Below are 72,089 nucleotides of genomic sequence, written 5' to 3'. Positions count from 1 at the left end.
TCAGTTCTCATGCCAGGGGTTGTTTGAATATGAGCTACTCATTATTTTTTCAAGGAACATAACAAATATACCTATATGAATATAAAATATCAAACAAAGACAGTTATCAGTGTGGTTTTCCTTAGATAGCCAAGATCCATTAATTGTTATTTATTGTGGACATATTTGTCATTCACACAATCCAATAAATGTACAGGTTGTATATTTTGTTTGGAACTATGCGTGATGTGGATGCTTCCTCTCACAATATATATAATGCTTTGCAAGGATGTGAATCGATGTTACATTTTCATTTCCATGTAAATCAATTGAGAAATTATTTGCAGATAAACTAAACACATTTACCAGCTAAATAAATAACTTTACAACAAAGCAAATATCATCAAAAATAAATGTGTTACTGCCATATAGATTGTAAACATCATTTGAGCCATGAGCTAGTGACAGTGTGTTTCGGGACTTCTATTCCGATATCTCTGCTGTCTACAGAGAAATGTCTCTGCCCCCATTACTCCTTCAAACTTCTAATTGATATTTCCAAACAAAGCAGAAACAATGAAAGCTCATTCCTGTATAAACTGGTTCCTATTTTAAGGAAGAAGTCAACATTTTGTCAAAACCTGACAGAAATCTCAACACTTGTTTTTTGAATTTTATAAATATGCAGTTGTAAAACCAGATTTGTATGTCAGAAGAACATTTCCAAGCTTACCACTCCCCTAAGCTTACACACATTTCTGACTGATAAATGGTATCTCTGTGCTTACTGAAATTGTATGATTAAGCATAGACACATGTAGCACCAGAAACTGAGTTTTTCTTGTAGAGCTTTTTTTTTGCATCGTGTTTGTGTGTGTGTTTGTGTTCTGTGATACAGATGTATGCATTTTACAAACCATGGTTGAGATAAAATATATTTAGATCAATGAAGAAATATGTGATGATAATACATTTGTGATGTATGTGTTGCTGTCCAAATGTGATGTTCTATGTTGAAATAAAACTCTGTAATGCCATCATGTGGTCAACTTCAGGTTTTTTTCTTCATCTTACTCATGTAGTACTTATTCGTTGAGGGAATGATTTGGGTTTCTCTCTTTGTTTCAGCTTAGATTCAATGTCAACCTCTAGCAGCTTGTTAGTTACTACTCAAACTATATTTTTTATTTAAACATCACTAATGAGACAGGGTCTGGACAACTTGAACATTTCACGTGTTTTATTGGTTTCACATCTTTTTGATCAACAAGCATTTCTCTTGGGAAATAAAAAAATAACAGAATAATGATTCTGAAACACATAAGGCATCAAGTAATGTAGAAATGTAATTAGTAGAGGAGATGAGTTATGAGCTGATGAACTATAATAGAACACTAGACCCTACTTAAGAGAGAACTGTGAGGGAACTTTAAAAAAAAGAGGCATTGGCAGTAGGTAAAAAAAAATAAAAGCATGTTTTGAGAAAACAGTGTCATGTTAGCTGGAGCGGTGCACTGGGTTAAAAGAAGATTTTGGGGGATGAAGTTGTGATGGAATTGTGGGTCCAGATAGGCCCCTCAAAACCATGGGACAGATGGCAGAAATACAGAGGTGATGCTTAATGGTTATGCTTACATGAAAAGAAGGATTCTTATTGTTTCACCAGAGCAATATGTTACTTAAGTTTGACTGTAAATCTAAAACAGAAATTAGAAAATTGTTACTACAATACATTGGAATCTAAATAATGTTCTCCTACAAAAGGGAAAGAGACAGAACTTATTGGAGCCCAGCTTCTTGTGTTGGAAAAACATCTAAATAGGTCCCGATGTCTGAGATGTCTGCGTGGTTTCGTATCTTTGTTTGTTACGTCTGTAGCAGAGTACCGTCACTGTAGAAATGAGGACGAGTACTGTGAGGAAGATGAAGATTCCACCAACCCATGCTCCAACACTCAGCCCTGCAGGATCAATGAAAGGTACAGTTAGACAGAAGATTGTGGCTCATTGTTCATCACTTTAGTGTATGGTTTTTAACCACTAGTGTCTTCACAGAGGAAACTTCCATGGGCAGGTTCCTGTGCTAAACCAACCAATAACCCTAACCCTAACCAATATGGAAGATAGAGAATGTATAAATAAAAACAAATTGAACAAAGAAATAAAATTAAGTAAATTGTTATAAGTTTTTGCTGAGTATTTATTTTCTTGTAAAATAACTAAACAGGTGTTTGTCAATGCCACATCCAAATCCATTCTGTAATCTCACTGAAAAACAGTGAAGGGGTTAATTACTTTCAGTTTTGAACAGTAGAGGGCAGTATACATTTGCAAAAAGTGCCAACAAGGCATTGGCAGTACATGAGGTGGTACATGGAGATGCATCATCATTAACCAACATCACCATCATAATGATTCATGATTCTTTTCTTTTCGTTCTGAGATGCTGGTGCTAGTCCGACATCTTGTGGTAATTAATATCTTATTGTTAAAGTGGTGCTTGGGTGAGACCAAGTAAAGAGTATTTGTTCACAACGATTATTTTGGAAGATAATGAAACTCTGAAAATGTCTAAGCATATGTTATTGCTGCTAAACTTTTGACAAATAATAGTCTCCATCCGACTGGGTGTAATCACATTTGTGAATATGAACCTGGATCTGCAAATCTGTTTTAGAAGGTGTGTGTGTGGGTGTAAACAGATTTGAAAATGTGTAAACAAATAAGTCTACAAATCCCTATTTAACCTCCGTGTTGAATTTGCAAATATGTACATACTGTTTCTCACAGACGGACTGGGATGTGTTTAAACTGCAGCCAAACTGGAGGATTCTTCCATCAACATACAGGAGTACGCTGAATGTGTGACTGGGTACATTAGCACAAGCGTTGATAACATTGTGCCAACCATACAGGCCAGGAAGCTTTCAATCCAGAAGCCCTGGATGAACAGTCAGGTACGTCAGATGCTGCATGCTTTGTGTCTTGCATTTAGATCAGGGAACAAGATGGAGCAAAAAAGCAGCAAAGTACAGACTGAGAAAAAACATCAAATATGCTAAAAAGCAGTACAAGGAGAAACTGGATGGCTTCCACTCTACTGCTGAAGCCCGGCTGATGTGGCTGGGCCTGCAACACATCACAGAGTATAAGGGCCCCACCACAGGGATTAACAACTTCACCATCACTCCGCCTGAACAGCTCAACCAATTCTACGCCAACGTCAAGACCTCCAGCAGCAACTCACAGGTGAGGCACTCACATACCCAGACCACACAACCCAACCAACAGCTGATGTACGCAGCAATCTGCAAATATGTGAGGAGATTTTTGTCTGTGTTTTCAGGAGCTGCAGCCTTAATACCACTAGGTGGTAGGCGCAGTTTGTTGCGGCTTTAGCAGCATCACACCAAAATCCATTCAAAAATCTCTTAATTAAAATGTGTCAATCTCAATGCACATTTGTCCGTCATAGTCCTGTTTGTAGCCTTTGTACTGTTTTCACTGTCAGTCTGTCCGTCCATCTTGGAGGATGTTCCATCCGGTGCAGCGAGGAGAGAGGTTGCTGCATATTGATAAACTGTGACTTATGTAAATGTTGCTGACTCAAACAAGTGTATAGTTAGCTACAATGGTCTAAACAAGAGAAAATGTATCGTAATCTCAAAATTACTGTTAATAAAATTTAGCTGATCTTGAAGAGTCCTCTGAGTTGGAGAAAACATGACTGGAATACTGCATTCAGACGTTTTTTTATTCAGCCTGGGGTTGCTATCAAGTTTTTTGCAGTTTAAATTGATACTTTGGGGCAGAGAGCACACATGTTAAGCGGTGCGGGTAGTAAACTGATTCAAGGCCCATGTTCAGAACATGAGTTTTGTCCATGTTTAGCTGCAAAAAGTTTTGGACCAGCATTTTAGGTCATAGATATGGTTGTCTAATATTGAGTTGACAGAATTTATTGGACTTAAAAGAGAGGTACAATTTAGTGTCATCTGCATAACAATGGACGGTGGGTTCATCATTACAGATGATGTCAGGGAGTTGCCAATGACTACACTAAAAATCATTGACTCAGAGATCCATTCTAATAATATTAAATGATCAACCATATCAAACACAGCACTTAACTCTGATAGCATCAAATATGACGATTTTTCAGCATTAGTGGAACTCAATACATCATTCATCGAAGAAGGGGTTGAATAATTCATTCTTAAAATAAGGGTCAGAACCAGACAAACGTAACTGTGGTGAAAATATAGGGTGTAGCAGGGCGGGACACCTTCTGATATGAAAGACTTTGTTTACAAAAAAATCGAAGTTGTTTCTGTGTTTTTTAATTTGGTCTGAAAACTACAGTTAGTAGAGTTGTGATATTCTTATCATCTGTTTTAAGAAATGTCATGGTGTACAGTCAATTTTAGAGCAGTGTTTAAAAATAAGATTAGATGAAACTTTATTGAGCCACATTCCGGGGGAATTCAGTTCACAGCAGCAGGCAGGTCAGTATAGGGTAGATAATGCATTTTAAAAAAGGCAATAGAATGAGTATGTACATAATATACACCTTTCACTGTAGTAGTTTGTATAGAAAACCTGCAGTGGCACAGGATGTTTGCAGGCAAGTCGAAAAAATCTTTGTACATGTGGAGGTGAGGGGGCTGGGAGAGCAGCTTCACCTGCACCACAGAGGATCAATCAGGACAGGTGAGAGCTGTAAGCTAGTTGATCCTCACATAGGAAGCGATTGAGCTGGTGAATTGCGTTGCAACACGCGCCACTGTAGGGGAACTATAAACCAAAACGAGTCCGTAGAAGCTGCGTGCGTGCGTAAAAAACGACTATAAATCGGCCTTAAGTAGTCGTGCAGCGCTGAAGGCAACGGAGAGCTGGTACCCCCAGATATCGTGCATTGTGCGGCAGGGAGTGATAGCCCTACAGGTAGTTGTGAAGTGCTTGAGCTGATGGTAGCAGTTGAGTGTAGGCCAAGATTAAGGTCGACTCGTGCCAGTAACAAGATGACAGCCAACTGGATAGATCCCTTTGGCAAATCAGATTAAGTCTAAGTTCTGCAGAATATAGGCAATAGGCAGAAACTCAAACGTGACAGACTCGGACCATTCATCGGTGGTCCAACCCATCAGACTCAGCTCTACTGGACTGCTTCAGCACCAGGGAGTGGTCAGGAAATGCATCTATGAAGTTGTACCAATGATTATTGTATGAACATATTAATGGTGGCTTCCATGAGCAATCTCCCCAACCCTACACACTGCCCTCTCCCACCTGGCTGTGCGGTTAGGCAGCACCACATCCTCCATTATGACTCTCAACACCAACACCCCCCAGGGCTGCGTTCTCAGTCCTCTCCTGTACTCCCTGTTCAAGCAGGGAAGTTTCTCTGAGGCTGCGCCGGCCCCTGCAACAGAGGTAGGCAAAGCCGGCGCGGAATCCGGGAAAAGGGGGAAGTATCCCAACTGTGGAGGACTTGATAGGGAATACGACAGATCAGGGGTTATTGGGGGGAAGATCCTTCCTTCACAGTTTCGCTCAGTCTCTCCAGGACCCTGCAGGGCCCAATCCATTTGCTTTCCATCTTTTGGCAACTGCCTTTCTTCCTCTGCTGGTTGTACACCCAGAGCAACTTGCCGGCTTTGAAATGCCGTCCACTGGTATGTAGGTTATAGTTCCTCTTCTGCCTTGCACCCGCACTCTGCAGCTGGCCCCTGGCAAACTTGTGAGCAGACTCCAGGTGGTCCTTCAGTTTCCAGGCATATTCGGCCCCAGGAGGATTCACAGGGTTGTAAAGAGGCTTGCCTATCATCATCTCAGCAGGAGTCCAGATTTCCCTGCCTAGCATGAGTAGGGCGGGGGGGGGGCAGGATGTGGAGTCTTGGGCAGCAGACCTGTATGCCATCAGCACAAGGGGAACATGGGTGTCCCCATCTCTTTGGTGTTTAGCCGTCACTATGGCAAGCTGTTGCGTCAGTGTGTGGTTGAACCTCTCGACCAGGCCGTCACTGGAGGGTGTGGTGCAGGTTTTATGGGGCCCTGCTTTTCGCACATGGTTGCAAACACACAGGACTCAAAATTCCTGCCCTGGTCGGTGTGGATGACCTCGGGTGTCCCAATCTGGCCGATCATTCCTTTCACCAATGCATTTACAATGGTCTCCGCTTCCTAATCAGGCAGGCTGTAGCATTTACCCCTATCCATGCTGGATGGCCCTATAACGGGAGATCTGTCTGTGGGGTCTCCTGAGGAGAGACGCTGTCTAAATTTAATGGTTGGACCATGTCGTTGCTCATTGCCCGTAAAATTTCCATGATGTAGCCAAACCTAAACCAACTAACTCGACTTCGAACTATGTTACCCATGATTCATCGCACACGCATGCAGACCAAACAAGCAACGTATTCCACAACTCTCTGTCTCATATAAAAATGGCAAGTGAAAGCAGAGACGTAGACTCAGGGACTACATCCGATGCACCTTATTATTATTTTCAGGAGTTTTAGACACTGTCTGATTACAATTCCGACAGTAAAAATCTCACCTTTCTGTGCTAATTGTGTACTCCTGCGCTTAAAAAGCAACTCCGGACGTCAGCCTCATCCGCATCTAATTTAAAACGGCATGTGGAGCTGAAGCATCCAGCTAGCCTAAAAAGTTATCTCCAAGTATATGAAAGTCAAAAAAAGACCAAGAGCCCCTGCCAACAGCCCCAAACCATTTTGTGTCAGGGTATGCTTTCCCAGCAACAGGTAGACAAACTCTTAATTGACTACATTGTTGGAGATGTACAGCCTCTGAGTAAAGTGGAAAAGCCCTCCTTCATCAGACTAGTGAATGGTTTGCAACCAGGCAGCCGGTGCCTTCAAGAAAGCAGGTTCAGGGACTATTATTAAATTATTAAATGACTGTTAAATGTTAAATTTTACAAATTTAAATGAAAGAATTTAAGGTCTAGCCTAATAATTGGTTTCATAGCAAGGCATAGCACTATGATTTGTTATGCCTTTTAATTGCAGGGTATGAATAAATAAACAGGCAAAATAAGCAATTATTAAAAAAAATTATAAAAACAATTCTTTTAGGAATTGATACATATTGAGAACAGTTTTAGGCAAGGGGTAGTGATGGATAAAGTTTTCTTTAAAAAACAAGTTTAGTCTTTCATTTTCATTTTCCACCTTAAAACTATGAAATGAACTGAACTATGAAAGTTCAGAATTTAAATGGTGAACTATGAACGGGAGCAGCCCCTGCAGCTCCTGTTGCCAGGGTGCCCATGCAACGTCAGCCATCGGTATACTAGTATAGTCTGTGTAGTGTATACGGAGTGTGTGCACCTTGCAGGAAATTTCTGTATCCCTCCATACACCAATGTTGGCTCCAGGCTCCCTGCTTGAGGGGTTTGGTTCTTGAGGTGATGTAAGCTGCTACCATGAAGCAGTAACTCTGTCCTGGATCCAGCCCAGATACCTCTGCTATACTCGAGTCAGATAGGATGTCTCTCTATCAGGAAAGAATGGAAAATATCACAAACACATCTTGTTAAAATTCAGTTGCAAAGACCTTCAGCAGTTTTTAATAAACCTAAGTATAAAGTGTGTATGGTTCAAAACATATCACTTAATTTAAATTACATTCCTGAAAGTAATTTGAGCTGCAACTGGTTAGCTAGGTTTATCATCATTAGAAACAGGTACAAATAGTGGGCTCTGCCAAAAAAAACACCATCCACCCACCAGCACCATCCACCCACCAGCACCACTGCACCTCATTGATTTTCAAGTGTAAAACCAACACAAGACAAAAGCGACAATCAGCATTCATATAATATATATATATATATATATATATATATACAGTGCATCCGAAAATTATCCGGAAAGTATTCACAGCGCTTCACTTTTTCCAGATTTTGTTATGTTACAGCCTTATTAGAAAATGGATTAAGTTAATTTTTGCGCAAAACTCTACAGACAATACCCCATAATGATAAAGTGAAAAAAGTTTGTTTAAAATGTTTGCACATTTCTTAAAAATAAAGAACGAAAAATATATCATGTACATAAGTATTCTCAGCCTTTGCTCAATAATTTGTTGAAGCCCCTTTGGCAGCAATGAGAGCCTCAAGTCTTCTTGAGTATGATGCTACAAGCTTGGCACACCTATTTTTGGAAAGTTTCTCCCAATGTACTTTGCAGGACCTCTCAAGCTCCATCAGGTTGGATGGAGAGCGTCGGTGCACAGCCATTTTCAGATCTCTCCAGAGATGCTCAATCAGGTTGCTCTGGTGCTCCAACATGCACTGTAAACTGTTGGACCTAATATTGACAGGTTTGTGCCTTTCCTAATAATGTCCAATCCACTGAATTCACCAGAGGTGGACTCCAATCAAGCTGTAGAAACATCTCTAGGATAATCGGTGGATACAGGATGACCTGAGCTGAATTGTGAATGTCATCGCAAACGCTATGAATACTTATATATATATATGTTATTTCTTCGTTTTTATTTTCCACATATAAAAACGAAGAATGTGGTATCTGACCATAATCTCAAAACTGCAATACTGTACCTTGCCTGTGCTGCCAGACTTGTAGTAGCTGATCTTATACTTGAGATCTTTTTTGAAAATGTCTCTGATGGTGAGTTGCTTCTCACCGAAATGGACACTGGTCAGAGTATCTGTGATGTTGACAGTTACTGTCTTCTCATCTACCTCCTCCACAGTGAATTGCATAGCACTGATATTACCTGAGGAGAGGGAAAATCAGCAATGATGATCAGACTACTGTCAGGCATAATCAGACTTCCTGAGAGTGTCTGGATGTTTATGTGGTTGTGTGCTCACAAATGATCACAGTATTCTGTTTGTTGAAACTACCTTCACACCAACTAGCTGCAGTAGTAACTTACCACTCACATTCTGATGAAGTTTTCTCTTGTTATTTACATATCGGAATTAAGGGCCGAGCACTGACTGGTTTGAGGACCCATCGTTTTGTAAAGAATTATTTGGGCCCAAGCATGGTGATAGGTTCCCTTAAATAGATGCTTTTCAAAGCGCTTACACATGCTCGATAGAACACAATGTTTTACACATATGTACAGTTTGGTGAATATTTTATAGTTCTACTGTACGAGTGTGGCAAAATGGCTCAATTTCTGCCTCAAACAGGTTTAAAAATCATAGCCCCTAAGTTTTAACTTTGCCCTTTGGAAATTAATGAAGCATATTAAAGTGAGACAATAACAAAAAACGCCTCTTGGAGCTATCCCTTAAACCAATAGGAAATACATCATTTTGAATCTATTAATTTTGAGGGTTAGGGTTATGGTTAGAAGTTAGATGAGGTGTTAAGATGAACTGGATCTAAATTTGGAGGATGACTGGTGGGACACTGCTCTTAAGAAAATTCATACAAGTTCATCCTGCGCTCGTCTCACACTTATACAATTTAAAGTTCTGTCTAGAGTCCACTTTTCTAAAGCGCGACTGTTGCAAATCTACCCCAGTATCACTGACAAATGCGACAAATGTCATGCCTCATCCTGCAATTTAACCCATATGTTCTACTCTTGTCCGCTACTCTCTTGTTTTTGGCTGAACTATTTTGATACCATGTCAAAAATACTTTCAGTGATTATAAAAGTCTCCCCCCATGTTGCCATATTCCGGCTCCCAGAGAACCATAACCGGTTTACCTCTAATCAATTAGACATTTTAGCTTTCACTTCTTTACTGGCAAGACGCCACCTTCTTCTCAACTGGAAGTCAACTAAAGCTCCCTCTAGCACTCAGTGGCTCAACGACACCATGTCTTTCCTAAAGCTGGAAAAGATTTACTTATTCTTTTTTTTTTGTGTTTTCTTTTGTTTTTTGTTTTCCTTTTAATTTATTTATACTGTGCAGCTTTAATACTTAATTATTACTTAATAGAATTTACAGTTATCTATCTTTCATTATTATTATTATTTTCATTGAGTTGTGTAATGTATTGTTCGTATGACCACGTTCATGTGGTCCATAAAATAAGAAAAACATCCTAGGAGGAAGACTGTATACCTTACTCTTAATCCATCGTGATGCACAGTGTTTTTATGGTGTCAATGTCTCTATATATTGTTAATTGTCGGACTGTGATTTTGAGATACCCAATGTAAATTTGACATTGCTTCCTGTTCTACTGTGCCATACCTTCTAATAAAAATATATAAAAAAAAAAAGTATCATATTCTAGGGAATGTGTTTACGGAACGATGTGTGTAAATATCGGTCAGCTGTGGAAGAGTGAAAAAAGTTATTTCTGATATTGCTACTTCTCTGCAGCTCAGGTATATCTCGGTTTCTTTCTTCCCTTTCAGCTCTCTCCATTTACAGCACATTACTATTTAAAGACAAGGAAACCATGTCCAACACCTATGTATGAACCATTATAACAACATAACAGTCTGTTCCTCAGTACAGAATCCAAAGATTATAGATCAGGTTCTGAATAGTGTTGCTCAGTGTTGAGCACAAACTTTCATTTCACTTGTAAGCATTCTTCTTACAAGTGAAATGAGATGCAACTTATATGCAACCATTGTCTGTAGGGAGAACCCTATGACTGTCTTCATCTGTTACTTATCTTTTTGTCATTGTCACTGATAGCAATATACAATACTACTATACCTACATTACTGTGTTATCCCTATGGGTGTGTGTAAAGTGTTTGTGTGTGTGTACATGCAATACCTACTCTCCTTATAGGGGTTGAAGGATGGGGAAAAAGTGTGAGGTAACTCATCTGGGTCATAGCTCATGGTGTCAGGTATGGTTTGGATGTCAGCAGTGTAAGTCCTATCCAACAGGAATACAACATAAATATGTTTTACTGATATCTGATATACACATTACAATATATTTCATTTAGCTTACGCTTTTATCCAAAGTGACTTACAATAAGTGCATTCAACCATGAGGGTACAAACCCAGAACAACAAGAGGTACAATTTCTTTAAAAAAAAAAAGCAAAAGTACAAGGTGCTATTTAGTCCCATTTAAGTGCTACTAAATTGTTAGTGTTAAAATTGTATTCAAGGTATAGTAACACTAAATATATATATATATATATCATACTGGTGAAGCCTGCCTTTATCAGGCTCGATGAAATAACCTTTATACCCAAGAACATGATAAGGCATATAATGAGTTGGAATAATTTACTGCTTATGTTAACACAACATCTCTTATTGCCACTACATCCCATTTCCAGACTTCAACTGGCTTTTATCTGTGCATGAATAGAGTGGGTGGATGGGTGGGTGTTATTCTAATTACCTTAATTCTGTCAAATATTATGCGTTACAGTGTTCACATGAAAAGTGCTTTCCAAATTAAGTCTGATTGGTTGATTGATTGATTGATTCTAATCTGTTTGAAATAATAACCTTAATGATCAGTGATTTGAACATAGTAAAAAAAAACAGTTTTAAATCGGTATCTTTATACTATAACATCAATTTTGGTATTGCTTGACCTCATGTACAGGTATTCTTGTCAATGATCCAGATTTCTAGGTTCATAGTGGTGTTCACTTTAGTTAGAACCAAGTATCTAATTTCCACTGATCTACTTATCTGGATTGGATGATTCTGATATGAGTATGTTATACTGTAATATTGTGTTTTATAATTCATAAACTCATAATTGATAATTGGTAGCTTTCTCCTTAGGTTTCCTTTCACACATCAACAATGCAGCGAGAGATTCTCCCCTCAAATGCATTCACAACTGCAACAAACGCTCTGGAGGATTCAGGTATAGGCGGTGGTGCAGCAGGCAGAGGTAATGTATACATTTTTTCCTTGCATATTCATTTTTGCGACTTTTGGTAGTGTTAAAAATGTCAGCAACTTCCCACTTGCTCAAAGTGAATCCTGAGGATCTCCTGTGTTCCCACATCTGCTCCTCTGGAGTTTCTACAGACTTTATATTAGGGGTACAACACAGGAACTCCAGAGGCTCTCACTCGGACATTTAGCGTTCACAAGTACACTTCCAAGTTCAGTGCATGTCTGACAGCAGCGTAAGTTACCATAAATCAAAAGTCAGACAAAGACGGGTAAGGTCACAGGACATAATTATAATACATAATGAAAAGTCCTCTACAAATAATTAGAAACAGTTCCTACCTGTCAAAGGGCATGAGGTGATTGGACAAATCACATTCCAAATCTGACACTTGGCTGCACTCTTCAGATTCCTCCCACTCGGGGTCTTGGTCCCTGATAGTAAAATGATAACATTGTATACTTGTTATTCAATCATTGTTGGAAATATTTCTCTTACCATTAAATATTTGTCATGGCCACAAGTGATTAGCAGAAATACACATTTGTATTTTACATGACGAAAAAATAAAATAACCTGAAAACATTTAAACATTTAGATTGATTTATTTTGAAAAACATCTGATTCTGATTGTGCATCTGATACTGTGTATGAAAAGCATCTAGCACTGTGTATAGCCTTTGACAAATGTTGAATTAAGAACAGACACAGAGAGAATCACCATGGAAAGGAAAGTCGCTCTTACAAATGATGTTACAGCTGATTATGTGTTACACTAAGTGATGCCAAACACCCACCATACAGGTTAAGCCCATGCAGTACAGATTTCTGGTTGCAAATATACGCCTTCACAAGACTGTATAATTTGTTGCATATACTATATCCATCATGAACAAATGCAATTATGTATATGTCATACTAAACACGGTCATTTGTAGCACATATATTCAGCATGAAAGAAATGTAATAACCTTTAAAAAATGCAGTGAGACGTCGCCCAAATCTATCGGAGTCGCAAAAAGAGCTTCCGAAATTCAATTAGGTCTGAAACAGAGGCCTTCCAAGACTCCAAAGATTTATAATGATATCAAAGTTGGATCGACAAATCACTACTTTATACACAATTAGTGTTCGACCCATGACGTAAGCGTAGTGGGAGACAAAAGTCAACTTGGGACAAGTACGACACCGTTAGGTTCGGGATGAATCAGAAGTTTGAGCCAGAAATTAATTGGTTGAATGGACAACAGCAGAGACTAGGATGAGAAATATAAGCATAAGTTTACAATTGGGTTCCGTAGCCAGCTCGGGTTTACATCTTGGGAAAGAATAAACTCTTCTGCATGGAACTCGGACCATCTCCAGTGAACTTGTTTGATCAACTATCAAGACTCCAGCAATATCAGAGTATATATGTTGGAAAAGAAGTCTTGACTTAGTATCTTGCCCTGTGTAAGACTTTTATCTAGACCCAAAGCAGGTATGGTGGGGTGGCCCTCCTGCATCAGCTATGGTGTAACAATGCCTTTGCCTGTGTTTTTGTCTTTTATTAAGACAAAGAGAGGCCTGTTGTCGTGTGTCATCTGGGAAAAGGGTGCCCCCCTCCTGAACCAATATCAGCCCATCATCCAATAATTGCAGCTCCAGTGGTGTGAAATGCAAAGGCACCTCCATGCCATCTTCTGATGTGATGAGTAAGTATTTTGAACCACATACATCCCATGACTAAGAATTAGTATGCCTAATGCTTCTGGCTCCCTCCCATGAGATAATTTGGGGCCAGATAGATTGATTTATACGTGGAATCCTTATCTCTTTCTAATCCCAAAACAGCATTGTGTCTCAAGAATCAGATGTTGCCCATTATGGGTGTGACCATGTCAAATTGAGAATCAAACCTGGGATCTCTGATTGGGGACTGGCAAAAGAATGGGTGATTATCAAGCTGCACTGTTTTAAAATCATGTGTCTTGCGTGAGTAGTGTAGTTTTAGTGTTTTGTTGTTTACACTGTTATGTTGTTGGCATTCTTATCTGCTCCTTTACCGAGCTGAGCACTTACCAGGGAAACAGTAGCACCAAGAGGGGTGTTCTGATGTAGAAAAGTTTTGTTAATAAACGTTTACAGAGTTGTGCAGCAAGAAAGAAAAGTTCCTGTCTTGTTCCTCCCAGCCTCTCCTACGCCTGTATAACTATTGACATGTGCAGGGCGGAAATGTCTGACATCTTAAAAGATTAGCAACACAGTATTTTTCTTCCTCTGTGTTGAGAGACAGCAGCATGTAAACAAGCAAATGACACTGATTTCTCAATAAGTCCTCCACAAAATTAATTTTTCAAGATGTGCAATTTGAGATATCACCTTCAGTTTTGAAATAAGCTGCTCCTCAAAGATGTCTGTAATATATAATAATGTGTTGTTACTCAGGGGAATTCATTTAAACTTTTCTCACCATGTCTGTTGTGGCAGCCAGGAAATTTCCGCAATCTATATGAGGTCTCCCCCACCCTGTGACTCACTGCCATAGAAGCTCCCTGCCATGCATCAATAAAATGTAAGAATGTTGTGTTTATCTATATTTATCTGCAATATGATTAATGTGCTTTTACCAATGTGTTGTTTGAGTTACTTATTAGTCTTCATTTTATTCAAATATTTAATTTAGTTTAGGTTTGTTTGTAATAAATGTTGCACTATGATTGTTTGTACTGCAGAAATCGTGGCTTGGGAAAATAAACTTCGAACTGCAATTCCCATTCTCATACTCCCTTTCTAAATTGAGGTCTTAGGAGGTCAGTCATAACCTGAACCTAAACGCAATAAAATTGTATTAGTTACCTCTGAGTGAAGAAACTATTTCTCCAGAACGATGCCACTCTGAACCAAGTGCAATCAATGTTAATCAGTAAAATAATGTAAACCAAGGCCTTTTAAACCTGTAAATATGCCATGGAGTGACATGTCTTAAAGAGATAGCCAAGTCTACTGCCCGAGTGGATCAGTCCCTGTATGGGGAATTGTATCTCTAAGATCCAAGGTTACACTGAGACATCTTGTTAAAGCCCTATGGGACAAATTCTGATTGGTGAATATGGGCTATACAAATACAATTTGATTGATTTGATTGATTGAACAGAAAAGAGTTTGCCACCCTTTCTGTCTAAAAGCGAATTGTCCATAAGCTACAGACTATGAATAACTTATCATTGGTTATACCAAAAAAGAACACTGCGCAGTTTTCAATCTGTAATTTTAAACAATTATTATATTCATTTTCCAGCTTTTTTGTGTGTGTTTTTGCAAAGGGAATGCAATTTTAAAGAAGTATGGAGAACCAAGTAGTTGTCTCTAAAAAATAAAACATTCATGGTCAGGGTGCTGAAGTAGGACAGCAAGAAAACAGATCAGTGTAAATACTTCAATATCCGCGAACCATCAGAGCTGTGTATCATTCATAAAGATAGACTTCATGGTTTATATTAAGTTTTCTCAAATTTTGGAAGAGGTTAAGTTCTTAAGTAAACCATTACCTTTTACCTTTAGCCCCCCAGCATTTGACAGTTCTGAAATATGGTCTTTGTGTGTGTGTGTGTGTGTGTGTGTGTGTGTGTGTGTGTGTGTGTGTGTGTGTGTGTGTGTGTGTGTGTGTGTGTGTGTGTGTGTGTGTGTGTGTGTGTGTGTTTGTGTGTGTGTGTGTGTATACGTTCATACTTACTCAGCGAAACGGACATTGTACTGGTATGTGTGGTTAGATTTTGGAACAGTCCATGTCAGGATGGTTTTAAAGTCCAGAGACAACCAGCGAACGTTCTCAACTTTAGGCCCAAAGTTCTGCTCTGTGAATGAAATATTGCATGTAAATTTCAACACCCCTGCGATGTGACAATATTTCTTCCTGGTTTACTTTTTTCATTGAGTGAGTGCAATTTCAACAAACTTGGTACATCAGTTGGAGAATAACTTTGACATCCACTTCCCACCCTCTTCTTCCTCATAAACAGACCAATTGTAAAGCTGAGCTGCCAAAAGAGTGAGGCTCTTACAATAATGTAACAGTCTTGCCATCTGTGAAACACTCAAGTCAAATTTTCCATGTAAAAGATTGGAATGATGCATTGGCAACTACCCAAAGTGATTGGTCTAAAATGTGTTACATTCAACTTCATTAAGATCCCGACTTTATAAACATTTCACATTTCCATCACAAATCTACATTTAACATGGTAGTTTAAGCTACAGTTATCATTAAAATAGCAACAAATTATACATATAACATTATACATGAAAATGAAAGACATTTGGCATCTTCTATGATCAATAGCTGCCCTCTGTCCATTCTCTATGAATGGGGTTCTGCTGTGAGATTAGTCATGAGGTCTGATGACATTCCATTCACCTCTACTTGTATTTTAGGTGAACGCAGATATCTCCCATGTAAGTGTTTCATAATCTGGATCAATGAAAGCAAACCTCACAGTATGGTTGTGTACACCTGACACAGGCCTACCTCTGCCTGAAAATATATGACATAATCATCAATCAACATGATATATCTATCTTATCTATCTTTCCATCCCTTTATCTATCAGTCATGTAGTTTTACCTGCAGTTATGACGATCCAGTCAGAGAGACAAACTCCCAGGAAAAGGATAGTTTTCAGAGATGCCATGTTAGTACAACCCAGGTCTGTTCTCCTTCAGTCCTTGATCGTGTTCAAACAATCTCACCCCAGAACAAGCAGCTGTAGATCGGATATTCCACCAGTATGTAGCCGCTCAAATTACATATGGTTTGCGTTAAGAGTGTGGGAGCAATAAATGGGGGGAACAGGGGGAATGTTTAGGGATCCGCCTTGTTCTGCCTGCTGATCCTCCCACATGCTTGTCTGATGATGGGGTGTTGAACAACAACTTGTTCAGTTTAAACTCATCATGGCTAAGAGTATGAATGTTAATGTGCTGACTCACCACACCCCTTTAAAAGTTGGACAGCGTCACTCTGTGACAGGACCAATGGTTAAACCTACAGAAACATGAGTAAAAAGTTCTCAATAGTTAAACACACCCTGACAAGAAGCAAGTGGTTGATTCCTCCTCGGTGGGAGGGAGAACTTATAAGTAGCTTTCACACAAATGCAGCTCTTTTCAACCTGGTTTCCAGCCACAGCATGCAACTTTTGTCAGAAGCTGTCAGTGTTGGCCTACATAAAGAAAATAGTAATCTCTTCGGCAAGCTCATTATCATATCTACAAAGATATTAACTTGTCCCAATTTTTCAAGTTAAATAAATATAACATTTAACTCCTTCAAAACGTATTGCTTTAGGTGATCACATTCTCCCTTCCCTTTTGCTCTCCATCTAGTATCCCATGGGGCAGCAGAGCATGGAACAAGGCCAAGGAATGTGGGACTGAAGTAAATGAAATACCACAGCTAAAGCACTGTGTATTTTGGATTCTTATGGGAATAGGTGATGCCTGTTTTTCAATCTGTTCAAGTATTCAGGTCAAGAGAGAGCTTCAGTAAACATGTGGGATCTATTTAGACAAAAATAATGGCGTTGAGCAAGCAACTGTGTGGGAACATTGCAGCTATGTGTGTCATCTGGGAAAAGCTCCATCTAGCTGTTAAAGACGTGACTGTTTGTAAGGATTTTGCTACCATACACACACATAGTCACTCAAAGAAACACATATATTAAGAACAGGTGGTATGAGACAGTATGTTTATATCACACATGTATAATGTATACAACATGTTTGTATATGCAGTATACTCAAACATTCAAGAAGGCTGATAAAATTTTTTGAAAGGCAACATTAATAGGCTACAACATTTAACAACTGTACACTGCCAAGCCAAAATGTCAAAAACACATCGGGTTTTATATTGTGGTCTTTTTAGTTAAGTTGTTGCTGCTGTTAGTCAGTGTTGCTTTCCTTTTTAGAAAGTAGTTTGCAGTTAATCGTTAATAAACTACTGTTTTTGTTTATTCATCTAATGCCATTACTCCTTTCACCTGGGCTATCAGGCCCGATCAATGGAAAGGACCTATTTTCTTTGCTAGAGGTTTTATTTTTATTCTTCTGACGAAAGAAGTGCCTTTTGAATTTCACCAAAGGAAAATGTATGTATTTTTTTTAATGTATTATTTTGCTGTCAAAATACGTCCAAAAATGTCTTGATAGCACCCCCTACAAATTTTAATTGAGGGTCCTCCTGTTCATTTACTTTAAACTAGAGTAATGAAAATAGGCACACATATGCATCATGCCCAGACGAACAAAAAATCCTCCCGATACTCTTCGCCACATCCAGCAGAAACTTCCACATTTTGGATTGAAAATTATATTTGGCGTGATTTTTCTACAAAATCTTACTTCTACAGATTTCATGCAAACGATTAAACATTTGGTTTATGTCATGTTACAGACGTCCTGATTAAATTATATATAAACTGTGTTTTTGTAAGGGGGAGTGGCCGTGGCATGGTGGCAAATTTGATGATTTGCCAGAAAACAATAAGTGTTCATAACCTCCATGTATATTGTCCAATATGACACAAACCACAAATGTACAACAGAGATCACGCCCTGAACAGTTCCATATGATAATATTCAATAATAATCATAGCGCTTCCTAGCTGTAACAGGAAATGCCTGTTTTAGATTTTAGTGTCCTGCAGCAAGCCTGTTAACCCGATTCATGTGTAATTTGGTTAGTAGCTCGGGATGCCATAGAAACAAACTTTTGAGTTTTCATCAGGGGGCGTGTCCTTGGCATGGAAGTGGATCTTGATTTTGCGCCAACGGCCTTCGAGTTGCTCTAACTTCCATGTTTTTGCTCCAATGACTATAGAACTTTTTGTGATAAGGAACCAGACTGTAAGAGTTCGATGTATGCCATTCTACACCTACATTTATCATTGATCCACCTCAAAATGGGTTAGGGTTAGGGTTAAGATATCACCTCATCCAAACTCTACTGCTTTTTGGAAGATGTTGTATGTTGTTTGGCTTTACCACAAACATATACAATATATCAATATTGCATTATTAAATTGTTATTAAACAAACCAATTTTCAAATTATGAACTTTTCATTTTAGTTTTTGTAAATGAAGTCAAACAATGTATCAATTCAATACTAAAATACAAAAACAAAAAAAGCTCTGAAGGCACTGAATTTATATTCCCTCTATGATATTTTCACTGGTAAATTTCAGCTCGTCATGATTCCCTGGCATTATTAATGTTTCATGTATTGTTATGTTTGTCTTGATAATTGTTAATGTTGCTATTAATAAAATGTAATTCTAACAACAACCGGTTTGCAGAAGATCTCTGGAAAAAATGTTAATATTGTTTTTCAGCAAGAAATTTGAAAAAATAAAAAAAGATACTGTGTTTTTGTCAAAACAATGGGGAGAAGAAGCTTATTTCAGTCATGTCACTTCATGCTCAGCAGGGGTCGCCATTCTACCAAAAACGTTCAAGGGCAGATTTTGTCCCATGTAGCAGATATACATGGTCATTGGCTCATTCTTATAATACTGACCCTTGATTATTTGAAGTTCATAATAATCAAAATCTATAGATACAATACAAAAATACTTAGATAATTTGAAAAAAACCTCGAGTAACTGAAAATCTTGTATTGGAGGTGATCTCAACTTATAGTTCATGAGACATTTTATGATAAAAATCCTTCGAGACACCCAACTATCATATTTGCTAACTTTTACAACGTACAAAGTTTAACTGATGCATGGAGATATTTAAATCTAGATATACTCAAATATTAATGGTTCAACTCAAATCACGTGTTAAACCTGAGAACAGAAGAAGCTATTCAAACAAGCATTGCAAGTTTAATTCCTGTCTGCTTAAAAAATATTTATAAATAACAAACCATTTACCATTTACCTTTCAAAAAAATGGGAGTTCTTAAAATATGAAATAAACCTAACCCTACTGAAGACAATAGATAGAAAGTATTAAACCTTCAAACTCAATTAGAGTAAATGTATATTCAAAAAGCTCAAGGGGCATTTATTTGGTCTAGATCTAAATGGATAGAGGATGGGGAAAAAATCTAATTTCTGTATCATGAAGAAATTATAATTGCAGAACTTGATGCAATAACTGGAAGATATAAAAGATTGGCTGTATCAAGTCTTTTGAGAAATATTTAAACCCTCCATACTCCCACCCACAATGAGACAAGGGAATACTATCTCAATTCCAAAATCTAAAAAATACCCAATATTTATAGAAAACAGAAGTCTTATTACTCTTAGAAAATCAGATTACAAACTGCTAATTTACATTTTTGACTACTCTTCTCCAAACAGGGATTTTATTTCCTCCCATTAATAATCTGATGATCCTTCAGAATTGTCTGGTGTTCCTGCCTCTAAAATGTACAGTTTACTCTAGCTGCAGCTGCTACAACAGTGAAACATTACTCATACATAGCTATATTAATCATTGATATCATATTTAATAAACAGTCACAGGGATCAAATTTGTACCATTACTTTAATACTCTGGGGGGGGGGGGGGGGGTAAAACTCAAAGCTCTTTTTCAGCTAACACTTGTGTCTTATACTCAGGTAGGACTTTTCATGCAGGACTTAACTAAATGAAATGTATCTTTATATTGTATACAGTGGATATTGTCACATATCTTAAGTAAAGGATTTAAATACTTTGTCCACCCTAACATAAAAGTGTGACCCTCAACCTGTAATAACAAAAACGTGTATTTAGAAAAGAGCAAATACTGAACATGTGAAAATGGCAAAAAAAGTCAAAGTTCTGTTGTCTGTTGTAGTAATTTGGTAATAGGATGGCCTTATTGGCAAATATGTGGCATAAACTATTTTGGACAGAGGCTTCCGATGTTGGATCTGGTATCTGCTCCCCCAGATGGGGGTTACAGCTTTTAATGCTCCTACAAGCACGCGGATCGCATTGGATTTCACCTACGACATGTGTCATAGTTGTTCTTTTGAAGTCCCAAAGGATTTTAGCTCTGTTGTTCTTAACCACCTTCAGTGGTATGTCCCGTCGGTACTTGTGTACCTCTAATCCATTGTCAGCACAAACGTTTCTATACACTATCCCACTTGGTTATGCCTCTCAGTGTATGCTGTCCCAGCCTGCATCTGAAACCCTACATCTTAAACCCTACATCACCGCGGTCTGGGAGGCAGGAACAGGAGGGGGGCCCTCACCGGGTGAAACACTCTAGGATTGTTATACGTCTCCTCCTGTCTCTGGAGAGCCTCCAGCTGCTGTCTGTTCTCCACTGCCTGCTCCCGGTACATGGCCATGTACTCCTCAGCCATTCGAACCAGTGCCGTCTCCGACTGCAGGTCAGTTTCTCGGGCTGTGTTGGTCCCCACGTTGGGCTCCACTGTGGCAAGCAACGTTGCCACCGGGGTCTTCCAAACCCAGCCAGAAACGTACAATTTAGGATTCACCATCTTTATTCTATTCAAAACAACTAAATGTAAATTAGCCAGCAGTATCTAGTGGTCGTGGCAGCTGAGCTCTGTCCAGTTTCTTCTTTCTCAGGGGTTTCCTTTTGTTGCAGCTCTCTGCCTTTTAATCCAGGGAGAGTATTTGGCCATTTAGACTCAGCTGTGCCAATTAACTCTCACTGGTTCAGCTGGAGGTGCGAAAAAGCCTTGTCTTTCTATTGTAGAATTAAAAATATAAAACTAATAAAAAAATACAAGCAATGACACCATTGTGGGCAGTTGTTGATCTAATTCTCACTGACATACAGTTAACCAGCTCTTAAATTGAAAATGTTTTACCTCTTTTACCTCTACCAAATATTGTAGTTATAGAACATTAAATTCAATTAAAATAAGTCAAATAATAACTATCTGGTGTAAATGTAGCTGGACTTTAAGGACTCATGCCACATCAAGACTTTGATTGCCTTTGTTTTAGAATCAAAGAATTGATTTCAGAGTATTACTCGCTAGTAACTTACAAAGCACTGAATGTTTTGGGGTGAAAATACATGTCTGATATGAAGCTCTGTACATTTGTGCCTGACATATGCTGATATTATATAAACATTATATTATATGTAGGTCGTATGTGCAACGAGCTACGACATTGCTCTTTACAAAGCTGAACATGCAGTATCCACAGAAAAACTCTTGCCACCATCGGTGTTACGTTAACTATCTTTAATACAATAAATTAGTTAAATAGACAGAATGAACAGGAAGGCAAGAAGGGCTAGGTAGATGATAAGTTGGACATACCTGAGAGCCAAAAAGGAGGGGGGAAATCAAACAAAGGCAGCATATAGTAGAACTGAGAAGTGAGAGTAACTGACTTAAGGAGATAATTGTAGATAAACAAGTTTCTTGACATATGAGGTACATTTAAGTAAATAGTGGCAGTTGATCCAAGAATCGGCTTGTTTCTCACAATCCTCCTGGATAAAAACGCAAATGAGCTGATCCCTGCAAACCCTGATGAAGTGGATTCAAAAATCTGTCCGACCTGTTCCAATTGGGTCGTGATCTTCTCTGTCCCTGTTGAACTACAAAAGCTAAGTCGCTAACGTGCTAATATCATGTTAACAGTGATATAATTTTGGTCATTAACTAAATTATTTATATAAGTCAAATGTTGCAACTATTGAAAACAATACATTTTGATTTTTCATACACGTTTTGTTATCACTTGCAAATCTGATTCTTAGATGGCACCAAGATCAGCCTTGATATATACACTTATGTACATTGTTGTATTCGGTTGACCACAATCTTGCGCAGTTGAGCATTTACTTTCAGATTTTAAATGGTAAATGGTTTTGTATTTATATAGCGCTTTTATAGTCTTGATGACCACTCAAAGCGCTTTACAGTACAGTTTTACATTCACCCATTCACACACCCATTCACATAGTGCATCTATTCGCAGCACTTTGTTATTCTATGGGGGGCCAATCGGGGTTAAGCATCTTGCCCAATGACACTTCGGCATGCAGATGGGTCAGACTGGGGACCTTCAGGTTGGAGGACGACCACTCTACCCCTCAGCCACAGCCACCCGAAGAACAGAAGAGAAAAGAAAATTTAAGTTTCAGTCCTAAAGGAATGATGGAAGAAACCAGCAGCGTGCCTAAGAAGCAGGCAGGGATGACATGCATCATCCATTGCTCCAGTGATGACTCCAACCTAGTGTCACCCCAGAATCTAGAATCGTGGCAGACTTTACTGAAGGCAGCACAAATCCGACAACATGCCCCAATTTTGGACTTTGCCGAAGGCCTAGGTGAGGGAGAGATCCCCCCAGTTCAATACCATCGGAAATGCCGTAGTATATTCACCATGGAGAAGCTCCTGGACTCAATCACCAAAAAAGCTGCCTCTGTTGAGCCTGCGGAACAACTTGCAAGAAGATCATCTAGAGATGCCCCGACAACTTCAAGGGTACTTGAAGATCATTGTATATTCTGTCAGAAAAAAAGTAAATGCCAGAAGAGTCAAAACCACAGGGAACCGCTCATACGATGTTCAGAGTTGCGCGCTGAAGATCGCATCAGAAAAGCTGCAACCAGCAAACTCGACCAGAGGATACTTGCTATCACGAGTAGAGAACTTGTTGCTGCTGAGGGGCATTACCATAGGTCCTGCTACCGTGGATACAGACGTGGAGAGTCTGTTGGAATGGAACAAGGAGAGAATGCAGGAACACAGTAGGAGGCAGCAGAGAAACATGCCCATGAGGAACTGCTTGCGTATATCAGGAATGAACTATTTTCCAATCCAGACATAATACCAATGACAGACATGACGTCAAGACTAGTGTTGTAAATGGACGCTCTTGGTTTCAGCCAGGTCAAAGACTCGACCAAGAAACATCTTTGTCGCAAGTTGGAGACTGAGCTGGCAGGGTCCATCCACATCTTATCTGACGACAAGGGAAGGCTACTTCTGTACCCAGACTATGTTTTGATGTTATCACATCAAAACATAATCTAGGGATGTATAACAATTAAAAAATAGCAACTACTATTTGCCCAGCCAGATGGTACAGATATGTGAAATTTCAGGTCTGGGCCCATGGACTATTAACTATGGTTAATTCACCTTCACTCTCCCTAAAGATTAAAGCACTCTCTCAAACACACACACATCCCTCTCCACCGATCGGACTACGAAGAACTGAACTGTAACTGAAGTGAATTCTACAAACAAACAATTTTCCCTGAACACATTCATACATCATCAGAACTCAGAGACTACTGAAAGGGCACTAATTATCTCAGTCCTTATTTAATTTGTTTGATTAATGGATATTTCAATTGCTGTTAAAAAAAATATATTGATTATTTAATATTTTAGTGAATGTGAGTCTTTGATGTTTGTCTATTAATCATACTTATTTGATTTGATTGTTATTCGGATTGGAATATTAATTGAATATTAATTGATCAACTGAACTTTGAAGCCTTTTTGTAGCTAGGATAACAAGCTATCTGGGCTAGCTCTCTGACTGTGATATATTTTAGTTAATTTACAGGTTAAGTAGCCCTGTCTGGTTCCCTTTTTTTTGACAATTTAGAAAACTTGTTTATAGTGGTAGCAATTTTGACGGCGAAAACACAGAAGACCTATGCATTTAGACAAAAGCTGTAAAGTAAAAATAGTGTTAATCTCTACATTGCAGGAAACCTCTTCAAAGGTTCTTGTATATAAATAACAGAAAGTTGCTGTTGTTTACTGTAGTCTAGTTTACAACTAAATCTTGTATTCTATTCAAATTATAGAACTTCAGATGACACTCCTAAGATCCTGTCTGAGATACAAATGTCAGAAGAAACTCACATTACAAGAAAGATTATGTTACCTTAAATATATCAGGATAATCTTTAAACCTGTCAGCCACAACTTGCAACATAGGCAGGTAGTATTCAAACTGACCGTATACCAGGCCTTAAGACCCAATCCCAAATTAGGACGTGATGTAGAAATCTGTTATCTGTGGCTGTCTGCAGATAGACGCCTGTCGATCAGTCGCAGTCCATCTCGACGCACCTAAAGCCAAGACACGCGCTGGCCCTTTAACGAATGGAGCGCTCCATTCATATTCATAGGGGAGAACTGGCTGGCTGACATCCAGACGCACGATTACGTCCTTAATATACAACGATTAACGGAGATATACTGAATGAGACCATAGACAGAGTATGCGTGTGACTGTGTAAATGAACAGAGCTGCTATCGTATGTAGTCAGGGTACATTCAGCCGCACTCTGCACACCCGCTCTGCTGCCTGTGTGTTGGTGAGGAGACTCTGCTGCTGGGAGCTGCAACAAGGCAGCGAGCGTTAGGACAACACTGACCAGGAAAAAGATTTATAGTTCCAAAATAAAAGCCAAAGATGGAGCAAACTAACCTTGCGAAGCGACTGCTATGTGTGTAAAATAACAAATGCCTCTATGTTTTTGTTTAAAAAATTGTCTCGATCGATGACTCTTTTTAAACCTAAAATGTTAAGGTATATAAATGTGTGTGTATATATATATATATGGAGAGAGAGAGAAAGAGAGAATATGGTATATCATATTTGATAGTTTCTTATATTTAAACTGCAAACAGTACACAACAGGAACACTGTTTCAGGTGGTTATTCAATTAAAACACGCCGATATTCCCTTTTTGTTTTACAAATGAACAATGTCAGGCGTTTTTTTTTATAATATGCTAAACTTAACTTAACTTAGACGGAACAATTTTTCACAAACACCTCTTAACATAAGCTACGTTTACAGTAAATCGTGGCAAACATTTGACCGTTACTGTGAAAGTAGTGACCGGAAATGCAGCCTTGTTGCCATGCGGCGTGACAGTGGTGCCGCTGGCTGGGAACAGGATGCTGACAGGCCGAGCAGACGCACCGATCCAACGGAGAAAAACCGCAGCAGCATCCTTTGTTTTCAGGAGCAGCATATTCAGGTAAGGTCGCCGAACTGGCTCAGCTGGGATGCCAAATTGGCCGCCTGTTGGACTTTGAAAGAGTGGCACCGGAATGACGCTGTTAACGTTGTGTCGGACCTGCGTTTTTCTCCATTTTTTCTGTCATGTCGAAAATATGGCTATTGTTCGGATTAGTGTGAGACGGGCAGCAACCTTTGATTCACTGCAACGTTTGTCTGTTGAGCTGATTAATGATGCTGGCAGGGGCTGCCTGCTCCTCGGTTATGTAAGCAGCGCTTCGGTGAGGCGGCACAGCGCTGGCTCCGGTTCAGGAACACCATATTCCTGGCTGTGGGACACCCATGGCTGTGCTGCTTTTGCGTTGGGGGTTTGGCATTGCATTGCACCACCACCAGCGCGCATGCACGCATTTGCTCATGATCCTGTGTGCGTTGTGCTTTCATTCCTGAGGTTACAGCTCGTTTTGAATTAGTTTGGCTATTTGTCTTATCATGCCTTGGTATTATTACTAAATAATGTCTTGCACGTTGTCAAGTACCCCCCCCCTGTGTAGGTGAACAGAAAGTAAGACGTTGTTTTTGGATTGCAAGGGTTTTTAATATTTGGATAAAATAAGTACATTGTTAAGGAATGATTAAAAACCGAGAGTTAAAATAAGTTACAATTATAATGGCGAAAGAAAAGTAATATTATTACACTGCCCAAATGCAATCAATACGCACTTGGTTAAATTACACTTCTGAAGCTAGGTGGAGGCTGATAGAGAAGAGCAGGTGTCTCATTTGACCCTTTTGTAAAGACAGTCATCGAATGACACAAATAAGTGACAATACAATAATACACTGGAGGTGCGGAATATAATTAAGAGATACTGTGAGATGACGGATGACCTGAGAGAGATAAAGGAAGACCCTTAATTTGGACCAAATAAACAAGATACAGCTTTTAAAAACTTTGGCAAGAAAGGACCTTTTAAGGCAAAAAATGCAACCTTTCACACTCTTACTTCTACTTCTGCTACCTACAAATGAAAAGTTAGTCACACTAGCAAAATAGGAATGAAGACCAACGGTGATTTACACCTACTTGTGCAATTGTTAATAAAGATTTGCAACAATGTTTAAGTATCACATGATCTCATCAGTTTATGCTATCTTAGAAAGCAGTCATGTACAACAAGATACAAGGGCAAAACTAAAATGGGAAGAAGAACTTAATACATACATATCTGAGGAAAGTTGGAAGGAAATGAATTGCAATGTTCTTACAACTACAGTATCTCCTTATGGTAGAAAATATGCATTGAACATATAAACACGCTACTATGTTACCTCAACACAGCAACTGAAATATGATTAAAAGAAAAACAACAAATTGCTGGAGGGAGTGTTGTGAATCCTATGCTAATTTTAGTCATATTTTTTGGTCTCGCCCTTCAGTACAATTATTCTGGAATAAAATCAGGGAGGAAATCAATATTATTCTAAAAAGGGTTATCCAACTGAACACAAATCTTGGGGTGCTTTGCAAAATGGGAGACAAATACAAAACAAACATGATAAATACTTGTTAAAGATACTGCACATATAAGCGCAGATAACAAGAAATTGGCTCCAGAAAGTGTCTCCAAATATAGAAATGGCAGGATACGGTTCACCAAATATCTCAAATGGAATATCAAACTCACAAAATGAGGGGAAACTTAAACCTGTTTGAAAAGAGATGGTCTAAAGGGTGAGTGAATACAAATTTGTGGAATGTGATGCTCCATGACAGTCACTTAGGGGAGCACTACCTTACATAAAGTAAAGCATTCTACAGTCTTTTTTTTCTCCTTTTTTTTGTTTCACATAATTTTGTTTTTGATTAAAACAAATTCAGTATATGTTGATTTTCAGTATGTTTTGTACACATGTCAATATGATTGTTATTATGTATCACTGGGTGACACATTTATGTATTCTCTAAAAAGATTCATGCCATCCTAGGTATAGTGACATGGTGATGTGATGACAAAAAATAAACAATCCAAAAAAATTATGAAAGCAAAAAAGTCACTACAAAGGGTGTAGTCTGTAAATACTTTTCTGGCCTTTTGGCACACGTGATAACAGCTGTGTAAAGTCAAGCAGCCAAGACTGGTATTTACAGTTTATTCTGTGTAAAGCAGGTGCAAGCATCACACTGTGATGATCATATGTTACCTCGGCCAGAACTGATGTACTGAAAGAAATAAACATATTGAAAAATTATATAGAATGTCTTTGTACCTCATCTGTAATATTCAAGGTGATAATCTCGCACAGTGATGTTGATAACAGTCCAGGTCAAGTATCTCGACTTCTCTCAGTGGTCCAGATACTTCTGTCAAAATATATTAAAGGGGAAATATTAAGCCCATTTTACCACAGTTGATATGGTTCATTGGGGTCTTAATTAAATGTCTGAAACATATTTTGGTCAAAATACCACAAGGATCATTTAAAACAGCACCCTTTTTACCCTGTCTAAAACAGCCCTCCTCAGATTGACCTGTTTTGAGTGCCATGACGTACTTTTTGGTCGTAATCCCATTGGACCCACTCAAGCGTATCGTTTCTGACATAGAGGAACCATAACAAATCGCGGGAGTTGTTTTTTTCCAGAGTTTTGGGGACTGTAGACATGCCAGATACCCATATTAACGTGTAGAAGCACTACAAAAGTGGAATTTTCATAATAAGACCCCTTTAATATATAATAAATATGAGTACTGTTTAGGGATGCACCGATCCGCTTTTTTCACCTCTGATACCGATACCGATAGCTGAGGTTTAGTATCGGCCGATTCCGATCCGATACTAATTAAACAGTCGGATTCCCCTGGTCCGCACCAGTTCTAAGTCAGCTGCTAGGCGCCAGCCGAGGCGCACCGCCGGAGTTGTCCCCCGCGCAAACGGAGGATTCCCCCAGTGGGCGCCGTGGCTGAGGTGATCCGCGAGAAGGGCCCGACACGCGTCCAGAGTCGCCGCCGCCGACCGCCGTACCCGGTCCCCTCCAACGGCCCGCCTTCCGCACCGGCGGGACACCACCCCGCGGTCCCAAGAAAGGACCCACCCCCCTCAAAAGTGACACGGGGGAGCCGATCCTTTCGCTCGCTCCATTTTGTACACTGTAGGCTCCGCGCACGGCGTGTTGCTTGCATATGACGTCCCTCACAGCGCACAGCATAGAATTACACTGAATAGATCAGCCGATATGGATCGGCCCATTGTCACCGATACCCGATCTAGAAATTTCTTCAATATCGGTACCGATACCCATACAAATATCGGATCGGTGCATCCCTAGTTCTATTAGCGGTTTTCCTACATATCTTCCGATCTGTCTCTCCCTAGCCTAACACAGACATCCAGACACACGCACACACACAAACAGTGTCATCAGACAGGTGTAAACTCAGACTGGATAAAAACAACAGAATAAAAAAAAACATAGGCAGTGTATGGACAGCCGGAGGAGATGGCTGGGCGCGCTCAGTTTTGCCGGGCTGTGTGCACTCTGGCCTGTGCAGTGGAGCTGTCAGGGGTCCTTGGGTCCGTGCCCCTCTGCTGCCTGGGGGAGTGGAGCTGTGGAGGGCTCCCTGTCCTCAGGGTCAATGTGCTAGAAACAAAAACAATTTAAACACCTTCCTCTGCCTGCTGCACCACCTCGCCAACTCATCTGAGCAGATAATCTCCAACTACATTGTTCATGTATGAAAGGCAACCTATGGATAAAGTCTGGACCTTATTTTCCGGAGATCCTCCGGAGGTCATGTCTGAAAATGGCTTTATTTAGTCTTTCATTTTATCAACTGTGTAACTTTTACTGAATGTCTAATTGTATCATTTTATTTTCAATTTCTATGTGCACACAAACCTGTTAAATAGGCATTTACCTTCCTATAACTAGCAGATACTTTTAATTGGAGAATTAAATCTTATTCATGAACCATAAGAACACAGATGCAAACAATTCAGCAGTTTAGGAACACATCATGAATCTGAATGTTATTCTAAACTTTCTCAATAACAAATTTTAGAAAAAACACACTTAATTTGATGAATGAGAGTATGTATATGTTTGAGGGAATGTCTTAAAATTTGGTGCAAACTTTCACTTGAACTAGAAGATTAACTGATTATATGTTTGTGCCTGGAGGTCAAGGGCACAATGACCTCATGTTACTGTGTTTCAGTTGTCAAAAGTAAGATTACAGTGACCTTTATATGAAAAAGTATGTTGAAATATGTTCACAAAAACTGCACTGGTTGGCTGCTACAACCAGTGTGTTAATTCTAACAGTACTCTCTGTACTCTGTGGCATTCAAGTGTGTTTATGTGATATTGCTATCCCTGCTATGGTTGCTTGGTGCATTATGTCACAATCTGAATTGAACCCCATTGGCTTTATCTTTCTCTCTTTTTTTTTCTTTCCTGATTTCAGATTGTGTGGCGAGCTGAAAAGAGAGTTGACGGGGCTGAGAAGAGGCAGTGAGGCTTTCATTTCCTGCCATCCTCTGCCTTTCCTAGGGCCCTGTGGAAGCACTCATCCACACCACCATCCTCACTTCTCAGTACTCTCTTACCTCTTTTCAATTGTGTCACTGCTCTCCCTCTCTCTTTTCATCAATCTTTCTGTCAATCTTGCTTGATGAATAGTTCCAAACCTAAGAACCACAGACTAATAGAGACCTCTCATCAAAGACCAGTGAAGAGCTGCTAACAGAAAGAGACTGTCCTTCACATGCAATGTAGTAGAATATTTGACTGGAGTACCAGTAAGTCTGGCTCAGGCAATGAGGAGGGTCAGGAGCTTCATCTCATTCTCTTCTCCACCTTGAGTCTTCATGTTTTGGGGGTCCTGCGGCTTCCCTGCCCTCGGTCGAACCCCCCACACCTCCAGCCACCACGACCGGCTACCCCAGTCGCCTCGTTGCCATGCCGACAGAGACACTGCCACAAGACCTGCCAGATAGCAAGGCTGCTGGCCCCGCGACGGCCTTTAATTCTGCTGTACCCCTCCGTATACTCAACAAGGGGCCTGACTACTTCAGAAGACAGGTAGTGTGTGTGTGTGTGTGTGTGTGTGTGTGTGTGTGTGTGTGTGTGTGTGTGTGTGTGTGTGTGTGTGTGTGTGTGTGTGTGTGTGTGTGTGTGTGTGTGTGTGTGTGTGTGTGTGTGTGTGTGTGTGTGTGTGTGTGTTAGAGTAAGGAGCAAGGAGCTGGCAAAAGCATTATGTGTCCTCATTAAGATCATAGTACAATAATATTGGTGGGGTGTATGTGTTATAATTACAAACAAAAGATTGAAAATTAAATATAACAAAATATTTTATGAATTGTATCACATGGGGCAATGCAAAATACAATGCTCAAAAAAAATTAAGGAATCCCTTAATAGTTACAGTAGAATGCCAAGTCACTTAAAATTTCACCTGCTTTGCTGCAAATGAAATTGTCAACAGGTGAAATGGAGAGGCAAAGCAAGACAACCCCAAAGAAGGAAACGTTTTTTCAAGTGGTGTCTACAGACAATTGCCCTCTCCTTATCCTGAAACCGAGGAGAGCTGGACAGGGCCGTAGACGGGCATCAACCCAGAAGCATGACCAGTAACTGATCCTTTGTGGTATGAGGAACAGGAGGAGCACTGCAAAAGCCTGACAAAATGACCTCCAGCAGTTTACTGGTGTGCAGGTTTGTGAACAAACTGTCAGAAACAGACTCAATGAGGGTGGCACGAGGCCTGACAACCTCTAGTAGGACCTCTGCTCACAGCACCCAGCATCTCGATTAGCATTTGCCAGAGAACACCAAAATTGGCAGGTTTGTCTTAACAGATGACAGTAGGTTCACACTGAGAACATGTGACAGGCGTGAAAGTATCTAGAGACACCGGGGCTGTGGCTGAGGGGTAGAGTGGTGGTCCTCTAACCGGAAGGTCGGCAGTTCGATCCCCAGTCTGACCCATCTGCATGCCAAAGTGTCCTTGGGCAAGATGCTGAACCCTGAATGGCCCCCCATAGAACAACAAAGTGCTGCGAATAGATGCACTGCATGAATGTGTGTGTGAATGTTGAACTGTACTGTAAAGCGCTTTGAGTGGTCATCAAGACTAGAAAAGAGCTATATAAATACAGAACCATTTACCGTGGTGAACGTTATGCTGCCTGTTACATCATCCAGAATGACCGGTTTGTTAGTGGGTCAGTAATGGTCTGGAGAAGCATATCCTTGGAGGGTCGCACAGACCTCTGTGTCATAGCCAGCGGTACCCTGACTGCTGTTAGGTACCAGGATGAAATCCTCAGATCGACTGTCAGACCTTATGCTGGTGCAGTGTGGAACCCTGGGTTTCTCTTGGTGAAGGACAATGCCCAGCCTCATGTGGCCAGCGTGTGTAGGCCATTGACTGGTCCTCACGTTCCCCTGACCTAAATCCAATTGAGCAACTGAGGGACGTTAGGTATAAGTGTATCTGACGCCGCCAAGTCCTGCCTGGTGTGGTTTTAAAAAAAGCCCTCAATGGGTTGATGATTTGGGTTGCCACTGACTGTTGTTACGTAATTTTGTCCTCAACAATTATACAATGTACATCAGTAAAGATTTTCAACTTAAATATTTTGTCCATCAAGATCTGATGTGTGATTTAAGTGTTCTCTTAGATTTTTTGAGCAGTCTCCAAGGGTTAGGGTTAGGGTCCAAGACAAAGTGCTAAACAGAGGATTTATTGAGGTCAGAGTTAATTCTGTCCTGCTCTGATAAAGTTTACCATGGACCTGGTCCGCTTAAGCCCTTTTGTGATTGCATTTCCACTTCTCTTGTACTCACTATAACCAACAAATGATGGTATTCTTTATTTAGCTGTTACCTCTACTGCCAATCAACTAACATATACAATTTGGAGTTTAATGTGGAGCAGTTATATAATAACTGATACCTGATAATTTAACCTCAGATCAGTAGCAGTACTTACACTGATCCAACAGATTAGACTTATATTTGCTGATGAAAGCCATTGAGAAATAAATGAGAGTAGCTCCAGTAGTAAAGCAGAGTGTTCTGGTTCTGTTATGATTTATCATTGGTTAGTGCTGTTGTATGGCTATACCCTGATGCATGTTGGTTTTGCTCTGGATATGTATGATAGAATGTGTGTTTAATAAAATAGATGAGTGTTGTAATCATTAACATGCATTATGCTAAATCTGTGTCTCAGGTGGAACCTAACCCAAAGCGCCTAAGTGCTGTTGAGAGACTAGAAGCTGACAAAGCCAAGTACGTCAAGAGCCAGGAAGTTATCAATGCCAAGCAAGAGCCTATCAAACCACCCGTGCTGCCAAAGCCTACTGTCTGTCACCCACTGCTGTCAAAGAGAGGCTCCGGGATTGGTGGAGGAGGAAATGGAGGCGGGATACCTTTCAAAGCATCGAATAACAATGCGAAGTCAGACACATGTGCAACAAGCAGTGGCGGCAGTAAACGGGAGAATTTAAACCTGGAGATACTCAAAAATCTCCTAAATTCATCGTCCTCTTCAGGCAGTGGACCTGAAGGACTAGGAGGTGGAGCTAAGAGTGCTGTACTGATGAGGTCATCGGGGGAAATGGCCAAGAGTTGGATGCCATCAGGGTAAACACTGCAATTCCTATGTATTGTGTAAATTACTAGATTCAGATCATTGTAACAGTTTTGTAGGAATAATTAGCTTATCTGTTACCCTCTCACTGCCTCTGCCACATCTGCTGAAGCCTCACTAAGCTAAGATAGCTAGCAGTAGATACATGTGAAGCCCAGTCGCTGCTTTCATGTGTCAGTAAAACAGTCAGTTCTTATTTTACTTGAGACATTTCTTGGTTGAAACTGACATTGGGCCTCATTCACCAACCGTACAGCTGTTAGTTCAAATGTTCTGTCCACACACTTTAGCCTGTTAATTCTGTAGAGTTTATTTCTGTTCTGAAACGAGAGATGGCTCAGGAGATGTAACTGCCCCACACGGTGCGCGCCCCACCCAGGTCTGTGGGTTCAGTGCTCCCTGTGTGCACTGTGCACCAAGTGGGACCTAAACCTTCATATTATTCAAAACATTTTGTTTGAAACTGGCCAAGCATGTCCGGTCTCACTAGGTCCCATCAGGCCCAGGTCGAGTAACCACAGACGCTCAGTTGAGGGCTCAGTGCTGTGTTTCCGATTATGTGCTGCACCTTTCTTTTCTTTTTTTCCTTCCCCCTCTCTGCTTTGTAGTTGGCAATTTTTTTTTTTTCTATTATGCAACTTTCTCATGATACAGTGTACCCCATGTATCGTTTTTTTATGGTATTTTATATTCACTGCTGACACTGCAAAATGGAACAGCTGATTTTCGTTCAATCAATCCTGACTTCTTAAATGTTCTTTTCAATTTCTGTGATATCTGTGTGCACACAGCGCTGCAGTCTCATGGCTTTTAATGGGCATTGGTGGGGCATTTACTTATGCCAATTAGGAAAAACTGACACTTGTTACCAGCTAGCAAGCACATGGAATTCATCAAAATAAGAACAGAAATGCAAATATATCTGCAGTTTAAGAATGCGTCAACACGCTAGATGAAACAAGTATTTATCTTGGCTGTAAGAAATTCGGTCAATCGTTGATATATTGGTGTGTGGGGAAGTCTGGATGGATTCTGGAGCAGTGATCTAAAAGAGATGTGGGCATTCAATTCAATTTTATTTGCCGTGCACCAAATCACAACATACATTATCTCAAGGAACATTTACATATGGTAACGGTGGCAGTGTTAGTGGTCCTGAGGTATTTAGGTTTTTATACGTGTAGTGCATGTCTAAGCTTAAAGGCATATGACCTCCTCATAATTACATTTATTTATTTTTCTTTTTTCTATTCCTAGGATCCCATTAACATACCGATCTACAATGACACTTAATGAGCGACCTCCAGACTCAGGTCCCAGTCCAAGCACCTCACACTCTCTCCGCTCCTTCTCCCATTCACTGAAGGTCCCCCCGATCAACAGTGGGGGACGTCATAGTCCACAACCAGGAGGAAACCTCAACCTCAGCAGACGAGTCCTGGATGAAAGAGGAGGCAAGGGAGTCGTTGATCGCTCTCGTTCTCCACTACCGCCTCTGCTCACCTCCCACTCCTCCTCTGACCTCTTGCGACTGTGCAATGGCAAGCCACTCCGCACTGCCCGATCCAGCAGCTCCTCTGCTCCTCCCCTCCCTCCAAAACCTAACCCTGCATCCCTTCCTCCTCCCACACTTTCCTTGTCATTGCGTCCCCCTCAACCTAATCCATCTGCGTCACAATGTGACAACACCACCCATCAATCGCAACCTTGTGATCTTGGAGACCCTTCCAATACTTCAATCAATCCCCACCTGGAGGTAGAGCTTGGCTCATCTGTAGCTTGTCGCTCCTCACTACACAGATCTAAATCAGACCTGTCAGACCGGTATGCCCGGGCTGGAGCTGACGTGGAACGCTTTTTTAACTACTGTGGCCTCGACCCAGAGGAGCTAGAGGCAGTTGGTCCAGAGAATTTTGCACGAGCCAATTCAGACATTGTCAGCCTGAACTTCCGATCAGCTTCTATGATCTCCTCCGAATGCGACCGCTCACGGCAATCCTCCAATGATGGGTTGTCAGACGGGGATGAGGGTGGGGACGAGGAGGAGGAGGCTGGGGAGCGTGTTCCGTATGGAATCTCAGCTGTGGAACGAAATGCAAGAGTCATTAAGTGGCTTTACAGTATCAAACAGGCAAGAGAGACACAAAAAGTGTCACATGTTTAGGACAAGCACTACAGAAAAACTGCCCTGTGTTTCAGAATGGATAGATGGATTATTGAATAGATCAAATAGAAAGTCTGGCAGGTATATCGTAACTAGGTGAGGAAATAAATGAATAGATTAAGAAACAGACTCTTACCATCCAAGATTAACACCAAGGAAATGTAGGGACATGAATGGATGGATAGGATCATAATCATATATTCAAACAAATAAACAAAGGACGTATAAATAAGTAAACAGTTTCCCTATGGATACAGTTTAAACCGACAGACATAAGTCCTAGGACCCATAAAACCACATCTTCACTTTAATGGATTACAGGCCTTTCTCTCACAGAGTAAATTTTTGCTGGTCAGAGAGGGGTAGAGGGGTGTAGAGCGGTCATTTTCTAACAGAGGGTTGGCACTGCGATCTCAGCTTTCCCCATTCCGCATGCCAAAGTGTCCTTGGGCAAGATACTGAGCCCCAAAACTGCCCCTTTTCATAGAGAAAGTGTTGCAATAGATGCCCTGTATGAATGTTTGTGTGAATGGGTAAATGACAAAAACTGTACTGTAATGCGCAAAAATAGTAAAGCGCAATATAAATACAGACTATTTAATTTTAGTTGCAGGCTTGTTTCTAAATTTGTTTCAAAATACAATCATTGCCCATATCTCTGATGCGTTCTGTGAGTTGATAGCCCTGATTCTTTGCACATTCACGGCTGTTTCCCCAGTTGGAGAAGTGGGATTGTAAATAGAGACCTCATCTAAATATAGTGGCTTCAGGAAGAATTCAGACCCCTCACTTTTTGGGAATTTTTTCTAGTGTTTTGTTGATTCAGTTTTAAATGGATTGAATTAAAAATTTTACTGTACTAATCCAGCTAATCATTCATAATGACCAAGTGAAAACGTGTTTTTAAAATTTGTTTGTTAACTTGTTCAAAGCTGTCTTCAGACAAATTGGTGTCTGGGCTATCTCCGCGATTAGCCTTTCACACATGATCAGCGCAGCGGGAGTTCTCTCCTCAGACCCGTTATCAACAGCAAAAAATCCTCTGCGGGATTCAGGTGAGGGGTGGGGCTGGAGGCAGAGGCAGTAAGTAACACGTTCATTCTGCTGTGGAGTTCAGGTGATTTTGTATACAGCACATGGACACCACGAACATGCTTGATCATCTTCATCGTCTTCTACTTGTATGGCTCCACTTTTTAATCATAAGATATTTGGTTTCCTTTCCTTTTTCTGCGTCTGTTGTGTGTTAGAAGCATCATCAGTACATCATACTAGAGTAATTACGCTAAAGTATAGTGCGATTTGTCCCCTTCTGAATTACAAGGCAGTTGTCCAGTTGTTGGACTGAGCAACAGGTATTAGTTTCACTTGTGCTTTTCTTGCAATGACAAGTCAAAAAGTCCACTTTGGAAAATGCCATTCATAGTGTTCCAATATCTTATTGAACAAACTTGGAAAAGGTCCTGCACTCTTAGAAAAACAGATATGGAACTCTATCTGTCAAAAACTAGAAAGCACTTTGGAAAGACAGCTTTGTGAAGCTACTAGATATTTGTTATAGGTGACTTTTAAATGAATAATTGATCAAGTCAGTACTTATTCAGTGAAATCCCAAATACTCACTACATTGGTAATGATAGTAATCAAGTTGTTAACTACTACATTGCAAGGTTCTGAGAAACATGAAACATGAGTGGTGGCAAGCTAGCTTTCAAAAAGTTTTAACTTGTGGTAATATAGATATCAAAATTACTCATTTTAGGTTTTAAAGTGTGTGAAGATTGAGTGACAAAGAAAAAAGGAGGCAGTGAGAGGTTAAGACAGATAGACACATGATAAAAAATCTAATAGCTCAAACATACTTATCCATACAGCATTAAGGTATTTGTGCTAACCGGCCAATTTTATTAACAATGTTCTTATCAACCTGTCAATTTTAAGCAATTCAACATTGCACTGGAGAGTTTTAGTGTCTTATAATGTGATATTGTTATTCAGTGGCTGTACTACTCTGACAATATATTCAGAATTCATTCACAATTTGGTTAAATGTACAAAATATTGTTTACAATGTAATGGATCACTTAAGGCTCTACTTTAGTGATTCACTTTACTTGTTTGGTCCACTTAGCTTCTGGTCAGTCTGACATAGTAGATATGTGATGAAAATAGCATGACATTTAAAGATAAACTGCTCTTAAATGTGTATGGCTACCAGTCTCTCAAAACTCAGAAAGGTTTGACCCTGATCATGTGATAACTTCCCTGATTCATGTTATCTGAACAACGCAGTCCAGTTGCAGTCTCCCTCAGTCAAGGTCAATGCAAATTGAATACACAAATCCGGTTTCTGTTAACCAGATGTTTTTGTCATTTGTGGGTCCATCTTGCTCTGATGATAATGCAGGAGGAGATCAGCCAAACTGTCCAATCAATAGCTCACTGGTCTGTTCATATGGCGTCATGTTTACTTCTCCTAGTTCAATTATAATATGTCAGTAATAAATCATAGGGTGAAAAGTGAAAACTAAATCAACCAAACTACAGCTGGGGCCTCAACAGTGAAATCTGAACTCCTGTTATAAAGTATATGACACTGTCAATATCACTTTTTCTTCGGTAAAAAATATACTTTTATATCACATCCAAAGCTGCAGAATCCCTGAGCACATCCAATGAGTCATGTTTTTCGCAAGCATAACTGACCACAACAAAGATTGGCAGTCGGGTAAGATGAACAGTACTCAGTGGATTTCTCAATAGTAATGTTGCAGGACACCTAAACTCTCCTTTCAAAACATTGTCCGTAAAACTCTGTCATAATGTACACCACCATTCTAATACATGCATACTGAAAGTAATACTTGTGAAGCTGTTCATTATCATTATATAGGACGTATTATAAACGGAAAGGGTGATTGTGGTCATGTTATATGTCAGCATTCTCTCCAAAGTTTTTTATAATTGCTTGTCCTATAAATCGCAAACACAAAAACTTCACCAGAGATTCTGCTGTATGTCAAAAAAACACTGTAGGCAGCATTCATCATAAACACCTTGTTGATGTTGATGTTCTCAGCTCTGCTTTCTCTCTGTTGGCAATTCAGTCCCCGAAGCCAGCCACAGAATGTGTAGCTTTAAAAGCCCCTGTGTGTTACTGGATAATAAAGAGAGGTGGGCTGCCAAATTTGCCTCCACTATTACCTTTGTCATCTGTATCCATGTCTGTAAGTAACTGATATGCCTCAAAGTCTGAAGTTACATAGATATGAATGCAATGCCTCAGTCACCATTTACCATCAGTGTATCTGTCACCCCAACACCTTGCGTCACCTCATCAACAGCAACAGCTCTGGGTTTGCCTTACTTCATCTCACCATAGGTATATGGTTTGGAATTCACATGGTGACTACATGTAAGAGATAGCAGGGAAAGATGAGGCACAATTTAGTTAAAGTGACTATGGACTTTTCTACCAAAACTATCAGCTTGGCTACTGTCAATACACATCTCTAATAATTTGAAACTTTCATCTCAGTGCTGTGATAAGGCAGAGCAAAGATTCCAGTTGTATTATTAAATTATTGAAATTATATTTGTTAAATGAAAGTTGTAATTCACCATTGAAACCAAAAGTGATCAAATATCACCTAAAGTGATATTGCTCATTTGGGGAAAAGGAAAGGTAAGTAGAAGTATGGCCTTGAAATAGAACAAGAGAACATCGAACATGTTCAAAAGCTGTCATGTCATGAAATTTCATATTGAATGCACACGTCTCACTAAATTAAACTCAAGTGGAAGTGAAGTGGCCAGCCGGGAGACTCTCCCCCTCTCCTCACTCTGACCTCAGGGCTGTGCCTGCATGTTTGACCCCCCTCAAGCCCCCGGCCGGACCCCAGTAAGTCCTGCTGCTTCTCAGCATAAGCATTAATAATAACAATATTGTACTGTTCTGGCAGTATAATCATGCTTCACAGTCACTGGTGTTTTTTTAGCTTGGATTGACAGTTCTTTTGTGTTACCTGCTTTGTTAAACTTTTTTCTTTTGTGTGTACATGCTGTAAGAAAATGTATATAAAGCCATGCGTTGGATTTTATTTTTTCTCTTGTCTGAAGGTCTATGTTAAGAAAAGATAAAAAAAATAAAATCTGATGTTTGCCCTTAGTACAGACGTTTCAGATCAAATTGGGCAGGATTGTTTCAGAGAATATGAGACTATGTTTTTCAACATGGAAACTGCTCATTTTTGCGTGACTGAAAACAAAAAACATGTCAATGTTCAGTTTATTTTGCATTATTTCAATGAATGTTTTTGATTGCCATCTTTTGTGACTGATGCGTTTTTTCATGTGCTTATTACTTGAAGGATAATGTGGCAAAATAACAAATTAACGGCACACTGAAATTCCTGAGTCTGGAACCATAAATGACCATTACAAAGTATTTTCTCAATGTTTTCTCAAGGTAACTTATGAGTCATCAGTGCCAATCTGCTTCCGTACACATTAGCAACAACATATGTTGGTTAATCCAGAACCCACTGTCACAGTTTACTAGGGACTGTTTCTTTACAACAGTTTTTCTATTTGTCAGCTTGCCAGACAGCCTCTCAGCCACACTTACTCCAGACTTTAACTCTTGAGCTTAAGAATCATATCTCATGGAATCGGGACTTAAAGTATTCTTTATTTGATTGCCTAAAATCTGTCAGAGCAAGGACAGTCACCACTGTTGCCATATATTTAACATAACTTGATAAGATAATTTCCTCATACAATGCAAGTGTTAGGGTTAGGGTACCGTAAGTGCCACAGTAGAAATTGTTTTCAAATTGTATTTGGTTAATTTCTTTTTATATATAGATACTTTCCGGTGTGGGGTGCCGGCCAAATGAGAGTGAGTCCTTAAACTTTTGGCAACCAGGGAACCTGAGGCTGCTCTTTATTGGGTTGTTGCAGATTTTCCACGGGCATATCTCTCTGAGCCCAAGACACTTCTATTTACAACAAATTGGTATTGACTTATGTTTTTGTAATCTAATGTGATTGGCCGACCTTCAACGCCATCTCAGGTACTTCCACCGTCACTGAGTTACTTCCGCTGCGAGCTGACCAGCAAAGGTATGGCGACTTCAAGCAAAACTGAGGCAAATTCGAGATTTTCTTTTCAGAAACACAGTAACAAAGAGGATAAAGGAGCTTGGTCCGGATAGGCCAGATTTACGGATTCAGCAGCTGGCAAGTGATAGAGACGAACTTACACCCAGGGCTTCTCCTGCTGTTGATATTATAAACAGTTGAGTTACCAGATGTGGCTTCAGTAATATCTTTTAAGGCTTCCCCTGTTTGCTATTTTTAAAGTGTCGGCACAGAGGTACAACGAAGGGGGGCAAGACTTAAAATGTCTCTCTTATAAATGCAAACAGCAAGAAAGTTGCCGCAGTTGTTTAGACAACACAACAATTCAATCAGGAGAGACTTGATTCCAAATTTAGCAATATTTATTTTTGACAAACGCACAGACGTAATGTGAATGTTTTACAGTCTTTAGCATTTTAGACCCCTTTGAGCCGTCATTAGGATTAGAAGGAGGTGGAGCAGAGCATCGAACAGGAATACCCCCCGGGGTCCAGACACTGGTGGTGGTATATCGGTCAAACGTTTGTTTGGAAGGCACATATTATGCTCGTTGTCCTATTGGACTCGCTGAGTGTGACATCCTCTGCCCTCAACCCTTACAAAGGTAAGGAAAAACTACCAAAAAAACAACCTTGACAGGGACAAATGTAGAAACCTCAGGAAGAGCCGCATGCGAGGGATCCCCCTCTGCCAGGATGTAATGGATGCCACGAGTAACAGGTATATCGGAGGCAGTGTTGTCGATTTTTAGTCCGCGATCAACTGCCACCATGATCCACAGATCAGTTGGGGTCGGGATCCGGATGAGGTGATAAATATCCTTCAAGACTGGAGGAGATTGGGGTGGAGGAGGGGTTGCGCGAGTCGCTGAATGATGGCTGACCGAGGAAGAGAGGAGAAGGGATTTTTAAAGTTTGACAGCTGCTGATTGACTGGCTAAGAGAGACCGCGCCCGACCTGATTGGATATTTAGGAACGCCCACAATCAGCTGATCGTATACAGGTTAAGTCTTCTTGACTGGACTTACGCTAAGCTTGATGTCTACATTTTTGCGACAGGCTTAGCATTTCTCAGTAGCTTGATGAAGGGTGCAGAATTGGTATACTGTGTATAATATATTCAGACATGGACAAAATTGTTGTACCCTTCCATTAAAGAAAAAAAAACCCACAATGGTCACTGAAATAACTTCAAACTGACAAAAGCAATAATAAATACAAATTTACTGAAAATTAACTACTGAAAATCAGACATTGCTTTTGAATTGTAGTTCAACAGAATCATTTAAAAAAAAAAACTAACTAATGAAAATGGCCTGGACAAAAATGATGAGCTCACTATTTTGTTGCACAACCTTTTGATGCAATCACTGCAATCAAGCAATTTCTGTAACTGTCAATGAGACTTCTGCACCTGTCAACAGGTATTTTGGCCCACTCCTCGTGAGCAAACTGCTCCAGCTGTCTCAGCTTGGAAGGGTGTCTTCTCTAGACTGCATGTTTCAGCTCCTTCCACAGATGTTCAATAGGATTTCGATCAGGGCTCATGGAAGGCCACTTCAGGATAGTCCAATGTTCTGCTCTTAGCGATTCTTGGGTGTTTTTAGCTGTGTGTTTTGGGTCATTATCCTGTTGGAGGACCCATGACCTGCGACTGAGATCAAGCTTTCTGACACTGGGACGCACATTTCGCGCCAGAATGCCTTGATAGTCTTGAAATTTCATTGTACCCTGCACAGATTCAAGACACCCTCTGCCAGATGCAGCAAAGAAGCCCTACAACATATCCGATGTTTCACAGTAGGTCTCATCTGTCCAAAGGACATTCTCTTGGAAGCTTTGTGGCTTGTCAATATGCATTTTGGAAAATTCCAGTCTCGTTTTTTATTATTTGCTGTCAACAGTGGTGTCCTCCTCGGTCGTCTTCCATGAAGTCCACTTTGGCTCTAACAGCGACGGATGATGCAATCTGACACGAATGGACCTTGACCTTGGAGTACTTCTCTAATCTCTTTGGAAGTCGTTCTGGGCTCTTTGGTTACCATTCGTATTATCCGTCTCTTCATTTTGTCATCAATTTTCCTCATGCGGCTACATTCCAGGGAGGTTGGCTACAGTCCTGTGGACCTTAAACTTCTGAATAGTATGTGAGTATATTATAGTATAGTATGCAACTGTAGTCACATGAACATCAAGCTGCTTGGAGATGGTCTCATAGCCTTTACCTTTAACATGCTTGTCTATAATTTTCTTTTTCTAAACTCTCTCCTCGACTTTCTGTGGTCCATGTTCAGTGTGGTACACACCATGAGACCAAACAGAGTGACTACTTTTCACCCTTTAAATAGGCAGACTGACTGATAACAAGTTTGACGACACTTGCGATGCTAATTAAAGGACACACCTTAGTTTAACCCTATGGTCAAATTATTTTCAATCTTTTCTAGGGGTACAATCATTTTTGTTCAGCCCACTTTCATTAGTTAGTTTTTTTAAATGATTCTGTTGAACCAAAATTCATAAGCAATGTCTGATTTTCACTAGCTAATTTTCATTACATATTACTTTTGTCAGTTTCAAGTTATTTCAGTGACCATTGTTGTTTTTTCTTTCTTTAACAGAAGGGTACCAACAATTTTGTCCACGTCTGTATATATACAGTATAATGTTTTTGTTAAATCTGGCTTCAGTTTGTTTGTCTCCCCCCCCAACACTGCGCCCCAATAAATGTTATCACCAGCCACCACTGCATTACATCTAATATTGTTCCAGCCACTTACAGCCAAGATATATGCACATGCACTGGACTTTGTCACCAGCCCACCTTGATTCAGGTTCACTTTCATTGTTATTCATTCTCATACAAAATATGCAGCTGAACAAAAAAGTATTGGACTGAATGGGCCAAAGTGTAGGTTGATTAGTTTGTCAGCAGGACTTAAACAAAAACTTCTTTACAGTTTCCATGAAACGGAAGGATAGGACCTGGGCTAAAAAAGAACACATTAAATTTTGCTGCAGAGTCACACAAAGGGGTTGATCAGGACGTTTTTTTCCCTTTCTTTAACATTGCATTCTATTTTACATTTTCACCAATTTCCCAGGAAATAATGTATAGATTTGACTGAAAGAAATCAGTCATATTTAGTGGACTTGATTACTGTAATTTGGTTCAGCCTGATTGAATTTAAAGGGATAGTTCACCCACAGATTTTAATTCACTCATTATCTACTCACCGACATTTAAATTCGACATGAAACGGTATCTTTTACACAATGTTTTTAGCTTCAATGATTTTGAATGTCGGGGGTTACGGACACTTGGATTACACCACAGGAGCAGTATGGAGGCATTTCCTGTTATTTTTCTGTTTGAAGAAGCAGTCACTGTTAACTTCAATTGTATTAGATTCGGCTGCAATGCCATTTACCCCTGAATATCCAGAAGTGTTTTGTGGACTCAAACAATCACCCACCTTTCCACCGCCATTGTGGTGAGTACATAGAGGGAATTTACCAAGTTTCTTGGATGGAGTATTGCCATAACTCACAAAATCATTTTGGCCATAGACTGAATATCCTGTGAAGATGGACAACATACTTGATCCTCCAATGTATCTTGATCACCACCTGTAACTGGCTGCAGTAAACGTTTTTATCCCTGCCTCCTCCATGTTGGTAGGTGGAACAAGGACCAAACTAAGAAGGCAAAGTACACATCAAATATATTTTTCTCAAAGATCATTTCCGTAAATTTAGGTTGTTATTGTTCCACTGATGTTTACTCAGATGGCAGCATTCCTATTCAGGATATTTTGGCTTCATTTTGGGATAATTAAGTTCTGGGATGAATGCAATAGGTGTTTCTGAGAGCAGGTCAGTATATCTGCAGTGTCTGTGTGTGTGAGTAGGGGTGTGTTTATGAACGTAAAACACAAAATGCCAATATTAGAGGTCAGTCAAGAGGACAATAGACGAGAATTAGTAGATCCTATAGGTTAAAGTCTCCACCACTGAGGCCGTCACACTCCTTCACCATAAGACAGGGTTCCTGCCCTGGATTGTGGCTGAGGGGGTAGAGTGGTCATCCTCTAACCAGAAGGTCGCGGTTAGAGGATGTAGTGCCTAACAACTTGTTTCAAAAAAATGTGTTTGGCTTAGAATTTCATTGTCCAAAAGAAAACAAGTGGACCAATGTGGCGAAACGTTCCAGACGTGTTTTTGGCAGCAGTCTTCTTTCTGGGAAGAGTTCTTGGTACTTATATCGGTGCTCTGATATTTTACTCTTAAAGTACATAATTGTCTCATTGGTATGAATTGAGCTAACTACCAAATCAACATCATCCTTCAAGTCTAGTATAAGTAGCCAGACTGGTTCATCCTCTGGTATCAGATTTCCAACATTTAGTGGTTACAATCTCAAAAAGTTGGAGACGGAATGGACCCGTGGCTTTATTAAATGAACCCAATATGCATATTTTCTTTTTCTATGGCTAGAGCTGTGCGATATGACCAAAATATCATAAACCAATATATGTAATTTCATATCCCAATAACGATACATATCGCGATATAGCACATTTTTGCTGTAAATTCAGGGCATAAATAATTCATATAAAATGCTAAAAAAGGTAAGGCCTACTTCTTATAACAGGAGAGCAAGTGTTATTGCAGCAAGCTCAGTCCCGCAATGTTTTAAAGTCATGTGACCTGGAGATGTTTTGCACCGCTGGAAAAAGTCTGACAAAATTTCTAACCAGCCCACAAATCACTACCCAGGTACTAGGGAAACTAAACAGTTCCCTTCCTGACAATGAGCAGCAAATCAAAGATCAGATAAAATACACTGATCTTGCTGTTGTTCTCCTTTACACTTGACATTTATTGCACTTCTGTCCGTCCTGGGAGAGGGATCCCTCACATTTCCTTTACTCTTGCTGAGGGTTAAGGGCAGAGGATGTCACACCTTGTTAAAGCCCTATGAGACAAATTGTGATTTGTGAATATGGGCTATACAAATAAAATGATTGATTGATTGATTGATTGATGGATTGATGGATTTATTGATTGATCAATGCCTATTGGTGCAAAGCAGTGACTCATATATTTGGTGAAAGGAATTTGGAGCTCTGGAAATTTGGGTTGAGGAAGTTTCTCAGGAAATTTGGTCGTGATTTAATCAAAGAAAAAAGAGCAACTAAAGAAAAGATTGTTACACAATTAGCTACTCTTTTTCAAGGCTCTGTCTGATGTGGAGAGAGATTAATACAAAAAATTACTAAATTAATTGGATGACTTATTTTAATAAAGGGCTAAATGTGAATACTTTCGTTCCATAACAAAATGGTTGGAAGGGTGAACAAACCTCAGCAAATAGCTGCCAATTGAAACAATTATTATTTTAAATAATACACAGAGGCGTTAAATAAAATTTTAACCCAACTCTAGAAAAAACACAATAGAAACTGCATTCATAGTTACAAAGACACCTCACTTACAAAGGAAGTACTCTACTCTCCAAAGCTGAGGCCATTCCAGACATCACTCTGTCTCACTGTATGTTGATTCTACTGTTTCCAAAACAATTGATGGTATGTTTTTTGATTTTACCTGCCAGTGTGGGAGCTGGAGGTTTCTAGACATTAAAACACATTGAAGATTCATTGGCTGTGACAACTTATTAGTTACCCTTTTTCTTCATGTAATTTTATTTAAAAAATATGTATTTTCCGAAATAGGTTGCCTGGGGTTTATTTTATTGTGTAATTATAATATTAGTAAAATCCCAATCGAACTGTTGAAATGGTCTCTCCTGTTTAAACATATCTTTCTCTCCACATAAGTATTATATCTGGAATAATTGGGGCATTCTCAAAAACTTTTAATATTTATTTCTTGAAGTTCAAATACAATATCACACTTTTTGGTAAACTATTTGATCCGAATGACAGGCTGTTTAACTACTCCTTTTTAAGGAGTATGCAATTATATTTGATCCAATTCCTTCAGGTATAATAATGCTGATGCGGGGTGTTTACTTCACTTGTAAACATTTAGTTATTGATTTAACATATATATGACTCTAATGGAGGTGTTTCAGTTAAAGGTAAAGTGAACAGAATAATAGAAACCCCTTAATGCACCAACACACTCATTCATGTGTATGTAAATGTGGGTGCATGTGCACAACAGTAAAACAGCAATACAAACTGAAGCCTCAAAGTTTTGGGCTTTGAAACAAAAGATAGAAAAAAAAACAAATGTACATTTTTAAGTCCCCAGATGCAACAGTAGAACCTTGGGGTGCTTTATGCCGCTGACTCACTCTGTCACTTAATCTGATACAGATCGTCTGTGCTTTTCAACCGAGCATCCTGTTAATAATAAAACTATAGGAATCTATTTCAAAAATACATTGTGTCAATCGCTTACATAATAGGTTGTACCCTTTAGATCTTTCCTTTGAATATAACATTGAAGTAAGTATTATTTCTTTGACGCGTTTGATTGATTTTAATATTGATAGTGAAGGTATATTCTTCATTATAAATATTTTATTTCTAATCAGTAGATTAAAACAAATGTAAATTGAGTTGACCATCTTTTAATGTTTATTTTTTTAATTGAATTGAAGGACTATACCCCTTTTATACTGGATATATGTGGTGAACCCTATTGGTGTTTATCTGTCACATCAACATTTCGAACACTACATTTATACCCTATATTGTGCACTAATTGTTTCCCATAATGCACCATGCAAAATAGTGTACAACCATAGACTGTATGTGTACAACTCATGGTTACTTACCTACGTCAAACTGAGCAATATCTACCATCATGCATTGTGCCCGCGGTGTAGAGATTATGGAAGCGAGGGCAGCAGTAACAGCCTGACCCGTGTTATAGATGTAAATACGAGCAGCGTATCACAGCACAAACCTGCGGAAACAAGTTTATTTCTACCTTTACAGATGATCGTTCAATGTGTTTTTTTGCATTAAATTATTAATACCAACTGTAAAATAAGCATCTAAAATAGTACTGTCAGACAGTAAATGATGATGATGTTATGATGTCACGATCCTGCGACAATTAAGTCATTAACTGCGCAGATAAATTGCATTGAGTAGAGTCCGAAAGCGTCTTTTCTTTTCCATATGAGGTCACATAGTTCTCTGTATAGAAGTCACTATGTAGTGAAGCAGGGAATAGTGAAAGAGTGGGCGATAAAGGGTAACTCCCCTCTGGTGACGGTGGTGGTCATCACGTGATCTCGCAACCCGGAACAATAATTCACTAGTAACACAAAGTCGTCGAGGGAAGAGAAAGTGTAAACAACGACACTCGCTGCATCTGCACATGGTCTTAGTCGGATCTGCTGGGTTTGTAATCAAAGTGCCAGGGTCATATGTCGGATGACCCAGGAGTCCACTGAAGGCGAAGCTGGTAATGTGTTCATGTCTATCCCTAAACCATTAGAAGTAAAGCCGTTAGAGACTGAGTCTGTGTCCAACTGCACATTCATCCTTAACACGCGGAAAGTACATGGTCTGTGTATCATCGTATCATCTCGTTCTTATTATTTCGTTTTGAACCGAAACCATAACAACAGAAGACCTAATGTACATTCAGGTTTTAGCTTTAACAACAATCATTTCTCCTCGTTTTGGTTTGTCAGAGGGGAAAAAAGGGACACTATGAAAGGAAAAAAACACTTTATGAAAGGTATTTCCCGTTTCCATTTTAGCTTACACATTTATTGTGTCGTATCTATCGGTACCCATTAATTTTCTTGGCTTTTATTTTGAAAAATGTTTTTTATTACATCCGAGTCGCGAGTCAGCCTTTTTTCAAGTATTAAAAGAACAGCAAGATGAGTGAGGAGAATGTGTCTCAGCACTAGACAGTTTAACCGTTGTTAACTCTTTCTTTGTCACTTTTACATAATTTAAAGAAACTGAGAAGAGTCATCATGTAGGTCACTATGTATATGAAGAAGTTTCTCAGAATTTACATAAAAAAATTGTTTTTGATGTTAAATTAATCGCTATTGAATCTTTATAGTCACCTGTGTTCTAACTAACCCTGCGTGTTTGGAATGGGCTGTTTGCTTTCCCCAATGGCAATCAATCAATCAATCAATCAAGTTTTATTTGTATAGCCCACATTCACAAATAACAATTCGTCTCATGGGGGTTTAACATTGTGTGACATCCTCTGTCCTTAACCCTCAACAAGAGTAAGGAAAAACTACTAAAAACTTTTCACAGGTAAAAATATGTAGAAACCTCAGAGAGAGCCACATGTGAGGGATCCCTCTCTCAGGACGGACAGAAGTGCAATAGATGTCAGGTGTAAGAAAACATCATCAGGATTTTTAGCAGCATCCATGAGGCTAAACATTTTTCAATACTATGTGTCAGGCAGTCCCGCTGCAATCACAGTCTCTGGCCAGCAGCCAGCAAGACCACGATCCAGCATCAGGATGAGATCCACTGTAATCCACAGTCATTGTCCACCGCCGCCAGTTAGAATCCATTATCAGCTGCCGCCTCGGTCGTGGTCCCTCATCATCCGATGCCAACGCGACAAAGGATCCTCCATTACAACGACGATCAGCTGGCACGATACAGAATCCACCGAACTGGATCCACTGGATCCAATGCTGGTTGCTGCTTTCATTCTGAAGCTGTAAATTCAACTCTGGACTTCCTTTGGCAATACACATACAAAAATGTGAAGCTGATAATATGGACAGCTCTGGAGATTTGTGAGACACAGAGAGACAGAGATTACTGAAATTAGTAGATAAATGAAATGCTCTGTTTTATCATTGCATTCCATACTGTGAAAATACAAGTGTATTTTAATTTTCAGAATGGCTTATTTTTTATACATGCCAGAGCTTACTTCAGAATAATTCCTTGGCATTTGTGAGCCCTCCTACAAGAAGCTCTGTGATTCAGCGTCAACTTCAGCTTGATATAAGGAATGGCAGCAACAAAACAAATGTTGTGCTATTATTTTGTAGACAAATTGATTCTATAAATATTGCTGCCATAGGCCATGATGGACATCTGCATCTGTGACACTTGTGCATCTATTGAATTCAATTTTCAATTAAATCTATCAAATCATAATATACATTATCTCAAGGCACATTAAATAGATGGTCAAGACCTTTAAAATTATACAGAAACCCAACAGTTCCCACGATGAGCAAACACTAATTCGATATTTTTTTTTACATCCATAGTCTAGACTCTAGGGTGTGGCTTTCTTTATACTCTCATATTCATCTTTTGCAGCCAGGTCTAGTTAAAGACAGTCAGTTGAACTGATGGTCAGTAATCAGATCACTAACGAGTAGGAATTTTGGATTGTGAAACCTGATATTTAATAAACCCCAGTTTATCCTTCTATTATTTGGTACCAATATAGTGGTTTTACTAACTTTGATTAGTTTTGTTTGTATTACTCCTCTCTTGTTTACTTTTGATTTAATTCATTTAGGTGGTCGGGTGCAGACACAGTTTCTATGAAATACTGGTCAGTCTGATATGGTGAAATAAAAAAAATCCGTCAATCAAAATAATCGGGCAGGCCAGGTATTATAGTTTTGGCCCAATGGCCTGCTGGCTTAGACTAGACAATCTTAAACCTGAAGCAATAGTTTATGGCTTGTACCAATTAAAAAAATTAAATAGTATTAATAATAATCTTTTGTATGTGGGAGGAGTGGATTACTCTGGGCACAAGGTTCATTGTGTAGAATTTAGGAACATCTAGTGGTGAAGTTGCGTGTTGCAGCTGAATACCCCTTACCTCACCCTCCCCTTCCAAACATAAAAGAGAACCTGTGGTAGTCTTCAGTTGTCATAAAACCTCAAAGGCTGTTCAGTTTGTCCTTTCTGGGCTACTGTAAAAACATGGTGGCCTCCGTGGAGAGGACGCGCTCCTGGTGTAAACATAAATTATTTAAATATAAAGGCCTCATTCTAGGGTAAAGAAAACAATTTGTATAATTTAGATGAAACACACTAGTGAAAACATCACTAGGATTGTTTTATATTCAGTTTTTGCCAATAGATCCCTTTCTGTAGTGGTGTGATGCACCCTATAATAGGTCTGTAGGGGGTGAGGTGCCATGTTTTCCACAGAGGACTTTCAGGGTGGTTTAGTCTATTGTTTGCTTTTTGTACCTTGTAATTGACATGTTTGATCCGGGCAATGTTGCTTTGGAAAGTGACTCAGATGAAAGCTGCTTCCCCACTGACTGTAAGTGGCTATTTGAAATTATATTATTATTGAACAAATTATGTCAAAATCACACCAACCAATTAGACGCTGCACATATCAAGTGTTAAGCTGATTAGATGAACATTTCTTAAAATATTTGTTCCACTGACAGAAACACACACACACAAACACACATACACATACACACTTTTGTGGAATTAATAAGACAGACAGATGGATAGATACCATGTATCTACTACAAGAAGATGTGTGGGAACTATTTGTTTGCAGAGGCTGTGGTTGTGTTATACCAGGTGGCACAGAGGTAGCAGAAGACACTGAATATACACACACTAGCTGCTCATCAAAGAGCAGCAGCAAAGTAACAAACTATCCTGCATTCTGATATACTTAAATATTTCTTAGTTATGTCTCTTTCATCTCTCCTGTATTATGTACCAAATGAATTAATATAATATGATGTATAATTGTACAGCACTCCATATATCTGGTGACTGGTGTTACTGGTTACTTTTTAGGTTAATTGTTTGCATAGAAACTCCACAGAAATAATTCAGGTTAGTAAGGCGAAATTATAATTATCTCTAGATTGTATGGCGACTCTACTGATCTGCAATCTGGGAGTTACCCTCAACCAGGTTCTCTTGCAGTGATGGACTTGTGTGTGCAGGAGGAGACCTTCCATCACTGCTGTCAGCTCCTCCTGCAGCAGTCAGAGCAGCTGAGAGATGGCTGGAGCTGGGAGTCAGTCCAGGTGAGAACATATGCTGTCATTCTCATTAGCGTAGAAAGACCCCTGCCAGTTTCCTACAGGATGTAGTTAATTTGATTTTCTGATATGGCTTCAGGGTTCACAGGTGGGCTACTTGAAGAAGACTGCTCTCAGGTCCGTTGACTTCAATTCAAGCTCTGTATGGGACCAAGTGGGATCCAGTTCAGACTCAGGATCCCACACTGTCTGTCGTCAACAGCAACAGGAAAAGGTACAGTTGAACAAGTCAACATTAATTTCATGTCATGTACTTTATTTACTAGCTGTATATTTACATTTATATATCACTGAATGTTCACAGTCAATTATTTTAACTTTCAGTTGTATTTAAATTAACATTCAATTAAAAGGCTGTGTAAAGCAATACAAATGTATTCGCTGACTACCACATCACAGTTTCATCAACCACCCAAGCAAACTTGATTACTTAAAAATAAGAGTAAAATAGATAGGGTTCAAAATAATAAAAAAGTGAGCAGTATTCTGCTGCTCTTATATAGCTCGCCCTAACTGGCCTTGGCTTCCACGGCCGCCGGACAGACAGAGTACACCCAAGATGAAGTTTCCCGGTGTACACAGTTTGCACCATTAACTAAAGCAAAGGGGGCTGTTGAACTGTTTTTTGACATATTTTGAATTAATTACAGCTGTGTCATTAAAATCATACGGGTGGGCTTTGCTACTGAGGGAAGCACTTTGTCATGCATGTCGACCAATAAGAATTGTGATGACGATGCGCGGCCTCCTTCTCAGGCTTTTAAACAGTCAAACTTATTACTACATAGTTCCCAATCTTTACACGTTTTCAATTATCACTTACTAACATGTATAGCATGCTAAGAGACAAATGACTGACTTTGCTTTACACGGTCCTTAAATGAATGATCTACAGTACCAGAAGAATCTGCTTAACATGGGGAACTCCACTCTCTCTTCCCCCACAGTCTGCTCTTGTTGCCTCATATGATTCTGACAGCATCAAAGAAGACATAGCTGACGATGATGGGGTCTGTGCAGTGTCTAAAGACAGCAGAGAGGTGCTTCAGTACGAGTATCACATCCTGTACTCCTGCAGCTATAGTACTCCTGTGCTCTATTTCAGAGCCTTCACTCTGGGTTAGTTGCATGTGTGTTTGTGTGTAGTTCATTGACAGTATAGTGGTTTGAAGAAAGTGATGATAGAGTTGTCAGTGTGGCCCCTCGCCTTTACCAGACCTCTTCACCTAATACATTAATACCAGGTAGTTCATATATTATGACTAGAAGCACACCATATTTTCTAATTTGTCCCACCACAGTTTCATAATGAACCCAAGGTTTTTTTTCATACTTCTCATAATAACATAAGAGATCTCTAACTTCTATTTATAGCACTATTATTCGCTACCGCATGCTTGATTTTTATCTTCCATGCAGAAAGTCAGACCTCATATTTTCAACGGCATTAGTGGCATGCAATGCAACCACCAAAGATGAGATTTCTATGATTTTACATTATAATTAGACCTGGATATCAGATGAATGTTCTCGTTTGTTTCTTCTGAAGTATTGCTGCAGTAGAAGAGGTGGTATAAACCTCTACATATTTTATCCATGTCAGTCTGTCATAAGTATACTGTGTGATGTGATGTCTCTGCTTTTTCCTGACATGTTACTCCGATAGAGGGGAGGAGCCTCTCATTGGAGGAGGTGTGGAGCTCTGTTCATCCAAACTTTGGAATTCGACTTCAAAACAGTCCTCTCAATACAATTACTCAGCAGGTAAAACCCGGGACGATACAACTATCAGCTTTTTTATCAGTATGTGCCTCTCAGTGCTCCACTGAGATCTGTTCTTCGTGTTTCAGGAGCATCCACTGCTTGGACAGCCTTTCTTTATGATCCATCCCTGTAAAACAGAGGAGTTCATGAGGCCTGTGCTGCAGCTGGCTCGGGACCAACACAGGTAATATCACTGTAAGTTAAGTTGAAGCAATGGTTTCATGAAGGTTTCATGTGGTTTGAGCATCAACATGCTGTTATGATGTGTTACTTACCTCAGTATATCCCATAATATGTTCAAAGTACTCACTTTTTGTATGTCTGTGTGTGTGTGTGTGTGTGTATATCTGGGAAGGCCGGTGAACTATGTGTTGACATGGCTCAGTGTGGTGGGTCCTCTGGTTGGTCTGGATGTTCCTCTGATGTACTTCACCCTGCTCTTACCCAGCCCATCCTTACTCAGCAACACCAAGCCAAACTGATGCTGCTGTTCTCTGCCTCTGTCAGTAAGCATCGCCATGGAGTGGACAGTGGCTTCCATCTATAGATGGGCATTGAATAATTAAGGAGTGGAAAATTAAGCATCATATTTATTATTGTGCAGTAAATCTGATTGTGTTTTTTGACCTTTGTAGTCTATACATTATCAAATAGCGCAATTGTCTGTTGCTGCTATCGATCCATACCCTACCTGATGTGACTTTGAAAATAAGTATAGAAATTATATCTTGGAATGTGCATAAAGCAAAATTTATTTGAGTATCTGTATGTTTGCCTGTGTTCAAACTATTTAAATAAATTTCAGATCTGCATTTTTGATACACACACTGGCTGGACTCCTAAAATATGATTCATACAGAAAAGTGGTGCACTTCTGCTTGCTCCTTATCCAACATTGACATTGGGAATTTCATTCATTCAGAGTTCATTGAAAAATTTGTATTCACTCATCCACTCACCACTATATATGGAGGGTTTTAGTAAAAAAAAATGGTTCAGGGGTAAACAGTGTTGTAGTCAAATCCAATACAATTGTAGAAGAGACTGGGGACCCCCTCTTCATACGTAAAAAAACATAACATGCCTCCATACTTCTCCTGTGGTGTTCGTAAGCCCCTTCATTCAAATTTGACTCGAAACGCCGTTATTAAAAACAATGTTTTTAGCCTAAATGCCCTCTGATATCCTCCTCTGGAGCCACGTTCATGTTCACACACTGCACACAAGCTCTCGTCCATGGGTAAGCGTGGGGTGCGCGGTAGCATTGCAACCTCCGGTAGCAGACATTTAGGCAAAAAATATGGTGTAAATAACACGGTTTCGAATCGAATTTGAATGTAAGTGCCTATGGACACTTGGATGACACCACAGGAGCAGTATTTGTTTCTGTTTTTTATTTTTTTATTTTTGAAGAACTGGTCCCATTTACTTGATTTGACCGCAACACTGTTTACCCATGAAACTCCAAAGGTGTTTTGTGAACTCAAAAACCTTCCCAACCCCTCCATCGGCATAGTGGTGAGTAGATAATGAGTGAATACAAATTTTTCGGTGAACTGTCCCCTTAACCCTTACCAGCTTGTTATCCAATTCCTCATCAAACCATAAATATGTTTCCCACTCAACCTCAGTCAATTTTTATAATGCAAAATTCTCCCTCTATTTCCTAATAGGAAGATTTAGCTTGTACATTTTGCTCTTTGGCCTTTTTCAGTTGTTACTCCAGGTTGCTCAATATCATCACTATTCATCAGCACTCACAGGTGGAAGTTCCAATGCGGAAACTGAAAAAGTGCAGGGGGGTGTGAATACATTAAACACTATCTGCTTCATGGGAAGGTCCTTTAAGTCTACTTGTAAGTCTGTAACTTTTGATACATTTTCACCTGTAGGTGGTGCTAAAAGATTAGAAAAATGTGCTGTTTGCAGCTGCAGTTGGAACTAACAGCTTCCAGCTTCCACTTGCATTTCTTATAAAAATAATACATTTTATAAAAATCTATTTACAATTTAAAAAACGTTATTCTAAAACCAGACTGAGTCACAGCAATATCTGCTGGCTTTTCTGAGAAGGCATAGTTTACTCCGCTGAGTCACAAACTTTTCATTAAACATTTGTCCTTCATGAAATACAGGAAATGATAAATCGCCAAATTAGGTTTAATTAATCTGAAATTGCAAGACCAATGTCAGACCAAACTTTTGTGCGGGTAGCCTTGGAAAACTGGGAGCGAAAGAGGCAAAATGTTATGTTTGTTATTGAACACCTTAACTGTGGATTCATACATTCCCCCAGCAATTCACAGCTGCCTATGTTTTTATTGTATGGTCATGTCTTTATAAATGAGGCCATGAAACCCTCACATCTCAGGGAGCATCTTACTAAGTTCCAACCAGACGTGGTCCAGGCCCCCATGGCAGTCTCTTCAGCAGGAAGTCCAGCCAGAATAATAGTGGCTACTAGCATCATAAAACATCTCCTTGCTGATAGCCAAATTTGGACAGTCTTTAAAAAAAACTGGTACTTCCTGCCGTTAAAGGGGTAATCTCCACCATGATCGAGCCCAATCCCAGACAGGTACTAAAATCCACTCAGCCATGACACTGTGGCATGCAGGATAAATGAAATGGGGTACAATTGGCGGCTGTGGCTGAGGGGTAGAGTGGTCGTCCTCCAACCTGAAGGTCGGCGGTTCGATCCCCAGTCTGAACCATCTGCATGCCGAAGTGTCCTTGGGCAAGATGCTGAACCCTGAATGGCCCCCCATAGAATAACTAAGTGCTGCAAATAGATGCACTGTATGAATGTGTGTATGAATGGGTGAATGTGAAACTGTACTGTAAAGCGCTTTGAGTGGTCTTCATCAGACTAGAAAAGCGCTATATAAATACAAATCCATTTACCAAATCCATTTACAATGGTGATATAAACCCCAACCTTGCAAATCCAGACAATAATTGAAATTAAACATTTACATCTTCCCTGAGTTATAAATGTGATACACATGAAAAATAAAATGTTGGATATAGGCACAACTAAACAATATAATGCATACATCTTCAGAGGGCATTACAGGAATTCATTTTAAAACTGGTATGCAAAAGTTACATAGAACTATACTATTCATCATTCCTGTGCTTATTTCCACAGCTCCCTGATCAAAGGCCCACCAAATCTTACTCCTAGTCAAGACCTACTCTATACATTCCACCCATTTTCTTTGCATGCATTTTCTTTTTCACCAGCATGCCAGCCTTCAAGCCATGCTCTTCACCCACATCATTTCCCTGCATCAAGCCAAGCTGAATGCCCTGGTCCATCTTAATTAAAACCTTAAACCTTTTGTCTGTGTACAAATTCTAGTACCACTAAAACTATAACCTGAAAGCCTTCTCTGTGACCGACATGCCCATCTATGGTTATGCATGAAAACGTCAGATAGTTACTTTCTTAACCCTTTGATACAAAAGCTATGCAAACCCCCTCTAAGGCACAACATGGGTCAAAAATGACCCGTATTGACTTACAATGTTATTTCATGCACGGCTGAGTGTTTCTTTGCTATATTTTTGGAAATATAAATATTTCATCATTTAATATTCAAAGTATTCATTAAATATCTTGTTTTTGAATACCACAAATCATTATTTTCAGTTTATCTTTCATAATTTATGAACTAAAATAGTTTTTGTATTTTTAAATCAAGTTTTCACACATGGGTCAAAAATTACCCGATGGAGTTTAAAGTGTAAATATCTTTGCAATAAATTTATTTCATCATTCAGAATTTCAGGAATTCCTCATTTAACTTGTTTTTGATCATCACAAATTCTTATTTTCATTTGTCCTTTTTTACTTTTTTAATAAAAAACATTTTTGTATCACTACCCTTCCATGGGTCAAAAATGACCCGTATTCATTTCACATGTTATTTCCTGCATGGCTGTGCTTCTTTGCTATATCTTTTAAAATCTATTCATATAATCATTTAATATTTCAAAGTATTCATTAAAATATCTTGTTTTTGATTACCACAAATCATTATTTTCATTTTCTCTGTCTTAATTTTTGAACTAAAATAGTTTTTGTATTACTTCATCACGTTTACACACATGGGTCAAAAATGATAATTTGATAGGAACCTTTGATTTGTAAATGTTTGTAGTTAGGAACATGTTTACTGTGGACAACTTTTCACATGCCACACTGGTCAGAACTACTTGTCAGAACTAAATCATGTTGACCTAGCTATCGTTAGCTAGAATTGACCTAGCTTACATAAGCTAACATTAGCTAGCTAAAAGAGAATATGTTAACAGCTAGCTAATAATATTGGACATATTTCTTTTTCCCACCAGTAGAGGGAAATAATGTTCAAATGTCATGTGCAGTTATCTTTTCACAAGATATCAAATATTTTCTTAGGTAAAACAATTGTAAAATAAGACTTACATGAATCAGCCCGTTTAGTTCTGACAAGTAGTTCTGACAAGTGTGGCATGTGAAAAGTTGTCCACAGTAAATATGTTCCTAACCACAAACATTTACAAATCAAAGGTTCCTATCAAATTCACACTTGCATACATGGGTCATTTTTGACACATTTTTGACACATGGGTCATTTTTGACCCATGTGTGTAAACTTGATGTAGTAATACAAAAAACATTTTAGTTCAAAAGTTAAGACAGAGAAAATTAAAATAATGATTTGTGGTAATCAAAAACAAGATATTTTAATTAATGCTTTGTAATATTAAATGATTAAATACATAGATTTTAAAAGATATAGCAAAGAAGCACTGCCATGCATGAAATAACATGTGAAATGAATACGGGTCATTTTTGACCCATGTTGTGCCTTAGAAGGGTAGTGATACAAAAATGATTTTTATTAAAAAAGTAAATAAGGACAAATAAAAATAAGAATTTGTAATGATCAAAAACAATTTAATTGAGGAATTCCTGGAATTCTGAATGATGAAATAAATTTATTGCAAAGATATTTACAATTAAAACTCCATCGGGTCACTTTTGACCCATGTTGTTTATCAAAGGGTTAATATCAATCGATAAATTTTATTTGTGTAGCCCATATTCACAAATCACAATTTCTCTACTATGGCTTAACATGGTGTGACATCCTCTGTCTTTATCCCTCAACAAGAGTAAAAACACCATTTAAACAGGGGAAGAAAAATATAGAAACCTCAGAGAAAGTCACATGTGAGCGATCCCTCTTCCAGAACTGACAGAAGTGCAATAGATGCACTTGTAACTGAGAACATCAGGAAAACAAACAGTACACAATATTTACAACATTGATAAGAAGAAACAGTTTGTAACATAAACAAACCTGAACCAGCTCTAACTATAAGCTTTATCAAAAAGGAAGGTTTTAAGCCAAATCTTAAACGTAGAGAGGGTGTCTGCCTCCCAAACTGAAACTGGGAGATGATTCCACAGGAGAGGAGCAGTACCTGGTGCAGTACAATGCACAAGGAGGAACCCAGGTAAGGTTGCTGAGGGGTGGAAAGAGATTGGACAATCCTTGCAGTCCATGAGCAAACCTGAATTGGAACCAGATTCGTAAAGTAAACAATACCATAAGGTTGCTTGTGAATTGGGTTGGGCATATAGGCAGTTAAGAAGAAAGTGGGGCTAAAAGTGAAGTTGAAGAACATGATTTTGGCCCTTTACACCATGTCTTACCCTCCCATAGTAAGGAAGAAATCAGCCTGTTGATTTTTTGAAAAACTTTTATTTCCAAATAATATCCCAGAGAGGAGGTTAGGATCCCAGTGACGTGTGAAGTAATCGATCCAATTGCTTTAAATATATAAATACTGTGATGACACTTGCTGCGTAATGGAGGCACTGGTACAGATAGAGTACCAGTACCTCCAAGTGCAACTTAATAAAAACAACCCCAGGTTTCTCTTCAGCACTGTGGCCAGGCTGACAGAGTCACAGCTCCATCAAACCGAGTATTCCTCCAACCCTGAATAGCGATGTCATTATAAACTTTTTATCGATACAATCAAACTATTAGAAATAAAATCTACAATCTCCTGCACTCAGTTGATGCGAATACATCATCAAGGACAGAGGTACAGAGGTCAGGAAACGCTGACGCTGAAATCCTACTAGTTATTTAGACAGATTCTCACTGATCACCTTCAATGTGCTGACCAAAATAATCTCATCTTCAAAACCCACAAATTGTATCTTAGAACCCATTCCTACAAAGTTACTACCCCTAATTAAAATTTGTCAGATCTATTCCAGTTTGTGCAAATGAATGATGAGTTATCTGTGTGCACCAAAGTTAACCACAGGTTCCTCAGGGTTCTGTGCTCGGACCAATTTTATTCTCATTATATATGCTTCTAATGGGAAACATTGTCATGACACACTCACAGTTATACTTGTAAATAAAACCAGAACAATGTAATCAATTAACTAAACTTCAAGAATGTTTCAAGGACATGAAAACCCGGATGACATAAAATTTTATCCTATTAATCTCTGGTTCAATCCTCAGTCTTCCCCATCTGCATGCCGAAGTGTCCTTGGGCAAGATACTGAGCCCTTAAATGGCCCCACGAAGGAGAATGCACTTATTGAAGTCGCTTCAGATGAAAGCGTCAGCCAAATGACATAAAGAAAGAAGAAGGTTCTAATACTAGGCCCTAAACACCTTATATACATTATCTAATGATATGGCTATTCTAGATGACATTGTCCTTGCTCCCAGTAAAACCACCAGGAATTTGGGAGTTCTTCTCATATTCAATTAGAAAATCTCAAAATGTTATTAATTTATGAATCTGATACCAAAACAACTAATAACGGTTTGTTTTTCATTTCTCACTGCCAGATGCACATAGAGATCAATATTCTGTGTCCAGCCCAGAGGACGGCTCATATCGACGATGAAAACTGGCTTGTAGTCTGTTGTCTACCTTACTACAGTGGGAAAGAGACGGAGTTTGTGTTTTAACAACGTTTCGCTTAAATTTATTTTATTGCATTTTTAATAACAAGCTTTACAAACAGATAATTATCTTCCACAGATCACACCTGGGGTTGTTATGAAGGATACATACTCAAAACAAAGTGCTTTTATTTTACGCTGGTGATCATTATAATGCAGACACCAAATATGTGTCACTACTTGTGAAAACCCTCGGATCAACAAGGTGGAGGCTAATGCAATGTTTTTGTGAGTAAACTGTAGACTAAACAGAGAAAATTACCTTTCACCCCATTTTTAATCTTTATCTGACAAATGTATACCACAAACATAAATGGATGCACCACTTTCTGTATCTGTTTCAAACTAAATCAGTTCATTTGTTTAAAAAAAAGGTTTTTTTATTGTGAAATATTTGCAGGGGCGCAAAATGCATAGTAGTCATATTTATGGCAATTTTCAAGGCAAAGCCTATATGTAAAAATACTTTGCTGCCATAGAAGCTCCTCCGCAAGGCTTATTGTTGAACTCAGAAGCAATATATTGTGAATTGAACAAATGCTGTAAATATTAATTGATATTAATGTGAATATTGTGCATTGAATCGATACAGTTGCATAACGACCATTCTTTGTGTACATTTGGGGTCGTACATTGAGCCTTTAACAGAAATTGCTAAAATAACTATTATAACCCTGAGTGTTTTTTTTTTTGGAAGATATTGGGTTGGTAGATCTCGGCTTAGGTTTGGAATTAAAAGTGATCTTGGGCTTAGAAACGTTGGCGACCACTGGTCTACATTAATGTTTTTAAAGTGTTATTGTGTACTGTTACATAAGACATCTATTGACCTTTTGTCCATTCTGGGTATCACACTGACACTAATGGGACCCAAAAGCACGACTCGACAGGCTCACAGGTAAGTACAAAAGGTAATCTGCTGAGCAAAACACGTCAAATCGTACAGAAAGCAAGTCGTAATACGAGGGAATACACAGAAAGAATAATACTGGAACGCTGACACAAAGAGCACAGACGATCTGGCACAGGAGGGGAGCATTGGGTTTAAACACACAGGGGAGGGGAGACAATTGGACACGGATGCTACACATTAAGGAGCAGCAGGTAATCACGGAAGTGGGAAACACAGGAGAGCAGGATGGGGGGTTACCTGAAACGAGACAAGAGATGTACTACAAAATAAATTAGGAACACAAAATACAAGAAACATGAAGGAGAAAACAAAACAAAACCTCAACTATACTGGATACATGACAGTGGGAGGGGGAGCCATCAGTTGCAACTCTCTGAGGTCTTGTGATTTCTGAATACGGGCTTGCCAAATACAATTGTATGGATGGATGTATTGAATGATTCCACTGTCATCAAACCGACCAGCCAGTTGCCCCCCAAACTATTAACAATTAAAACACGCTGTAGTTGATGTACAGAATTTACCTTTCATTTATTTCTTAACCTGATTGTTTTCATGATTTATTTGACGTGGCTGATATAACACTGCCATTTACCATTGGGTCTGTCTGTCTTTGTCTTTCTCACTTACTGTTTATCTGTCTATTTCCTGATTCCTTGCTTTTGTTATTTAGCACATGTGTTTCCATATCTGCATATTTAGCTTGTCAAAGGCTGACCATCTGGTTGTTTATCATTTATTTCAATTTAGTTTTTTTCACTGTTACAACATAGTGTTTTTTTAGACAATCTTAAACCTGGAGCAATAGTTTATGGCTTGTAACATTTAAAAAAATTAAATAATAATAATAATCTTTTGTATGTGGGAGGAGTGGATTACTCTGGGCACAAGGTTCAGTTTGTAGAATTTAGTGATATCTAGTTTTCATGTTGCAGCTGAGTATCCCTCACCTCATCCTCCCCTTCCAAACATGGAAGAGAACCTGTGGAAACCTTCAGTTGCTTATAAAAACTAAAATGGTGTTTAGTTTTTCCGCTCTAGGCTACTGGAAAAAACAAGGCGGCCTCTGAAGAGGACCTGCTCCTAATGTTTATATAAGGTATTTAAATATATACTTCATATACTTATATACCCTGGGGATATATATATCCTAGGATAAAGAAAATAATTATTCATACCATTTAGGTGAAACAAAATAACAAAATAAAAGAATCGTACACGCTGGACCTTTAAAGTGGGAATTTATAAGGTCTGGCATTATAAACTAATTATCATCAATACATAACATGAAAGAGGTCAGTGCCTCTTTTAAGTATTGATGAGCCTGAGAGCTCAACCCTAGCCTTGGAAGCTTGAGTGTTTTTTAACGGACCTCGGTTATCATTAAGATTAAGAAACATTTATTTGTACACATGCACAGACACACAGTCTGCTTTTAACTCATCTGGTGCAGGACACACAGAGCAGTGAGCAGCCATGTACGGCGCCTGGATTACTTGCTCAGGACAGATCAATCCAGGTTCATCTTTTTGTTGTTTTGTAGTCAAACCAGAGACGAACCAGAGACCTTTTCTGCCCATAGTCCAAGTTTCTGCCACTAGTCCACCGTCTCTCAGAGTGTTTCCTCCCCGTCGGGGAATTGAACCCCGGTCTCCCGCATGACAGGCAGGGATACTATCCACTATACTGATGCGTGCAAGTGAATAACAAGTATTCTTTATTTCTATTTAAGGCCAATTGGCTCTTGCATAGACACCCTGTGTTAACACCATTGTTGGCAAATATGACTTTGTTTGTACACAAAAATGGCCAAGCCTATAGAGCATATAGGAGATACAGTAAGTGTTGATGAAAAATCTGAGGAAGAAAGGGAAAAAATTCATACATTACTCCTGTCAAATATATTAAGATATAATTTAATATTGTTCTCCCTGTCTTCCTTTTATGTTGTGTCTTTATCATCTCCTTTGTCTGTCATGTTCATTCTGTCTCACACACACACAGAGAGTATGGTGTTGCACTTATCATAAAAAGATTAGTGAACGCGTTGAGCACATTGATGACCGTGACAGGATACTGTCCTCAGGCCATATGCACACTGCATCCTTTTTACACACACATACAAACACAGGCCCAAGTGAACGTTACCGGTATTGAGATGACGGAGTGTGTCCGATTATTACGACAGGTAGTGAATGAAGATGTTGAGCTTTTCAGCCAGGGTATAGCTTCTCCTGCTGAAAGACACACACAGTGGAAACACTCAACAGACTACACTGTTGACTGGAATGCCCTGGATTGTGTGTGTAGAATATGAAGGCAGAATGTGGAGAATGTGTGGTATGGAATGTGATTGTTTTTTATCTTTAAATTGTCTACAAAGAGTAAAACTTGCTTTTGAGCTCAAAGGGAATCTTCCTTCAATTGAGAGACATGAACAGGACTAGTCCCATTCCAAGACTTGCAACTGACACTTACTGAGAGGCAGCAGTATACCCCAATAACATTTCAATGCTGTACCACATTCAAATCAAAATTTCTTATGTGTTCTTTAAGATACTTCAAAATAATTATTAATATCTCTTTAAACTCCTGACCAAGTAAGTAATAAACAACAATGCAGAGATAAGTGGTCATGGAAGTGGGTCATTCACTTTGGAAATTACCACAAATTCTTCAAATCCTTTTGTATTGATTTGGTGACATTTGTTTCTCTAAATATCTACAGCCATAATGGACCAACATTAGGTTTGTGCAGTTTTAATATTAAAATGATCTGCAAAGAACTCTTCTCTGTTATCAGTTTTCATTGTTGGTCATGCTTAACATTATCAAAACTCGACCCTACAGTATCGTCATCTAGTGAGTTTGAATGGCACATTAAAATAAAAGAGGCAGCCTGATCTTAGCATCGTACATTAGACAGCAACACCACGTGCAATGAAGCAGCTATTCATGAAAATAAACCCGGCACAATCACGATGATGAGTGGCAAGTGTGAGTGCTGGTGGATGATAAAACAGCGTGTCATGGAAGAAGAGGGAGAGAGGAAGCTGAAACAGACCTGGTAGAGTTTGAAGAAAAGGTGCTCCCAAAAGGACCCAGAGGAAAATTATTTGCCTCAAAATGGTCTTTTCTTAAACTCTTGAGAAAGTAGTAACTGTAAGATCTCGAGTGCATATCATTCATTTTGAAATCACTTCAATCTGAATTGTTGCACCTAAAAACACCTTAGGAGCAAGGATGAGACTGACTTTTTGAGACTTCAGTGAGACAAACGGATACCTGAATGAGATTATAGTGGGAGCAATAGAAGCAACTGATGAGATCTCCTTATTGTATGTTTTTGAGTTAATTTATGTTTTGCTTATTGCCCCTACATACCCATTAGGAGCACTGGGGAGTTAGTAAAGAGATCCCCCTGAGGAGAAATTGGAGATATAAACGATAGGAGCATTCGGGAAAATAAATATGAAAACACATTTGTAAATTTGAAACCAACAATCCAATTCTTTTATTTCCATTAAACCACACTGTAAATATCAAGCATAAACCATTATTTTAAGGATTGGAATAGAAAATGTCAGTCTCTGGCAACATAGACACAATTTTCACAATTTGTTGAACAGACTGATAATGACATTTGTTTTATGATAAATATTTTAATTTATTATATAATAAGTTCAGTATTAATACAAAAAACACAACCATTGTTGAACTTGTAATGCTTAGTTTGTAGAACTTGTAGGCTTTTCAGAAATCAGTAAATTACACTTTTTGATTTCCAAGACACAATGTAACGGAGTACATATCAAAGCCAATGAAGTGCTTTAACTGTCAGGAATTTGGGCATGTGACAAAAGTGTGCAAAGGAAAAAGAAGATTTGCAAAGTGTGGTGGGAAATATGAATATGGAAAGTGTGTAGAGGGAGTGAGACCAAAGTGCTGTAATTGTGGAGAGAACCACAGTGTGGCGTAATGGGATGTGAAGTGATAAAAAAACAAGCTGAACAAAAGATGGCAAAAGAAAAACATGATAAGAAGAATGAATGGGATGGAAAAGGAGAAATCCCTGACTGGAGTGGTAAATGGCATTTGTGAGATCATGTCCAAAGCAGGATACAGATTATTGTGAAAGCTGCAGAGAACCATTTGGGTATGATAGGATTAAAATGGGAGGAAGTAAACAAACTCAGGATACAGTTGAGTCAAGAGATAGCATTTCTGGGTTAAATCAATCAATTAATCAAATTTTATTTGTATAGCCCATATTCACAAATCACAATTCTTCTCATAGGGCTTTAACATGGTGTGACATCCTCTGTCCTTAACCCTCAGCAAGAGTAAGGAAAAACTACTATAAACCCTTTTAACAGGTAAAAATACGTAGGAACCTCAGAGAGAGCCACATGTGAGGGATCCCTCTCCCAGGACGGACAGAAGTGCAATAGATGTCAAGTGTAGGAAAACATCATCGGGATTAAAGTTTTTAGCAGCATCGATGAGGGTAAACATTTTGAAGGATAACTTATGTCAAGCAGTCCTGCTGCAATCATCTCAGTCTCTGGTCAGCAGCCAGCAAGATCACGATCCAGCATCAAGATGGGATCCACTATAGTCCACAGTCATTGTCCACTGCCGCCAGTTAGGATCCATCATCAGCCGCCGCCTCGGTCGTGGTCCACCACCATCCGATGCCAACGCGACAAAGGATCCTCCATTACCACTACGATCAGCCCGCACAATATAGAATCCGCCAAACTTGATCCACCATTGCTACCTCTGACGCGCGATCCACAAATCGTAATCCATGGTGCGGCCACAGAGGCCCTGGATCTGCGGGCGATAAGGCACAGAAACTCCGGAGAAGGGGTCAAGTTAGTAACATGTACTGATAAGATATGAATTACTTTGATGTGATAGGTATGGAGAAGAGGAAAGAGAAGCTGGAAAAAGAAGCTCTGTGTCTCATGTGTCATAAATTCCCTTTGCACCTTAGCGTCATCAGGGTTTTTTTGCCATGTAATCAATAATACAATGATACAGGCCGAACTTGAGGCTACACTGAGGCTCAAGGTAAATCTGACTGGCTACTGGTTTGTATGGTAGTACGATGAAAACCATGTGGCCCACTAGATCAGACATCAATACCTCTATGCCTTTTTAAACTAAACACTTCCTATTTTAGAACATAGGACAAGTTACTTTCTGCCGCACTAATTAGCTCTAACTAACGAACAGATCGTGTCTGCTTCCCAAACTGAAAGTTAGAGATTATTCCACAGGAGTGGGGCTTGATGGCTGAAAGCTCTGGCTCCTACTCTACTTTTAGAGACTTTAGGGACGACAAGTAAACCTGAATTCTGGGATAGGAGTGCTCTAGTGGGTTGATAAGATACTAACAGCTCTTTAAGGTAAAAAGGCGCCATATCATTAAGGGCCTTGAAGGTGAGGACGAGAATTTTAAATTCTATTCTAGATTTAACCGGAAGCCAGTGTAGCGATGCTAATACTGGAGAAATGTGCTCTCTTTTCTTGGTTCTGGTCAGGACACGTGCTGCAGCATTTTGGAGCTGCAGAGTCTTTAACGACTTACTGCTGGAGCCTGATAATAATGAATTACAATAGTCCAGTCTCGATGTAACAAAGGCGTGGACTAGTTTTTCTGCATCTTTTTGCGAAAGGACATGTCAGATTTTTGAGATATTACGCAAGTGGAAAAAGGCGGTCCCAGAAATTTGTTTTAAGTGACAATTAAAGGACAAATCAGGATTAAAGATCACTCCCAAGTTCCTGACTGTTTCATTGGAAGCAAGGGCAATGTCGTATAGCGCAGCTATATCATTAGATAATGTATCTCTAAGGTGTTTAGGGACCAAGTATTATAACCTCCATTTTATCTGAGTTTAATAAGAGAAAATTGCGGGTCATCCAGGTTTTTATGTCCTTGAGACATGCTCAAAGTTTAGGTAATGATTACTTTGTTCAGGTGTTTATAACTGGCTGTCATCCGCATAGAGGTGGAAATCTACAGAGTGTGTCCTGATAATGTTTCCTAGTGGAAGCATTTATAATGAGAATAAAATTGGGTCGAGCACAGACCCCTGTGGAACACCATGGTTAACTTTGGTGCGCACAGATGACTCCTCATTAATTTGTACGAATTGGGAGCGATCAGAAAAATAAGATTTAAACCAGTTTAGCGCGGTTCCATTAATGTTAATTAACTGTTTTAAAATGTGATGGTCAATTGTGTCGAATGCTGCACTGAGATCTAACAGAACGAGAACAGACACAAGTCCCTGATCTGTATCAATATTGATTGATTGACTTTCTACATCACTCTGTTTCTTTAGTTTTATATTTGTATCCTTGTTAAGTAGCTTTATCTTGTGGAATTAAATATTTATTTGGAATGGGGATAGATTGTATACAGATTTACCTTTTGACAGCATTACATTACAGAGCCTATATCATGTGATGAGGTGAAACATTTCATCTCTCATCCAAGAGGCTTCTTCACTTCAGTTCCACTTTCAAATAACAGAATCATATCTCTTGGCCCTGAGTTAATTCATTCCCACAGGTTATTAAGTCGTAGCCACGTACTTATTTTATTTTTTATCAAAATGTCATTGGGGGCTGCGTAACTTCAATATTGACACATTCAGAGATATTTTACCATTCTCCTTTCTGCATTTAGCACCTGTTAAAGTGTTCCTTTTAGTCTGGAAAATGTGTTTGGACTCCCTATTTATATAACAGATTGATCCTCGTTTGTGAAATGTGCAGCTCTGCTGTCAGTTCACTTGTCCATTTCCATGTTGGTGATCGCTCATATGCAGTAAACACTGCGCCTTTTCATGTGCACACGTTCAGATCTTTATGAGGTTGACTTACCGAGTTGATAACCAGCATTGTGTGACCGCTTAGCCTGATTACGATTGGTAGGTTAAGTTCAGCTAAATAACTGAAAGAGCCCATTGGCTCTTGTCTGAAGAGGAATTTGCAAAACGATGTGCTTTCCTGTGTACTCCATCTTCTATTCGCTGTATATTGTTAAAGTCCAAACAAGTTTCTTTAATCACATGTGGACCCCTAAAATTAAACACCAAAATTGCATCCATCTTCATCTTTTCAACTTTTATTACAGATCCAACAGTTCAAGACAAGAACATCAAGCTTAGGTTGACACTAGATAATGTCCTTTTACCAGCACAAGTACCATCTGAGTAAAATGTGTCAATATTCGTACTCGTGATGAGTGAAAATCCTCATTGGATAGCTGTGTCCATCATTTCTTGACAGGCCAGCCAAACCCAGAGCTCTTCCCCTACACAGAGCATTTAAAAGGTTCACTGCTGCACTAGCAATGCCTAACAACACAGCCACTCTGTCCCCAGGGATACTAAAGTGTAACATCGTTATCTATGATCATATATTCTCAGCGTCCACTGGCCCAGTCAGAGTGCACCCACGCCAACTAGACCCACACGAAGCGAGCGCTCCTCTCCACATGTAGTAAAAAAGCCCTGCGATCAATCAAACACACAAACATCACACTTTTTAAATGTAACTTTTAAAAAGTAAAAAAATTAAAATAAATCAATTAAAAAATAAAAAGTTGAATATCATTGAGTTGAGTATGTTGAGTATGAAAACCTGCATTGTACTTATTACTTCTTAATACTGCATGTGTTTCATTGATTCACTGAAGTTTACTAAAAACTTGTTCTGAATGGTTTTCTTACTCTTGGGATCTAAAAAAATTGATCTGAAGCTCAATTCTAAGGCTGTTTTTCAAATAAAACAATTAATAAAGCAACTTCCGTTCAACCCATATCGTTGTCAGGCTTAAAATACCAACTTCCGGTTATGCCCCCCCCACTTCAAGTTTAAATTCCGCCCACTTCTGAGTATGGATACGGGTATAGATAATTTAGCTGGTTGAACAGATACAGACAATGGTGTACTCGCTCATCCCTAGTTGACATATACAGAGTGTCCCTGTGTGTCTCTCTTAAAGGAACAGTGCTTTCTTCCTTAAGGGCAAGTACAATTTTTAGAAACGAACAGCAGGCATACAGGTAAGTGATATGAAAAGAATTAACTAAAAAATGTATTAGAAGTGAAATATTTTCACTGGACACACTGTGTTACAAAATCGTCACAAAATATAAAATAACTTTCATTGCGCTACACGTTCCCCCACTTAAAAAACGGCAAAACATTTTCGCCATGTATAAAGATTGTATCAACATTCATAGGGTTAGGGTTAGGGAACACGTTCAAGGTAGGCAGATGTTTTTCTACAAGTACAATACATCACATTTTTGGCGACGAGGTGGACATTTCTGTACTTTTGCCTGCACTGCTCCTGCCTTGTCTGGGTGAACCAGTTATCTTCTTCCCCACCTGGTTGAAAATGTTCAATAACTACATGCTAGTTAGAGTTGCTCCAAGGGATAGCTCGCCTGAAGAAAGAAAACGCGCCATTGTTCTCCATGCTCTTGGCACAGAGGGACAGAGACTGTTTCACACACTGCCAGATACCAGTACTACATATACTTCTGCCATGGAAGGTTTGAAAAAACATTTAGTTCCCGAAGGCAATGTGAAAGCAGAACACCAAAAGTTTAAAACAAGTAATAAAACAACAGAAACAACATAACATGCCTCCATTCTGCTTGTATGGTGTGATCCAATTGTCCGGAAGCCCTGGCAATCCTATTTGACTCGAAACAAGGTCATTTAAACCGTGTTTTTAGCCTTAATTTCTTCTGATATCTTCCTGCGAGGTGCATTAATGGATGTTGGTTTGGCAGGCATGGGCATCGGCATGGCGTTTCTCTTCAGGTGGAACACCTGCAGCTGATCACCCCTAATCACCTGCTACCGTATAAGGACCCTGGTCTTCACTCCACTAGTCTCCGGATATATTACAGTCCTACTTTGCGGTAGTATCATTCAGTATTGGCACACGTTCTGCATATTCACACTCTGTGTCTCTGCCTGTCGCAGATGCTAATCGGCCAGCTGATTAGTTTGCCTGCCTATCCCCGCTGCCTGAAACCTGCCTGCATCCTGCCTGCCACTTCATCCTACCAGAATGGCATCTACCAGCATTTTCCTGTCTTCTGGCTGATAGTTTCGTACATTGTGGGCCAGAGAGAGCTTTTTCTCCACCTGATAATCTGTCCAAGCAACTCCATAAAAATGTGCATCGATCTGTCTTTCTCCAAAACATTATCGATTGTATTATTTGTACCATCAATTAGACATATCATTGTCCATTAAATATGTTTGCCTTAATGAATATGCATCGAGTGTTTCTACCTGAGTGTGCAAAATCCTGGGAGGAGTAGATGCTGTATCTTGGAGAGGTCTTTTTTTTATCTACAAGAAACTACACTACATATTTAATACATAAACTTCATTGTTTCATATGACATAATCTGACTACTGGTTTTAGATGCACTGATTTTTCTTTTTAAACCAGTGCCCAACCTTTAATGGGGTGGGGTCAGGATCATTGTAGGCACATCTTATCAACATAGTAATATGCACATTTATAGGTGAACAACATGGCACTCACACACATAGAGATGATGTGCACAAGGTCTTTGAATCCAATTTAAATGGACCTGCCTCATGTGCATCAAAACATGCACATAGATTACTCAAAGAGAACCTTTAACAGTTTACGGTACAGACCCTTGAGCATGTGTGGTTAAAAGCTGGCACCAGATCAAACCTTACAGGCAATCTCTTTAAACCTAAATTACAGCCTTGCTACAAAGTGGCAAGATGAATGCATTCATCCAGTGTAATTAAGTGTTTCCACATGACACCTCCAATTGGTTCCTTTGGAACCCTGCCCATCAGAGGAGCTAACTGTCACATTGGCTTTAAAATAGACATGAAATGGACATGTAACTGGAAAGGTGACATTCACAAGGAAAATTAATGCCTTTTTGCTGTGGAAAAAACACAGCAAAACTGTAATAGATGTATAGATGTCCCTCTCAATGCATCCACACTCCCAGGTGACATGTTTATTTGGCACGCAGTGTCCCACTCCTTTTATCATCCCTTTATAATTCACCGTCTCTTCAAACTATCTGAATCCCTTCCTGAAAGCTCCTCTCCCTTTCAACTCCTCCATTTTTGCATCAGCCTGTGTCTTTTGTGTTCAGGGCTATCAGAAAGACAATGTCATGTACAGCCAGCCTAATTGTCTATATACTAGAATGCAGTCAAAGTGCGATCTTTTTTCTGCCACTGATGGTTAAACATATTGCTTTTTTCTTGTCTCTTGGCAGATGTGTAATATGTGTATTTGTAATTGTTAACAGACGAACATGTCTAGAGTTTGTGGTGATAAGAGTCGACACCGATGTCTGTGTGTTGTCAAGAAAATCATGTGATATTTGAAGTTAAAGGGAAAGTTCAACCAAAACAGAAAATTCACTCATCTTCTACTCAGCACTATGCAGATCCTGTGGTGTCATCCAGTGTCCGTAAGCTCTGACATCAAATTCAACTTGACACTGCGTCAATTACAGATAACTTGAGTTGCTCTGTAGTTATAAAGTCTATAAAGCCTACCTCA

General features: G+C 39.3%; 3 protein-coding genes across 5 annotated transcripts; 2 read left to right on the top strand and 1 right to left on the bottom strand.

The window, feature by feature from the left end:
* Nucleotides 1-1,793: 1,793 nt before the first annotated feature.
* On the bottom strand, nucleotides 1,794-16,499 carry LOC133017607 (tissue factor-like). The gene is made up of 8 exons (XM_061083722.1): nucleotides 16,433-16,499; nucleotides 15,566-15,665; nucleotides 15,046-15,057; nucleotides 12,171-12,263; nucleotides 10,736-10,836; nucleotides 8,569-8,747; nucleotides 7,334-7,499; nucleotides 1,794-1,939 (listed from the first exon to the last, which is right to left on the bottom strand). Exons 1-8 carry the CDS (start codon nucleotides 16,497-16,499, stop codon nucleotides 1,794-1,796), a joined length of 864 nt encoding a protein of 287 aa, XP_060939705.1.
* A 14,260-nt stretch (nucleotides 16,500-30,759) lies between these two features.
* On the top strand, nucleotides 30,760-36,246 carry fam110b (family with sequence similarity 110 member B). The gene is made up of 4 exons (XM_061083692.1): nucleotides 30,760-30,892; nucleotides 33,048-33,460; nucleotides 34,725-35,136; nucleotides 35,224-36,246. Exons 1-4 carry the CDS (start codon nucleotides 30,770-30,772, stop codon nucleotides 35,629-35,631), a joined length of 1,356 nt encoding a protein of 451 aa, XP_060939675.1. The 5' UTR covers nucleotides 30,760-30,769; the 3' UTR covers nucleotides 35,632-36,246.
* Nucleotides 36,247-48,063: 11,817 nt separating this feature from the next.
* Nucleotides 48,064-54,394, top strand: atg10 (ATG10 autophagy related 10 homolog (S. cerevisiae)). Of its 3 annotated transcripts, none has more exons than XM_061084095.1 (7): nucleotides 48,064-48,222; nucleotides 51,687-51,790; nucleotides 51,885-52,019; nucleotides 52,753-52,924; nucleotides 53,472-53,569; nucleotides 53,656-53,753; nucleotides 53,925-54,394. In XM_061084095.1, exons 1-7 carry the CDS (start codon nucleotides 48,192-48,194, stop codon nucleotides 54,049-54,051), a joined length of 765 nt encoding a protein of 254 aa, XP_060940078.1. In that variant the 5' UTR covers nucleotides 48,064-48,191; the 3' UTR covers nucleotides 54,052-54,394. The 3 variants fall into 3 exon arrangements, with proteins under 3 accessions (XP_060940078.1, XP_060940079.1, XP_060940080.1); XM_061084096.1 differs by having other exon boundaries at nucleotides 51,625-51,790; XM_061084097.1 differs by having other exon boundaries at nucleotides 53,656-53,764; nucleotides 53,925-53,994.
* The last annotated feature ends 17,695 nt before the right edge of the window (nucleotides 54,395-72,089 follow it).

Source organism: Limanda limanda, chromosome 13, assembly GCF_963576545.1.
Source record: "Limanda limanda chromosome 13, fLimLim1.1, whole genome shotgun sequence".
In the NCBI taxonomy this organism is placed as follows: Eukaryota; Metazoa; Chordata; class Actinopteri; order Pleuronectiformes; family Pleuronectidae; genus Limanda; species Limanda limanda.
The sequence above is the reverse complement of the archived record's forward strand: the minus strand, read 5'-3'. Positions and strand labels throughout refer to the sequence as shown.

What these genes read in the sequence shown, in the direction of transcription:
- fam110b (XM_061083692.1), top strand. Translation starts at nt 30,770, where the DNA reads ATGCCGACAGAGACACTGCCACAAGACCTGCCAGATAGCAAGGCTGCT. An exon ending in AAGAGTTGGATGCCATCAGG is followed by an intron (nt 33,461 to 34,724) that starts GTAAACACTGCA and finishes TTCTATTCCTAG; the next exon opens with GATCCCATTAACATACCGAT. An exon ending in CCCCTCAACCTAATCCATCT is followed by an intron (nt 35,137 to 35,223) that starts GCGTCACAATGT and finishes CCCCACCTGGAG; the next exon opens with GTAGAGCTTGGCTCATCTGT.
- LOC133017607 (XM_061083722.1), bottom strand. Translation starts at nt 16,499, where the DNA reads ATGGCATCTCTGAAAACTATCCTTTTCCTGGGAGTTTGTCTCTCTGAC. An exon ending in CTGGATCGTCATAACTGCAG is followed by an intron (nt 15,666 to 16,432) that starts GTAAAACTACAT and finishes TTTCATTCACAG; the next exon opens with AGCAGAACTTTGGGCCTAAA. An exon ending in CTTCAACCCCTATAAGGAGA is followed by an intron (nt 8,748 to 10,735) that starts GTAGGTATTGCA and finishes CCCTCTCCTCAG; the next exon opens with GTAATATCAGTGCTATGCAA.
- atg10 (XM_061084095.1), top strand. Translation starts at nt 48,192, where the DNA reads ATGACCCAGGAGTCCACTGAAGGCGAAGCTG. An exon ending in GTCAACAGCAACAGGAAAAG is followed by an intron (nt 52,020 to 52,752) that starts GTACAGTTGAAC and finishes CTTCCCCCACAG; the next exon opens with TCTGCTCTTGTTGCCTCATA. An exon ending in TCAATACAATTACTCAGCAG is followed by an intron (nt 53,570 to 53,655) that starts GTAAAACCCGGG and finishes TTCGTGTTTCAG; the next exon opens with GAGCATCCACTGCTTGGACA.